The 60,948-nt window shown below is 43.6% G+C and overlaps 2 protein-coding genes and 1 pseudogene across 6 annotated transcripts; all 3 read left to right on the forward strand.

The window, feature by feature from the left end:
- Nucleotides 1–16,031: 16,031 nt before the first annotated feature.
- On the forward strand, nt 16,032–26,131 carry LOC115108189 (disabled homolog 2-like). 2 transcript variants are annotated; one of them, XM_029632248.1, is made up of 10 exons: nt 16,032–16,139; nt 16,498–16,613; nt 18,617–18,762; nt 20,802–20,900; nt 21,651–21,782; nt 22,037–22,126; nt 22,290–22,337; nt 22,545–22,607; nt 22,787–22,856; nt 24,654–26,131. In XM_029632248.1, exons 2-10 carry the CDS (start codon nt 16,517–16,519, stop codon nt 25,049–25,051), a joined length of 1,143 nt encoding a protein of 380 aa, XP_029488108.1. In that variant the 5' UTR covers nt 16,032–16,139; nt 16,498–16,516; the 3' UTR covers nt 25,052–26,131. The 2 variants fall into 2 exon arrangements, with proteins under 2 accessions (XP_029488108.1, XP_029488107.1); XM_029632247.1 differs by lacking the exon at nt 16,032–16,139 and adding an exon at nt 16,205–16,227.
- Nucleotides 26,132–31,559: 5,428 nt separating this feature from the next.
- Nucleotides 31,560–36,515, forward strand: LOC115107379 (FYN-binding protein 1-like; annotated as a pseudogene).
- Nucleotides 36,516–52,399: 15,884 nt separating this feature from the next.
- Nucleotides 52,400–60,577, forward strand: LOC115108190 (amyloid-beta A4 precursor protein-binding family A member 3-like). 4 transcript variants are annotated; one of them, XM_029632249.2, is made up of 10 exons: nt 52,400–54,210; nt 54,347–54,377; nt 54,462–54,607; nt 55,195–55,281; nt 55,863–56,051; nt 56,582–56,761; nt 57,322–57,534; nt 58,004–58,123; nt 58,535–58,675; nt 58,848–60,577. In XM_029632249.2, the coding sequence occupies exons 1-10, from the start codon at nt 53,128–53,130 to the stop codon at nt 58,917–58,919; spliced, it is 2,262 nt and encodes a 753-aa protein (XP_029488109.1). In that variant the 5' UTR covers nt 52,400–53,127; the 3' UTR covers nt 58,920–60,577. The 4 variants fall into 4 exon arrangements, with proteins under 4 accessions (XP_029488109.1, XP_029488113.1, XP_029488114.1 ...); XM_029632253.2 differs by lacking the exons at nt 58,535–58,675; nt 58,848–60,577 and adding an exon at nt 57,711–57,745 and having other exon boundaries at nt 53,030–54,210; nt 58,004–58,072; XM_029632254.2 differs by lacking the exons at nt 58,535–58,675; nt 58,848–60,577 and having other exon boundaries at nt 53,030–54,210; nt 57,987–58,091.
- The last annotated feature ends 371 nt before the right edge of the window (nt 60,578–60,948 follow it).

Here is a 60,948-nt window from a genome sequence, read left to right on the forward strand (position 1 = left end):
TCTGGCAACACTGAATTTACGAACGCCCAGAACGCACTCAGAGCACTCTCTACCACTCGAGATTGAATTTATGAACACACCCTCAAATCGGCTTTAAAATCTATGGCAAGATTTGAAAATGGCTGTCTCGCAATGATCAACAACCAACTTGACATAGTTTGAATCATTTTTTAAAGAATAATATGCAAATATTGTACAACATATTTCTGTATTTAATTTCAATAAATATGCAACATTTTCTAAAAACATGTTTTCACTTGTGTTTATAGGGTAATGTGCATAGATGGGTGAGAATAAATCCATTTAATCAATTTTGAATTCAGGCTGTAACACATTTTTTTTTTATCATGTTAAGTGTGTCCAGGTGTTGGCTGCACCGACTAATTGGCCACACCTGATCTTAATGAGTGCTTGTTTCCTTTGAAATTGGGGTTTGTTTGAAAAGACTCAAATGAACATTTTTGTTTTTGTAAAAAAACAAAAAAAACAGGGCACAATAGCTCCATGCTGGTGGTGCCGTGGACTAATTCCATGCCTAGAGAACAGAACATTGCTTCGATTCTCATTGACGCCGTGTCACACACAAACAATGCATATGTTTGGAGTTCAAAAAAGTTAACCCAAAATAAGATAGCAGTTTTATTTATATAAAAAATTGAAAAATTCAGTGAAGTTTTAAAGGAAGTTATTTAAAAACCAATAATCTTTCATTTCTGTTCTCAGAGGATAAATAAAACCTCCCAGGAAAACTTTCAAAGAACCAGAGTAAAATGTTCTCAGAACCTCCCTGCAACCTAAAAATAAACTCAGCCGAATGCTTTCACTTTTACTGGTCAGGAAACGTATGGCTTCATTCCCATAACTTGCAAGAAACCAAATTTGCAACCCACAGCATGTCTTGTCATTAGTTTTTGACATTTCCCACATCACAAGCATGTAGTTCAAGAGCTCAATCCACTTTGCTCTGTTTACTTAACCCATATTATGTTTACTTAACTGCTATACATTATAATTATGTATGAAATAATGAGAAAAGAAGAAGTCAGCCAGCCAGGAAAAGGACATTGTAGTCCCTCCACTAGCTTGACTTACAGTAATGCTTCCTGCAAAGCACTCGCTTCAGACATGCTCTCCATCTCCTACTAGGTATAACGCTATGAACGAGGTTATGCGTGTTCAAATGGTTCAAAAATTTCTCCTAATGTCATTCATTGACGTTATTGTTGTAAAGCAAGCCTCTGCTGTTATTTTAAAAAGATTATCGTAAATGTAAATATCTTTTCAAAGTTTGTATTATATAGACATAAGCTGGGCTACTGATAACTTGCTAGTCTTATATATACATATATATATATATATATATAAATGTGTGTCATGTAAATTTCCTAGGAGCACTGTAAACTCTTGGGCTTGTTATAACTTACAATGACATATTATGGGCCATGTGTTTGAAGGTTTATTGAAGACTTGTTACATTTCCATGATATAGACTGACCAGGTGAATCCAAGTGAAAGCTATGGTCGCTTATTGTTAAATCTACTTCAATCAGTGTAGAAAATGGGAGGAGACAGGTTAAAGAAGGATTTTCTAAGCCTGGAGACAATTGAGACATGGATTGTGTGTGTGTGTGCCATTCAGAGCATGAATGGGCAAGACCAAAGATTTAAGTGCCTTTGAAAGTGGTATGGTAGTAGGACCCAGGCACACCGGTTTGTGTCAAGAAATGCAATGCTGCTGGGTTTTCCACGCTCAACAGTTTTCCGTGTGTATCAAGAATGGTCCACCACCTAAAGGACATCTATCCAACTTGAAACAAATGTGGGAAACATTAGAGTCAACATGGGCCAGCATCCCAGTGGAAAGCTTTCGACGCCTAGATCATAAATGAACAATTGTCCAGACAGAGGCTTGAGTTTGCGAATTGACGGTTTATTGAACCAACTTTACACAGGCTACTGTTTGGGCCGTAGCACACGCCAAATAGATGACAGATAACCCACAATCCAACCGTGACCTTCTCTTGTGAAGCCCAGATGTAAGAGAGAGAGAACAAAGGCTGAACCTGGTCTTAACTTCCAATGCCCAACCCCCCCTCCACGCCACTCCGCCAACCACCAGGATGCCCGGCATCAGAACATTCCAGGCATTCCCGTGATTGGCAGATAGCAGGTTGATTGACATGTCGGACCCCGCGAACACCGGGTACTGGTCAGTACAACACAACCACCTCCTAGCCTAGCACATAACACACAGCTGTCTGTGCGGGTCGCTACACAGCCCCCCCACCACAAAGTCCCTCGTCCCCGAGGGAACAAACAAAGTCTCTGAAGCGACCCGGAGGTCTCCTTTGCCTGCGTGGCCGTGATGGTCGCAGAGTGCCCCTCTGGGAACCAGGGGATGAAGGCAGGGATATGGGGGACAAGGAAGCGGGAACGGGTAATACAGTCCGTGGTTCTGGGGAACCACGCGGTGACACAGGGGGAGACAGGGGGAGTGGGCTGTCTGGAGCCTTGTCTGCGGCACCTGAGGGTGGGTGCCTGGAGAATGTCATTGCCAGAGAGGGGAATTGTGGGGGTTCCTGGGGTTTGGGGAGAAGAGGCCCCTCTGTATGGGGCTAACCTGTCCCGGTGCAGTGCCACCTTTCTCCCCCTGGGAGGAAGCTGCACCCGGTACACAACCTCCCCTACCCTCTCCAGGACACTGCAGGGTCCCACCCAGTGACTGTCCAACTTGGGGCATCTGCCTTTTTTCCTTAGGGGCTGTAGACCCAGACCAGCTCCCCAGCCACAAAGTGCCTTCCCGGGTGTGCACGTCATAGTTCCTTTTCTGCCTCACACCTGCATTCACCAGCTGCTCTCTGGCGAAGGTGTGGGCTGTCTCCAGGCGGTCCTGGAGTCTCCGGGCATACTCCGGCCCCGGAGGAACATGAGGGCTATCCAGGGGCCGACCAACGCCATCTCCGCAGGGGTGCGGATCTCTCTCCCCAGCATGAGGAGGGCAGGCGTGCAGGAGGTGGAGTCTTGGACAGCGGAGCGGCATGCCATGAGGACCATAGGCAGGTGCTTGTCCCAGTCACGCTGGTGTTTGGAAGAGACGATGGCCAGCTGCTGTCCAAGCGTTTTGTTGAAGCGCTCCACAAGGCCATCACTTTGAGGATGGAGAGGAGTAGTGCGGGTCTTGTGCATACCCAGCCTCTCACACATGGTGGCGAACACACGGGACTCAAAGTTTCTGCCTTGGTCGCTGTGGATGGACTCTGCAGCTCCAAACCTGCTGAACATCCCCGCTGTCAGGGCATCGACGATGGTCTCTGCCTCCTGGTCAGGCAGAGCATAGGCCTCGGGCCATTTTGTGAAATAGTCCATGGCCGTGAGCACCCAGCGGTTTCCACTGTCTGTGGTGGGGAACGGCCCAACTACATCCACTCCCACCCTCTCCATGGGAGCCCCACTGGGAACTGTTGGAGCTGAGCATGAGAGCGGCCTGGGGGCCCTTTCTCGCTGTGCAGTTGTCACAGCGGCGACAAAAGTCCTCCACATCCCTCTTGTGCTGCCCCCAGTAGAAGCCCTGACGGAGACGGCGCAGTGTTTTGTGACCCCAAAGTGTCCAGTCCCCACCCCCCATGAGTACTCTGGAGCACAGCCTCCCGCAATGCTTTTGGGACCACCACCTGCCACCTCTCCTCTCCCGTAGCTGACTCCTTCCATGCCCGCTGTAGCACGCCATCAGCCAGCCGCAGTCTCTCAAACTTCGACCACAACCCTTTGGTCGCGAGTGAGAGCGCTGTCACCTCTTCCCATGGTGGCCTCACCTGCGCCTCTACCCACTGTAGCACTGGCTGTAGGTCTGTGTCCCGTCCCTGCTGCTGCCGCCATTCAGCCACGTCGACAGTCTGCAGCTCACAGCAGACAGGCCCGCTCGCCCGACACACTGTGGCACAGACACCCTCCTCTGCCCGCAGCTCTCTCTCCCGTCCCTCTCTCCGTTCACAGTGGCGGCAGCCGTCTGCAGTACAGGGCCGACGGGACATGGCGTCGGCGTTGGAGTGGCGTGCCCCTGCCCTGTGCACCACCGTGAAGTCATACGGCTGAAGCTCCTCCAACCAGCGTGCCACCTGCCCCTCTGGCTCTCTGAAAGACATGAGCCACTGGAGAGCAGAGTGGTCAGTCCTTACAGTAAAGGGCAGACCACCCAGGTAGTACTTGAAGTGTTTGACGGAAGCCACAACAGCCAAGAGCTCCCGCCGGGTGACACAGTAGCGGCGCTCATGTTTGTCAAATGTTTTGCTGAAGTACGCCACCACTCTCTCCCCTCTGGCCCCACCTGGGCCAGCACCCCACCCATGCCCACATTGCTCGCGTCTGTGTCCAGGATAAAGGGCAAGGTGAGGTCAGGGGGCGAGCACGGGGGCCTCGATCAGTGCACGTTTGAGGGTGTTGAACGCCTCCTCACACTCCACTGTCCAAGTGAAAGCCTTGTCCTTCGGCAGCAGGCGGTTCAGTGGAGCAGCAACGCTTGAGAAGCCCCGTACAAACCTCCTGTAGTACGAGGCCAGGCCCAGGAAGCTCTTCAGCTGACGCTGGTCGGTGGGGGTGGGCCAGTCTCTGACAGCCCCTACCTTGTCCTCCATGGTGCTGATCCCCTCCTTCCCCACTCGGTGGCCCAAGAAGGACACCTCTCTCCTCATGAAGTGGCACTTCTCGGGGTGGAGCTTCAGACCTGCGGCAGCCACCCTCTCCAGCACACGCCGTAGCGCCCCAGGGCTGACTGGAAGGAGCTGCCATGGGCCAGGATGTCATCGAGGTATACCAGACACTGCTGTCGGGGGATGCCATCCAGCACCCTGTCCATCAAACGCTCAAAAGTAGCTGGAGCGTTGCACAGGCCAAAGCACAGGACCTTGAACTGCCAGTGTCCTCTGTTAGTGGAGAACGCAGTTTTGGCTCTGGCCTCTGGGGAGAGGGGCACCTGCCAGTAGCCACTGCGGAGGTCTAGTGAGGAGAACCAGGAGGACCCCTAACCAGGTCCAGCGACTCATCGATCGTGGTATGGGGTATGAGTCCTTCCTGGTTACCTCATTCAGCCGCCTGTAGTCCGCACAGAACCTCAGCTTGCCCCCTTCTTCGGAACCATGACGACTGGCGCCGCCCAGGGGCTGTCTGAGGGCTCAATGAAGTCTGCCCGCTGCATCTCCAACACAGCCTTGTCTGCCGCCTCCTGGCGTGCCAGCGGGATACGGCGGGGACGCATCTTGATGGGTCGAGCATCACCTGTGTCGATCTCATGCGGGGTAGCTGGGCTGGGGGTGCGGCCCGGGCTCACAGAGGGCTGTGTCATGGAGGTAGCTGGGGAATGTAACACACCGCCGTAGGTGACAGGGGGACTGGGGAAAAGTCACACACAGCTGTGGGGGAGGGGCGCAGCCATGAGTCTCTGCTGCTTTAACTGTTGGAGTAAAGGGTTTGTTGGGTTGAGTGAATGTGACATTAGGGGGGGCCATGGTGACTTCCGTCCCTCCCTGGAAGCTCAGTGTGCCCCTATTTAGGTCTAACTGGCAGCCTGTGCTCCTAAGAAAGTCCAACCCCAGGATACAAGGGTCCTGCACAGCCGCCACCCACACAGGATGACGCACAGTCCTGCCCCTACTGTCAGAGTCATTATTCCCTTCCCTTTAATGGGTGCCAGCTCACCTGTGACTGTGCGGAGCTGCACAGTTGTAGGCTCACACTGAGTCCAACCTGGCACAATATCTGGCCTCACCAGGGTTACTGTGGACCCAGTGTCCACCAGGGCGGAGCAGGGCACCCCCTCCACAGTGACAGGGACATGACAAAAGTCCCCAACACAGGTCCGGCCCACCACAACAACAGGCTCCCTCCGCTTGCCCTCGTCTGCTTCTGGGGGAAGTGGAGCCTTGCTTCCCGTCTGTGCCGGTGGGCTCCTCCTGAAGATGATGGTGGTTGGGATAGAAAGCCAGGGGTCCGCACTACCCGGTCTATGCGGACCCGAGCCGTTTCCCTGAGCTCTGGGGACATGGGGCAATCTCGGCGCAGATGGCCTGGCTGGCCACAACCCCAGCAGACCCTGGGACCAGGGCTTGTGTTTCGTGCCGCCTGTAGCGACACAGCCCGAATGAGTTCTGTCATTTCGGCCACCCAAGCAGGCTTTTCCGGCTCCGGGCTGCTCTGCCCCCAGCTCGCACAGAGGGTGTGTCTCCCTGCACCCCACCAAAGCCCCAGCTGAAGCCCCAGCCCACACCAGCTCCCTCTCCAAAGCCATCTCCAAGGCTGTCTGCAATGACTCAGGATGAGCCAGCTGGGTCTGTATGCGCAGCTCCGTAGGGAGAGCGCCTGTATGAACTGGTCCCGTGCTAGCTCGCTCTGCACGGAGGGGGCATGTGAGCATATGCCCGCCGAGAGAGGCTCTCAATGTCATTAGCTAGCACCCGTAGAGGCTCTCCAGGCTGCCTGCGTCTATTCCTCAGTTCGGAGCGCAGTAGCCCGGGCTGTACACACTGTCCATAGCGCCTCCTCAGTGCTCCCACTAGAGCACCATAATCATGCCTGTCCTCGGGGCTAATCAATATCAAACAGGACAGAGCTTCATCCGTGAGGCATAAAGCCAACTGCAGTGCCCTTTCTTCATCCGACCACCCCCTAAAATGAGCTAACAGTTCAAACTGAGCATGAAAAGCTTCCCAATCCGCCTTACCGGAATACTTCGGGGTCTTAACAGATACGGACGCAGCCGGGAACTGGGCGCCGCCATGTTTGTTTACATCCTGAGCCCCAGATTCCTCGTCACGCCGCGTCGACGTCGCCACTTCGGTCCGCCCACCAGAATCCGCGCGAAATACACTCGACGAAGCACTCATGCCCGCTTCAGCCACCATCACTCTAACGTCCTCCCTCAAGCGGCCTCTGCGCTCCGACGCCCTGGCGATCTCCTCAGACAGAACCCCCGACGTCCATTCACACGCACCTCCTTGGCCATAATCGTCCCCTACCTCCACTTTCGGATTCCCTCGAAGCATTTTCAATCCCCGTTCTCACCTACGGTAGCTAGCCACATAAGTCAGCTAGCTAGCTGGCTAACTTGTATCAACGTTTTTACTTCTGACACCAATGTAATGACCTGACTAGATCATAAATGAACAATTGTCCAGACAGAGGCTTGAGTTTGCGAATTGATGGTTTATTGAACCAACTTTACACAGGCTACTGTTTGGGCCGTAGCACACGCCAAATAGATGACAGATAACCCACAATCCAACCGTGACCTTCTCTTGTGAAGCCCAGATGTAAGAGAGAGAGAACAAAGGCTGTGAACCTGGTCTTAACTTCCAATGCCCAACCCCCCCTCCACGCCACTCCGCCAACCACCAGGATGCCCGGCATCAGAACATTCCAGGCATTCCCGTGATTGGCAGATAGCAGGTTGATTGACATGTCGGACCCCGCGAACACCGGGTACTGGTCAGTACAACACAACCACCTCCTAGCCTAGCACATAACACACAGCTGTCTGTGCGGGTCGCTACAATATGCAAATATTGTACAACATATTTCTGTATTTAATTTCAATAAATATGCAACATTTTCTAAAAACATGTTTTCACTTGTGTTTATAGGGTAATGTGCATAGATGGGTGAGAATAAATCCATTTAATCAATTTTGAATTCAGGCTGTAACACTTTTTTTTTATCATGTTAAGTGTGTCCAGGTGTTGGCTGCACCGACTAATTGGCCACACCTGATCTTAATGAGTGCTTGTTTCCTTTGAAATTGGGGTTTGTTTGAAAAGACTCAAATGAACATTTTTGTTTTTGTAAAAAAACAAAAAAAACAGGGCACAATAGCTCCATGCTGGTGGTGCCGTGGACTAATTCCATGCCTAGAGAACAGAACATTGCTTCGATTCTCATTGACGCCGTGTCACACACAAACAATGCATATGTTTGGAGTTCAAAAAAGTTAACCCAAAATAAGATAGCAGTTTTATTTATATAAAAAATTGAAAAATTCAGTGAAGTTTTAAAGGAAGTTATTTAAAAACCAATAATCTTTCATTTCTGTTCTCAGAGGATAAATAAAACCTCCCAGGAAAACTTTCAAAGAACCAGAGTAAAATGTTCTCAGAACCTCCCTGCAACCTAAAAATAAACTCAGCCGAATGCTTTCACTTTTACTGGTAGGAAACGTATGGCTTCATTCCCATAACTTGCAAGAAACCAAATTTGCAACCCACAGCATGTCTTGTCATTAGTTTTTGACATTTCCCACATCACAAGCATGTAGTTCAAGAGCTCAATCCACTTTGCTCTGTTTACTTAACCCATATTATGTTTACTTAACTGCTATACATTATAATTATGTATGAAATAATGAGAAAAGAAGAAGTCGGCCAGCCAGGAAAAGGACATTGTAGTCCCTCCACTAGCTTGACTTACAGTAATGCTTCCTGCAAAGCACTCGCTTCAGACATGCTCTCCATCTCCTACTAGGTATAACGCTATGAACGAGGTTATGCGTGTTCAAATGGTTCAAAAATTTCTCCTAATGTCATTCATTGACGTTATTGTTGTAAAGCAAGCCTCTGCTGTTATTTTAAAAAGATTATCGTAAATGTAAATATCTTTTCAAAGTTTGTATTATATAGACATAAGCTGGGCTACTGATAACTTGCTAGTCTTATATATACATATATATATATATATATATAAATGTGTGTCATGTAAATTTCCTAGGAGCACTGTAAACTCTTGGGCTTGTTATAACTTACAATGACATATTATGGGCCATGTGTTTGAAGGTTTATTGAAGACTTGTTACATTTCCATGATATAGACTGACCAGGTGAATCCAAGTGAAAGCTATGGTCGCTTATTGTTAAATCTACTTCAATCAGTGTAGAAAATGGGAGGAGACAGGTTAAAGAAGGATTTTCTAAGCCTGGAGACAATTGAGACATGGATTGTGTGTGTGTGTGCCATTCAGAGCGTGAATGGGCAAGACCAAAGATTTAAGTGCCTTTGAAAGTGGTATGGTAGTAGGACCCAGGCACACCGGTTTGTGTCAAGAAATGCAATGCTGCTGGGTTTTCCACGCTCAACAGTTTTCCGTGTGTATCAAGAATGGTCCACCACCTAAAGGACATCTATCCAACTTGAAACAAATGTGGGAAACATTAGAGTCAACATGGGCCAGCATCCCAGTGGAAAGCTTTCGACGCCTTGTAGAGTCCATGCCCCACTGAACTGAGGCTGTTGACAGATTTCTATCTTGTCAGCTCGGGGATTTGATCCAGCAACCTTTCGGTTACTGGCCCAACGCTCTAACCACTAGGCTACCTGCCTACGGCCTACCTACCTTATAGATCTCCCTAGAAGAATTTGCATGCGCTGATACTGCCCATTGTGCTGTTTGGGCTCATAACCACACCCCTAACCTGATGCCCAACCATAACACGAGTTAAGACTGGACAGTAGATTTTCATGTTCATACATTTGCATGATAAAGACAATTTAAAAATAAGAAATCATTTATTTTACCCCTTTAAAAAAGATGTTTACCCCTTTTTTTCTCCCCAATTTCATGGTATCCAATTGTTTAGTAGCTACTATCTTGTCTCATCGCTACAACTCCCGTACGGGCTGGGGAGAGACGAACCCAACCTTCTTAACACAGCGCGCATCCAACCCGGAAGCCATCCGCACCAATGTGTCGGAGGAAACACCGTGCACCTAGCAACCTTGGTTAGCGTGCACTGCGCCCAGCTCACCACAGGAGTCACTGGTGCACGATGAGACAAGGATTTCCCTACCGGCTAAGCCCTCCCTAACCCGGACGACGCTAGGCCAATTGTGCGTCGCCCCACGGATCTCCCGGTCGCGGCCGGTTACGACAGAGCCTGGGCGCAAACCCAGAGTCTCTGGTGGCACAGCTGGCGCTGCAGTACAGCGCCCTTAACCACTGCGCCACCCGGGAGGCCCCGATAAAGACCATTTTAAAATGTCACCACCACTTGAAATTGATACTGTCACGGCTGCTACCACTCTTCCTTCCAGGCGCTCGAGGGCGCCAGGCTCCCCAGCATTACGCACTCCTGCCATCATCATTACGCACACCTGTCTTCCCCCCGTCGCGCGCATCGGTGATTATTGGACTCACCTGGACTCAATCACCTCTGACGTTACCTTCTCTATATCTGTCGGGTTCCCTGCTCTGTTCCCTGCTTCTGCATTAATGTTCATATGTCCTTGTATACCCATGTGCTGACTGTTTCTGTCCTGTTACCTGTCTGTTCCTATTAAATGTTCGACTCCCCGTACCTGCTTCTCATCCCCGGTGTCGGTCCTTACAGTGCATTCAGAAAGTGTTCAGACCCCTTGACTTTTTCACATTTTGTTACGTTACAGCCTTATTAAAAAATGTATTCAATTGTTTTTTCCCCTCATCAATCTACACACAATACTCCATTCAGGCCAAAGAATTCAATCTTGGTTTCATCAGACTAGAGAATCTTGTTTCTCATGGTCTGAGAGTACTTTAGGTGCCTTTTGGCAAACTACAAGCAGGAGTGGCTTCCGTCTAGCAGAAGGAGGTTGACTAAATACTTATTCTCCACCATAATTTGCAAATAAATTCATTAAAAATCCTACAATGTGATTTTCTGGATTTTTTTTCTCTCATTTTGTCTGTCATGGTTGAAGTGTACCTATGATGAAAATTACAGGCCTCACCTTTTTAAGTGGGAGAACTTGCACAATTGGTGGCTGACTAAATACTTTTTTGCCCCACTATGTGTGTATGTATGTATATGTGTGTGTGTATATATATATATTAGTGCAGCTCATCCAGGATGGCACATCAATGCGAGCTGTGGCAAGAAGGTTTGCTGTGTCTGTCAGCGTAGTGTCCAGAGCATGGAGGCTCTACCAGGAGACAGGCCAGTACATCAGGAGACGTGGAGGAGGCTGTAGGAGGGCAACAACTCAGCAGTAGGACCGCTACCTCCGCCTTTGTGCAAGGAGGAGCAGGAGGAGCACTGCCAGAGCCCTGCAAAATGACCTCCAGCAGGCCACAAATGTGCAGGTGTCTGCTCAAACGGTCTGAAACAGACTCCATGATGGTGGTATGAGGGCCCGACGTCCACAGGTGGGGGTTGTGCTTACAGCCCAACACCGTGCAGGACGTTGGCATTTGCCAGAGAACACCAAGATTGGCAAATTCGCCACTGGCGCCCTGTGCTCTTCACAGATGAAAGCAGATTCACACTGAGCACGTGACAGACGTGACAGTCTGGAGACGCCGTGGAGAACGTTCTGCTGCCTGCAACATCCTCCAGCATGACCGGTTTGGCGGTGGGTCAGTCATGGTGTGGGGTGGCATTTCTTTGGGGGGGGCAGCACAGCCCTCCATGTTCTCGCCAGAGGTAGTCTGACTGCCATTAGGTACCGAGATGAGATCCTCAGACCCCTTGTGAGACCATATGCTGGTGCGGTTGGCCCTGGGTTCCTCCTAATGCAAGACAATGCTCGACCTCATGTGGCTGGAGTGTGTCAGCAGTTCCTGCAAGAGGAAGGCATTGATGCTATGGACTGGCCCGCCCGTTCCCCAGACCTGAATCCAATTGAGCACATATGGGACATCATGTCTCGCTCCATCCACCAACGCCAACGTTGCACCACAGACTGTCCAGGAGTTGGCGGATGCTTTAGTCCAGGTCTGGGAGGAGATCCCTCAGGAGACCATCCGCCACCTCATCAGGAGCATGCCTAGGCATTGTAGGGAGGTCATACAGGCACGTGGAGGCCACACACACTACTGAGCCTCATTTTGACTTGTTTTAAGGACATTACATCAAAGTTGGATCAGCCTGTAGTGTGGTTTTCCACTTTAATTTTGACCTCCAATTTTGAATCCAGACCTCCATGGGTTGCTAAATTTGATTTCCATTGATAATTTTTGTGTAATTTTGTTGTCAGCACATTCAAATATGGAAAGAAAAAAGTATTTAATTAGAATATTTCATTCATTCAGATCTAGGATGTTTTATTTTAGTGTTCCCTTTATTTTTTTGAGCAGTGTATATCTTGTGGCAGACCAGGTGGTTTGGTCAAAACGTTTACACAGATCAGACACGGATAGAGTAGGATTAGCTCGGTTTCAAGGGTGTTTATTTGAACAACAAACCAAAAGAAAAGGTCTCCCCCATGAGACCCTCTCCGGGATACCGTTTTCTGGGCTCCGTGTCTTGCTGTATCATGTGGTGAACAAAAATTGAACTCCCTCCTTTTACCTCTGGTACCGACCTTTCTTCCCCAGTCCTTTCTCCTGTGTGCTGCCCTTCTGGCAGCTTTATGGGACCCGTCCAGCTGGTGAGCAATCAGTCCTTGATTACTCACCAACCACAATCAGCCCCAATTAGTCCTGGCCGGAGAGCCGGTCGAGACCTGGCACGTCCAGCAGAGGGAGCCATCGCCTCATGATGAGGCCTCGACGAGTCTCCCCCCGGTGGCTGATCTGCTGTATGCCCCCCCCCCCTAGCTCTGTCGGGGAGGGGATTGTCATCAGTCCGACGTATGTCTCCCTTCTCGATAGGGCATCCGCGTTTCCATGCTTCGCCTCTGACCTGTGCACAACAGAAAAAGAGAAGCGTTGAAGGGACAAGAACCACCTGGTGACCCGATCGTTTGTGTCCTTTCCCCTGGCCATCCAGACCAGGGGAGCATGGTCAGTGACCAGGGTGAAGTTGGTACCTAACAGATAATACTTGAGTGTCTAGCGCCCACTTCACCGGTAGACACTTTCTCAACAATAGAGTACTTTTTCTCTCTGGGTATCAGCTTTCGGCTTATGTACATGATGGGGTGCTCCTCCCCATCGTGTATCTGGGACAGAACGGCCCCTAGTCCCGTGTCACATGCATCCGCACCAACACGATGGGGCTGCACCATGCACTGTGGAACTCTTCAACGACCCCCTTACTTCGGGCCTCAGGAATCCGATATGGATTCTTTCGTACCGTTTCCCCAGGCCGTGTTCCGATCGACAAGCTTCCTGAGCTCTTGCTTCTGGGCCGGGTCGAGGTCCTCATTGCTCAAGACCACCACTGGTACCATTGGCGTCCTGGTCCCCATAACACGGCCAAGGCTGTCCTCTCGTAGGGGAATGGCCTCGGGATACCAGGTGGCATAATCTACTATTACCAAGATGTACCGGTATCCCCATGCTGTTTTTACCAGGGGTCTCACTATGTCCATGGTGATGTGTTCAAAGGGCACCCCGATGATCGGTAGGGGTACCAGTGGGTTTTGGAAGTGTGCTTTTGGTGCAGTGATTTGACACTCTGGGCAGCTGCGACAAAAGTCTTCCACGGCTCTCCTCATCCCGGTCCAGAGGAACCGGCTGGAAATCCGCTCCCGGGCCTTCTCCATTCCCAGGTGCGCACCCAACGGGTAGGTGTGGGCCAGCTGAAGAACGGTTCCCACGTACCATTGGGGCAGCAACAATACCTCTCGAAGTTCCCCCTGTTGGCGCGACACCTGATTACAAAAGGTTATTCTTGATTTGGAAATGGGAATAAAGCCAGTCACTCACCCCCGGAAGTAGCTGTCCATCCACCACTATCACTTGGGCTGCGGCGACTTTCAAGTTCGGATCCTCCCACTGGGCAGTCCCGAATTGTCCCATCAGTTGTTCCCCAGCGTGTGTCTCGACTGGCCCCTCAAATTTGAGGAGGGGGGCTGGGCTCCTCCTCCAGTGTTTCCCCAGGGGAGTCGGGATCCGGCGCCCCCTCCGACTCCGAACCCATAGATACAGGTTGGTCAACCGTTTGCTTCCGGGCCGCACAGGCGATGGGTCGTCCTCGCTCTCGTCTTCAGCCAGCTCATACCTTTTTTCTCAGCTCGTGCCCCCACAGGGCTGCGAACAGCGGACAATATCGTCCCAATAGGAGAGGTACCGGCAACTCTGGTACGGCACCCACCATCATCTGTCAGCTCCCTTGTGGCGTCACGATGTTGGCCCATATGGTTGGATACCGCTTTGTGTCACCGTAAACACAGGAAATGGACATCTCCCTATCACGTTCGGCCCCCTGGTTCAGCAGGCTCGTGGTAATAGAGCTTTCGTGTCGTATCCGTCAACCCTCACCGGGACCATGGGTGCAGTTGATTCGTGGAACGCCCAACAGGAGGTGACGTAGTTCACTCCGTGACCCACCTCGCCTCCGGGGCTTGCTGATGGCATCGACTCCTCTCGAGCCGGGCAATTCTAGACAATGTGCCCCCAGGCGCGACACTCAAAACACCTCCTTTGGTCTCCATCTACCTGGGGTCATCGGTGGCGGGTCAACCCTACCCCAGCCGAACTGTCGGTTCGGGGTACACAGCGGTGGGGCTGTCCTTCCATCCCCTCAAACGGGTCGCCGACTCGGCCTGGCTCCCTCTCAGCAGGGCCTGAGTGTTCTGATGCGTCTCCACTGCTTCTAGGAGGCCCTCCAAGGTCTGGGGCGCGAATAGACTTGCTGCCCTCTTCATGTCGTGGGGTAATGCCCGTAAGAAGCGATCCAGGACAACTTTGTCTAGGATGGAGAAGGTGGATACGTCGGTTAGGAGCCATGCCCTGGTCATGCACAGTAGGTCGCTCATCTGTGCTCAGGGGGATGCGTCGGCTACAAACCTCCAGTTGTGGAACAGTTGAGCCCGATGGGCCAGGCTGTACCCATAGCGGCTGAGTATCTCCCGTTTAAGTCCGTCATAGTTAGCCGCCTGTTTGTCGTTTGCCCAAAACACCTTTTGGGCATTCCCAGAGAGGAACGGGGCTAGCAGACTTGCCCACTTCGGCCTTGGCCATCCTTCCTGTAGTGCTGTCCGTTCAAACGTACAGAGGTATGTTTCGATGTCGGCGTCTTCCGTCAGCTTGATTATAAAACTGGTTTGGATGTGATTCAGTAGACGCTCCTCCTTGTAGCTTCCTGATTTCCTCAACGAGGTGGACGTTTTGTAGCCGCTGTTCCTCCAGGGTTCGTTCCTGAACCGCCTGTTGGGCTTGTTGGGCCCGGACTAACTGAGCTATCAACTCGTCCATGCTGATGCTGCGTAAACGTCAACCCTGATCTGACCATGTTTCAGATTGCCCGCATTCTCCACCACTTGTGGCAGACCAGGGCGTTTGGTCAAAACGTTTACACAGATCAGACACGGACAGAGTAGGATTAGCTCGGTTTCAAGGGTGTTTATTTGAATAACAAACCAAAAGAAAAGAATAGGTCTCCCCCATGAGACCCTCTCCGGGATGCTGTCTTCTCTGGGCTCCAGGTCTTCCTGTATCCTGTGGGGAACAAAAACTGAACTCCCTCCTTTTACCTCAGAAACCGTCCCCAACTATACGGGAGTAACCTTTCTTCCCCCAGTCCCTTCTCCCGTGTGCTGCCCTTCTGGCAGCTTTATGGGACCCGTCCAGCTGGTGAGCAATCAGCAAACCACAATCAGCCCCAATTAGTCTTGGCCGGAGAGCCCGTCGAGACCTGGCACGTTCCAGCAGAGGGAGCCATCGCCTCGTGATGTATACTCCATCTGCCTCGACGAGTCTCCCCCTGGTGGCTGACCTGCTGTATGCCACAATATATATATATATATTATACATTATGGGATATTTTGTGTAGATTGCTGAGGAAGAAATTTAAGAATGAGGCTGTTATGTAACAAAATGTGGAAAAAGTCAAGGGGTCTGAATACTTTCTGAAGGCACTGTAAATGCTGTATACTCTGTGTATGAGTAATATGGGAGATGGGCTTCAATATTCCAATGTGTTTTTCAGCTGACCACCTGACATTTTCATTCTATTTAATACATGGTAAGACTGGCTTAGCATTGCTACACCAGTTTAGCCCTTATGACCTTTCGATTGTTACTTATTTCATTACTGATGTCAATATCACCTGAGAGATTATGCTGTTGGTGGGAATTACAGCAACTCCGTTGAAGAGTTCCAAAGTATTTTATTGCAACGCCAGCGGATGTTAATACATCACCAGTGAGGCATCTTTCTGACCTTTGGCTCCAAGACATTTCACACGGCTTTGAGGCTCGAGTCGAGCCAAAGAGTAGAAAGGAACAACAACCTTAGCAGGTGAGATGTATGTCTTTCTCAAGGCTTGGACAGGGAGAAAGAGATTTACATTGTTAAATGACTAATGAAAGGTTTTTCCTTTAATGAGGTTTGTTGAAACGATCCTTTGTGTATGTTTATATTGCAAATGTTCTAATTACTTATAAGTACAGCTATCTATTTTCAGCATTTACCTAGACTGAATTCATTTGCCCAATCTCTACTTTTTTGGCAATGTCCAGGTTTCGTTCTAAAAATGTGAATACCCCAGTACACCTAGCATAACGTGTAGCCTTCCACTGAATTACATATGATGTGTTTTTGAAGCAGATTGAGCTTCTCTCGTAATATCTCTATCCTCCATTACATTTCTAAACAGTTGCAAGCAGCACATCATTATGGAGACAGACCAAGAGGCTTGCAAGGCAGCTGCGAGCTGTCCAGTTCCAAGCCAAGGACCCGTCAAGACTGGCTGGCTGTCCTCCAACAAGAGGGGTAAGGGACTGTGTCCATTCTAAGTATCATGGGTCCCATCTACCACTGCTGAAATTAATCTAGTTTCTTCTGGAAAGTAATTTACCAGAGTAAATAGATGTTTTTTTCCTGAAATGTATTTTTCCATTACTTCTGGCAGTTAGCATGCATATTATTACTGAATATTACGTAATACTACTTGAATGCTTTACCTAGTAGTAGGGTATTTACAAGAGGCTGATAGATGGCTCTTTAGATTAATAAACTGATAAATTACTGGTCTTTGAGGGTTCCTTTCCTTTCCGGGACACAGAGTTCAAATTTGTCCTGAACTAAAAAACTATCAGTGGAGATTCTAAACGGTGTCTGGCAAACTGGCCCTGAATGTCTTAAAATCAACATCAAATCAAATTTTATTGGTCACATTCACGTGATTAGCAGATGTTATTGCGGGTGTAGCGAAATGCTTGTGCTTCTAGCTCTGACAGTGCAGTAATATCTAACAAGTAATATCTAACAAATTACACAACATATACCCACAAATCTAAGTAGCAATGAATTTACATTTACATTTAAGTCATTTAGCAGACGCTCTTATCCAGAGATTTAAGACTATATACATATGGACGAGTGATGTCAGAGCGGAAATGACTAAGATACAGTAGAATAGTATAGAATACAGTATATACATATGAGATTAGTAATACCAGATATCTAACATTAAGTGACTAAGATACCGTAGAATAGTATAGAATACAGTATATACATATGAAATGAGTAATGCAAGACATGTAATCATTATTATGTGGCTAAGATACCGTGGGATAGTATAGATAGAATACAGTATATACATATGAGATGAGTAATGCCAGATATGTAAACATTATTAAAGTGACTAGTGTTCCATTCCTTAAAGTGGCCAGTGATTTCTAGTCTATGCCTATAGGCAGCAGCCTCTAATGTGCTAGTGATGGCTGTTTAACAGTCTGATGGCCTTGAGATAGATGCTGTTTTTCAGTCTCTCTGTCCCAGCTTTGATGCACCTGTACTGACCTTGCTTTCTGGATGATAGCAGGGAAAACAGGCAGTGGCTCGGGTGGTTGATGTCCTTGATGATCTTTTTGGCCTTCGTGTGACATCGGGTGCTGTAGGTGATCTCATTGGGTGTTTCTGAATTTAAACAAAATTGTTTAGGCAAACACACGACTAGGAGAATCTTAGCCAAAATGTAAACATAAATGTTGTATTTACTACATTGTTTTTTATTCATAAACCTCAAAAAGATGTGAAAAATTAACCAATAAGAGCAAAGTTGGTTTTTATAGAATTTAATAACTTTTGATGAGTTAGAAATTTTGTGCTGCCATAAAATGCCAATTTGATCATTCTCACAAATAAATGCTCAAAAAATGTGTACTTGACACTTCTATGCAACCAATGTTTTATAGAATCCTCAAGTCTTAGTAGAATATGGTACAAAGTTGCTAATTGGCTATAATGCTAAAGTTGTCTGTAATGAGATTTGAACATGCAACTGTTGGGTTGCAGAGTTGGGTTGCCAGAGTTTCGAGATATTTGTCCACCCATCCACCCTGACCAACCACCCTACTTTCATTTTTGCCTTAAGTAACCTTCTGTCTTATGCAACCATAGCAAACGTAACATATACCATTTTGAGTGTCCCGGATTGTTGTTTACTATGTTACATCTAGTCTATGAGACCAGGCTGGTTAAAAATCCAACCTTTGTCACAAATACACTCTCTCTCTCACCCATAAACAGGTAATTGCAATTACAGGAAGCATGAAAATAAAACATTGACTACTAGGCTACAAGGATTGTCAGGAGCGCTCTCTTGGATGAGCCAAATGCTGCATCAGCATAGACACTATAGTACTCACTGTCTGTGGGAGCAACCACTAACTCCCTGACTGACTCATGTTGTGGTGGGTTAAGTCCAATGGCCCTGTGGTTAGTTCCACTGTCTTCCCCGTTATGCCTCATTTACTCCCCCATGTTCTCAGGCCCCCCAGTAACCAAGCCGCCATCTGATGGGACCTCTCGTTTCCAAGGAGACGGGGTTCGCTATAAGGCCAAGCTGATTGGCGTGGACTGCGTCCCAGCAGCCCAGGGAGACAAGATGTGTTTGGACTCCATGATGAAACTCAAGGTAGAGCAGACTGTGGGAAAGAGTCAACTCTATTTCTTACTGTACATATCCATTTCAGGAAGTAGCGATGTTAGATATGTCATCATTCACTAGAATGAGGACGTTGTGTGGTCATTTAGCGGCAGGTATTATATGAGAAAATTATGTTCTGTTCGTTTCCAAAAATATCTTCGACAGCTAGTCTTTCTGGGGTCCGACACATAATGAAAAAGACATATATATATATACAGTTGAAGTCGAAAGTTTACATGCACTTATGTTGGAGTCATTAAAACTCATTTTTCTACCACTCCACAAATTACTTGTTAACAAACTATAGTTTTGGAAGTGACACAAATTTTTCCAACAACTGTTTACAGACAGATTATTTCACTGATAATTCACTGTATCACAATTCCAGCGGGTCAGAAGTTTACATAAACTAAGTTGACTGTGCCTTTTAAACAGCTTGGAAAATTCCAGAAAATGATGTCATAGCTTTAGAAGCTTCTAATAGGCTAAATCATATAATTTGAGTTAATTGTAGGTGTGTAGGATGTATTTCAAGGCCTACCTTCAAACTCACTGCCTCTTTGCTTGATATCATGGGAAAATCAAAAGAAATCAGCCAAGACCTCAGAAAAAAAAATTGTAGACCTCCACAAGTCTGGTTCATCCTTGGGAGCAATTTCCAAATGCCTGAAGGTACCACGTTCGTCTGTACAAACAGTAGCAGCCGTCATGCGAAAAGTGCACATCAGTCCCAGAACAACAGCAAAGGACCTTGTGAAGATACCTTGTGAAAGTATCTCTATCCACAGTAAAACGAGTCCTATATGGACATAACCTGAAAGGCTGCTCGACAAGGAAGAAGCCACTAAAAAAGACAGCCTATGGTTTGCAACTGCACATGGGGACAAAGATCGTACTTCTTGGAGAAATGTCCTCTGGCCTGGTGAAAGAAAAATATAACTTTTTGGCCATAATGATGATTGTTATGTTTGGAGGATAAAGGGGGAGGATTGTAAGCCGAAGAACACCATCCCAACCGAGAAGCACGGGGATGGCAGCATCATGTTGTGGAGGTGCTTTGCTGCAAGAGGGACTAGTGCACTTCACAAATAGATGGCTTCATGAGGAAGGGAAATTATGTGGATATATTGAAGCAACATCTCAAGACATCAGTCAGGAAGTTAAAGCTTGGTCACAAATGGGTCTTCCAAATGGACAATGACCCCATGCATACTTCCAAAGTTGTGTCAAAATGGGTTAAGAACAACAAAGTCAAGGTATTGGAGTGGCCATCACAAAACCCTGACCTCAATCCTATAGACAATTTGTGGGCAGAACTGAAAAAGTGTGTGCGAGTATGGACGCCTACAAACCTGACTCAGTTACACCAGCTCTGTCAGGAGGAAGGGGCCAAAATGCATCCAACTTATTGTGGGAAGGTTGTGGAAGGCTACCCAAAACGTTTGACCCAAGTTAAACAATTTAAAGGCAATGCTACCAAATACTAATTGAGTGTATGTAAACTTCTGACTCACTGGGAATGTGATTAAAGAAATAAAATCTGAAATAAATCATTCTCTCATTCTCTCTTCACATTCTTAAAATAAAGTGGTGATCCTAACAGACCTAAGACAGGGAATTCTTTACTAGGATTAAATGTCAGGAATTGTGAAAAACTGAGTTTAAATGTATTTGGCTAAGATGTATGTAAACTTCCAACTTCAACTGTATATATACAGAGCTGGTAACTGAGTCAGGGTTGTAGGCCTCCTTGCTCGCACAAGCTTTTTCAGTTCTGGCCACAAATTTTCTAAATTTACTGAAATGACTTGTGTCATGCACAAAGTAGATGTCCTAACCGACTTGCCAAAACTATAGTTTGTTAACAAGACATTTGTGGAGTGGTTGAAAAACTAGTTTTAACAACTTAAGTGTATGTAAACTTCTGACTTCAACTGTATATACACAACTAAAGGCATACCAATTTACATTCACATTTTTCTCAATTGTGTGTGTGTGTTTGTGTTTGCATGTGGGTGTGAATACAGGGCCAGGAGGTGGCAGGCAGGAGCCAGGGACGACACAAGCAGAGGGTGTGGCTGAAGGTGTCCATTACTGGTGTGAAAATCTTAGATGAGAGGACTGGGGTAAGTCAGTGCTGATACTGCAAGACTCCACAAACGGAGTTTAATGGATATATATTTAGAAATAACTGCCCTTTTTTCCAGCACGCAAATGTATATTTATGAAAAATAAGTGGGAGGCCCACAGAAGATAGGATGGGAATACTGTCCAGGTAAACTGAGAGGATGTAGGGGCACTAAACTAAGGGCTTTAATGTCTCTCTTAGGCACGATAACATGAAGCAGGACATAATCATATCCTATCAGATTTAATTATGAGGAATGGGATTGAGTTTTGGGAAGATATATTTTTTTAATTAAAAAAGATTATGGACCTAATCCAGATTTGTTGGGATATGTAATGCTGTAGGTAATATTGTGGGCACATTGATATTATAGATAATATTAAGAACCATTTCAGAGAAATTGCTTCTTTTTCAATTGTATTATTTATTATATATCATGAAAAATTACCATGAGAGAAACCCGCCTTCTGCTATTTTGAGGTACAGCATATCAATAATAATGTTTGAAAATGACAGATATCCCAAAATCCTGACCTTCAAATGGCTACCTTGTCCTTTTCTCTTGAGTGAACTAGTACATTCTTAGGATGGCAGAGGGCCATATTAGAACACTAACCTTCGCCTTTACACGGATATAACCACTTTCACCAAGAGGTGCTCTCTAGTTGCAGACGACACGATGTTTACATCGCTGACTGTCTGGCTGCTATATCCATTCCACTGTCGTCCCATTGTGTTCACAATATAGGTTGTGGAGTATGACCATGAGAGGGGGAAGATAAACTCCCTGACAAAGGATGAGTCGGACCCTAGAGCCCTCTCCTACATCTACGATCATGAAGGCACCTACACTCTGTTCTACATCAAGATGGCCAATTTGGTAAGGGGTTTTGATCTGATCCATAATCGCAGTAAATACATATCTTGTTAGTACAGTATATTAATTATGAGTGTCTTTTGGACGTGCACCATAATTCTGTCTGGAATTCAATCATTTTCAGGATTTATAGAAGATTTCAACTCTGCACTTTCAAAAGTGTGTTTAATTTGTACAGCAGTGCAATGATTGAATTATTGGCTAAAATCCTATATCAAATCAGAAGTGTAATTGACTTTTGGTTTCTTATGGAACAGGCTGACCCTGTCCTTGATGATATCAAAGAAGTCTGCCAAAGCCCAGTAACACAAGAGGACCAAGTCATAAAGGTCAATAAACCAGTAGAGGTGAGGATAAACTACACTTACTGTTGTCCAAAGGCTTGTATAGGCAATTTCTTCTGCTAACCATTTTAGGGATGTCCTGGTATATATACATATGTAGTCTCTATAATGGCCTGGGTGCCTTTTGATAACAATCCCTTGCTTCTCAATTATTATTTGTCTCTAGAATGCTGTCGCCTTACTGCTTCTTGATGAGAATATAGCTTCTCCAAAGGTAAGGAGAGCGAGTAACTGCAGAAGGCCTCTTCCTAATATGGAACAAACCAATGTTGTAGTTTTTGTATGGTAAAACCAAGTTAGATAGATTGAGATAATATTATTGCATACTCAAATATTCTAGCTACTGTACATCATCTCAATTGCCAACATGAGATATTTAATGAGATCATCTTTGGACATAATATTAGCTTCTCATTTGAAGGGCCTGGATGACTTGGAAATGTTAAATTCCATGCCTAGCTCTCCGTCAGGGCAACCAAAGCAGGTAATGGACACATTTGATGGTCTTTTATCAACTTTAACAATTTCTATGGTTTTATATGGTAGGCCTAGGCAAACCCACCAGTCATTAACTTTCAGCAGGTGGCAGACTTGTTTTTTGTGAATGTTACATTGAGCAGCGATGACAGAATCCTGTCTACTTGTTGTGGTTTGTTCCCACAGATCTCATCCAGGGACGAGCTGATGGACATCTTCTCTTTCCCCAGTCAAAACTCTGACATGAATCAACCAGGTGAGTTATTACCCAGCAAACATATGGTTGCCTATACTTTCTCAGAATGTTAACGCTTCAAAAAGATACAAGTGGTAAGCTAAAAAACTTCCCAGATGATAGAGGTTTCCAAATATGTTTCTATTACATCACTAATATGTCACCTTTGATATAAAGAAAATGTAATGAAGGGGCAAATCTGACAAGAATCCTAGTTTTCTAAAGAACTTTCATGGGATATTCTAATGATAACCTTTGCTGCCTGAGGGCCATGTTGGGACTCAACCTGGTCTCAGAACATTTCGTATTATTCTGTATATAAATCCGAGATATACATTTAGTATGATATGTTATGTTTCGTATGGTATGTATTAATTTGTTGATGTCTATCAACCATTTCATATGATATGTTACGAATTACAATTCGCATTATATGTTAAGAATGAGAAAAATGTACAATATGTTACAAATGAGTTAAACGTACTATATGTTACTCATTTGCAAAACGTATGATATGTTACGAATTCTAGCTAGGTGCTAGGTGGCCAACGTTAGCTAGCTGGCTAACGTTAGCGAGGCTAGGGGTTAGGATTAAGGTTAAATTCAGGAGTTTAGTGTTAAAGGGTTAAGGTTAGGGGAAGGGTTAGCTAAAAGGATTAGGGTTAGCTAACATGCTAAGCAGTGGTGGAAAAAGTACCCAATTGTCATACTTGAGTAAAAGTAAAGATACCTTAATAGAAAATGACTCTCGTAAAAGTCACCCAGTAAAATAGTACTTAAGTACTGGTTTTACATATAGTTAAGTATCAAAAGTAAAATTATAAATATTTCAAATTCCTTATATTAAGAAAACCAGACAGCACCATTTTCTTGTTTTTTAAATTAACCGATAGCCAGGGGCACACTCCAACACTCAGACATCATTTAGAAATTAAGCATGCGTGTTAGTGAGTCCACCAGATCAGAGGCTGTATGGAGGACCAGGGATGTTCTCTTGATAAGCAGGTGAATTGGACCATTTTTCTGCCCTGCTAAGCATTCAAAATGTAACGAATACTTTTGGGTGTCAGGAATGTAGTAAAGTAAAAGTTGTCAAAAGTATAAATAGTAAAGTAAAGTACAGGTACCAAAAAAACCTACTTAAGTAGTACTTTAAAGTATTTTTACTTAAGTACTTTACACCACTGATGCTAAGCAATTGCAAAGTAGCTAAAAAGTAGTAAGTGTTTGAAAAGTTTCTAATTAGCTAAAATTTTCTGTGATGAGATTCGAACTCCCAACCTTTGAGTTACTAGATGTTCGCCCACCCATCCACCCTACTGTTGCTTTTGTCTTAAGTAACCATCTGTTATGTAACTATACCAAACGTAACATATCTTGCTAATTTTATAATCCCGGATTTATATTTACTAAGTTATGTTTAGTCTATGAGACCAGGCTGTGGGACTACAATACAACATTACCTAAATTCAAGGAATGTTGACTGTTTGCTGGGTAGTAACATTGGAATAATAAAAGTCATATCATTGGCATTGTAACATGGCTTCATTTCAACCCTTGACTCATTAAGAATTTAGGCAGAATTTGAGATGTAAATATCCATCCAGACCACCACCACTAAACAACCTGCTTCTCTGACATACATGTTTTAAGCTATGTCCACATTGTAAGCGGACAATAATTACATTCTAGTTCATATGTCCAGCGCAATAATAGACTCTAATCCTATTTTTTGAACCGGAAAGTGTAGCGTGGACATAACTAGCATCACAAGGAGAATGCTTTGCCACTTTTAATATACCTTCTGATTTCTTCAAGGATCTCCACAGTCTCTGTCAGTTCCTCAGATATTTCCCACCTTCCCTGGTCAGCCGATCGCTGTTGCATCATTCATCTCACCTCCTGTTTCAATACCTTGGTGTCAGCAAGGGCCCCTCCCAACTCTCTCACCCAGCTCAAATGGATCCTGGGGGGCTCCGGCCCCCTGGCCTTCCCAGCCCAACATGACTGGATGGATCCCGGGGCCGGGTGGCATGATGCCCTATGGAGGCCCCCAGCTGCAGGGGTACGGAGTGAACCCACAGCCAGGGGTTATGTGGGGTCAGAACACAATGAGCTTTCCCACCTCTGCCCCAAACTACACACCCTACAGGGCAGAGGGACTCCAGCAGCAGCCCGGCTCTCCTACCACCAACAACAAACCAGCCCAAGGATGAACTGGCTTAGAGAGCCAATGAAATGTCCCTGTTGTCTTCATGTCTGTATGCTTGGCACTGTCAGGGTCGGATTACAGAACGGGCAGGCAGGGCACGACCTTCTATGCCCCCTGATGTTCCGGGGTCCCCAGATAGCATATTATACCAAAATGTGTAGAATTACAGAAAATGTGCTTTAAAACTGCAACCTTTTCTCTCAGCCTCATGGCAAAATGTGAACAATGGCATGAGATGAGCTGTAAAACAGAATATTCTTCTCTCTGACCCATGGCAAAAAGTGTAGAATTGCAGGAAATTAACTTTACAACTGCAAGATTTTCTCATAGCCTCATAACACAAGGTATAGAATAGCATTATAAAACTACAATTTTTTTAAGGAAGTTTTCCTATTAAAAAAAATATCTGGATGCCCAAAATGCAGTAGTCCGGCCCTGTGCGTTGTCTTTCAGTACTTAGTAGTGCCTTTTCCATGTATGTTTTCCGTATTCCATTCCGTATGTATGAATCTGTTTACTAGGGTGCAGTTCTACATTGCTTTTGATAATGTACATTTGTGAATTTGAGCTCAACAGCAATTATATCTGTAGATTGTTCAGTAGACTTCACTTTTTTTGACAGGATCATTTAGATGAAGAAGTAAGACGAAAATTAAATTCAAATGCTGTAGTTGGAGGGATCTCACAGAGCTGAATTTGTTTACAATTCTGAGAATTCACATGAAAGACAAATTTGACATTATTTTCAAATGTATTTTCTCCATCTATGTAAACAAGATAAAGTGGTTATGTTTATGTTCTAGAAAGTGAATTCCATGCATGCTGTGGGTCTCATGATGGGATTAGTGTTCATAAATCATGTTTGTGTAGATATTTAAATCAAGTAATGAGGGTTGAATAGATTTGAGTATCTCAGCTCCATTTTGGATTAAATGGGTATTGGGCCTACTGATAATGTTAAAAACATTTTTTTTTAAGTACTCGTTTTTCAAGAGGGACATACACTTTGTAATGGTAATCATCAAAAGTCATGGAAATAAATTGTGTCATGGATGTCATAATAAAAATGCATATCTTACGGTAATATACTCTACAAATTCATCATCTTATGGTCTAAATGAACTGTTCCAGTAGCATTTTTGTCACCCCCATCTATTTCCTGATTTAGCATTGGGGATATCCATTGAGAAACAGACGGAACAATATAGCGCAGCATGCTTGAATGGCACCCAAAATACGAGTTCAACATGGACCACTTCATTTTCATCTAAATTGGAGTTAACCTTCAAACGGACAAAGATGGTAAGATGTCACTTAAACATTGATGAAAAGATAGAGAAAAACATGCAAAAGATGAATACTATTGGACAGCCTATACATAGGCTATAATAAAATGGGGATATAAGTTTTCTGCAGCGTATTAATGGCTACGTTTACACAGGCAGAGCCAATTCTGATCTCCACCCAATTATTGGCCATTGGTCAAAATACCAATTAGTAGAAAAATATATAAAATTGGGCTGCCTGTTTAAACGCAGCCTTTTTAGCGCATATTCTCACTTTCTCTGTAACCCGTCACGGTTTCATGTTTTTTTTTCAATTATCGCGCTTCTACAAATACCTTCTTGTGATGTGGTTTCGATGTCATGGCATCCATAAACCACGTTAAACTTGAAAAAAATATTTACATCTATCTCTGTATGGCAGTGGTCGCCAACTGGTAGGTTGCTGTCGACTGGTTGATCTCCAAGACATTTTTAGTAAATCACTGAACATTTCTGTAAAAAACCCAACGATAAAGCCTTTTTTATTGGTTTCGCGCTGTTGGAGGTACGTGTACTTGGTTCAGCAGCAGCCCTAGTTCCGGGAAGGCAAAGTGTTCTCATTTTTATCCATTTCATGTCTGAGGTAGAATTCCGCACAGAGAGCAAGTCAAGTGCAACTATAAGCCTACCGCTGGCCAATCAGATAGCCCAGATCACCTTCTGCACAAGTTCCTCAAGCCATAGACTGTAAATATAAACCTCGAACGCACAGCAAAGCTGATACTGTGATATTTCAAAACGTGTAAAGCCATGATTAGAGAGAGACTCAACGAATACAACAAAGAGCTGCTGTTTTTATGAGTAAGTTCATGTTTAAGTTGTTATTCAGCACTGTCAACTTTGTTCAACACTTGTATAAATCATAAAATGCACTTCAGACTGACCATCAGATCAGTCCATAAAAAAAACTGTTATTATATTATTATGCTCACTTGGATGTGTCTCATAAGTAATACAACAAAATATCTAATCCCATTGTGATCATAGACCTACAAATGATTAAATATAATTTCAAAATGGTCTGAGAAGAACAATATTGGCAGGACAATTCAAGTATAGCCAATATGCAGTGATAATGTATTGGCATTGGCGATTTTAGCTTGTATATCTTGGTGGGGCAAACTCAATTCTTTGGGGGGGGGGGGGGGCAATAAAAAAAATACTGACAATTGAGATGTACAAACTATGGTACAAGGGGATGACAAGTGGATAAGAGGCCATCCGTAATTTCAATTAAGACATTAATGAGCGAGCTAAGACGGACGTAGTCAATATAACTATTTTTTCAGCACTTTTGAAATTTAAATTCAGAACATGGAACGTTCTTACAGTATTCTCCCTGAACACCTGAAGTCAGAACCGTAGGATAAATAATGGGGACATATAAGCAGACAATGAAAGCTCTTACAATGTTCGATGATGACATTTCTCTAAAACAGGCTATAGGCTAGGCTACATGTGCACCACCAAGTCAGAACAGTAGGTGGAAAGTGACCAAATTATTAGGATAAGGCACATGTCTGGTTCATCTTTGGGAGCAATTTCCAAATGCCTGAAGGTACCGTGTCCATCTGTACAAACAATAGTGCGCAAGTATAAACACCATGGGACCACGCAGCCATCATACCGCTCAGGAAGAAGACATGTTCTGTCTCCTAGAGATGAACGTACTTTGGTGCGAAAAGTGCAAATCAATCTCAAAGGACCTTGTGAAGATGCTGGAGGAAACAGGTCAAAAGTATCTATAGCCACAGTAAAATGAGTCCTATATCGACATAACCTGAAGGCTGCTCAGCAAGGAAGAAGCCACTGCTCCAAAACCGCCATTAAAAAGCCAGCCTACAGTTTGCAACTGCACATGGGGACAAAGATCGTACTTTTTAGAGAAATGTCCTCTGGTCTGATGAAATAAAAATCAAACTGTTTGGCCATAATGACCATCATTATGTTTGGAGGAAAAGGGGAGGCTTGCAAGCCGAAGAACACCATCCCAACCGTGAAGCACGGGGGTGGCAGCATCATGTTGTGGGGGTGCTTTGCTGCAGGAGGGACTGGTGCACTTCACAAAATAGATGGCTTCATGAGGAAGGGAAATTATGTGGATATATTGAAGCAACATCTTCAAGACATCAGTCAGGAAGTCAAAGCTTGGTCGCAAATGGGTCTTCCAAATGGACATAGACCCCAAGCATACTTCCAAAGTTGTGGCAAATGGCTTAAGGACAACAAAGTCAAGCTATTGGAGTGGCCATCACAAAGCCCCGACCTTAATCCTATAGACAATTTGTGGGCAGAACTGAAAAAGTGTGTGCGAGCAAGGAGGCCTACAAACCTGACTCAGTTTCAACCGCTCTGTCAGGAGGAATGGGATAAAATTCATCCAACTTATTGTGGGAAGCTTGTGGAAGGCTACCCGAAACGTTTGACCCAAGTTAAACAATTTAAAGGCAATGTTACCAAATACTAATTGAGTGTATGTAGACTTCTGACCCACTGGGAATGTGATGAAGGAAATAAAAGCTGAAATAAATCATTCTCTCTTCTATTATTCTGACATTTCACATTCTTAAAATAAAGTGGTGATCCTAACTGACCAAAGACAGGGAATTCCCCCCCCCCCCCCCCCCGAGTTCCCATGGGTCTTGAACTCACTGAAGTCTGATATTTCCCAGTTCTGAGTTTCCTTGGAGTTAGCCACTGATTCCTTCCAAACCACTCATTGTTAAATTTGCGATTTCCAACTTGTTGTGTGATGTTTATGTCCAATGGCCGATGAGCACCACTATGTTTTCTCTATAATTTCTCTTCATATGACAAGGATTGAAAAGGATTTGCCAGTAGATTGTTGACGTGATTCGGTGTAGAGGGTCCTCCCGATGACTGCTTGTCTAGCTTGCTAGCTAAGATTTTGAAAGTATGATGTTGACATGATCGGTCCAATCAAAGCTATGGTAGCTTTAACGTGATTTGACGTCATTTTATCTGTGGCCAATGACTTTGAGCCTTCTTGGATGGTAATTTCTAATGTAACTCGATGGTAGCACCCAAGGTGCTTGAATTTTCGAGCTCTCCCTGTAGATTCTGCGGTGACGTAGTGTCCCAATGAGTGACAGAACACTGAGCCAATCACGGCGCAACTAGAGAACATTAGCTCCAAAAATAAAATAATAACAGGAGTTAGTTTTATAATAATAAAAAATGATTGAGTTAATAAAGCTGAATTGCTTTCTTGAGTAAGGCAGCTCCAAAATGCAAGTGTTTCAGCCTAGCTCAGTGCTTTCTGTGGTGGTGGGGCAGCCAGCGGAAAATACAGCGCGTAGGGGATGGTAAACAGGTGGGGCTCAAAACAGGTGGGGCATTGCCCTGAATGATGGGTCGCCACTGTGTATTGGGCATAAACCTCATTGCTACAGAATTGTTTTTAATTGGTTAATGTTGCTTAGGCTTAGTTTCATGTTTGAAAGAAATCTGAGCGGTAAGATCCCGGCTTGCATTTTGACTTAGAAAGGGATCTTGGGGACCACTGTTATATGGTAAAGACGAAAGAGTGACTTTCACATGCTGCCTACTCTGTGATACAATCATCACTTGTTTAGATGGGCCATGATTCATTTCACTGTTCTCTGATTCAGTTAACAAATCCAACTTACAAACAATGCTGCAGGTTAGAATATAATTTATCTAGATTTAGGTAGCTAAAGAACAAAATAATGTCCACTATAAATTGATCATCAGGATGTAGTGTGGAATAATCTGCTTTTCAGTTTGTAAATGACTCAATTAAGTGGAACATTTCAATTTGTACTCAAGCCATTTGATTGGTTGTTATTTATCTGTGTAAAAAGTAGTGGTTCAGTCAGTGATGAGAGGAATCATTGATATCACCAGTTAATTATTTACAATCAGCATACTTGTAACTTATACGCAGGGAGTCAGGAAGCAGGTGCAGAAGGTGAGGGCATACTGTGGCAACCTTGGACCTCTCGGTGGTGGGGGCCCCTGTCTGATTGGGCGAAATAAAGATAGCACTGGAGTAGGAAGTCCCGTCATATTTGTCCGGGACAGACAATAGGGCATCGCTGACCTGGGCGGACTGCTGGATGAGCTGGGGGACTGGCTCGCTGGGACGAATCGGTGTAGAGGGTCCTCTGCTAGTTGGAGCTGAATCCTCTCGGGTATTGTCGAAGGTAGTGGAGAACATGGAGGACCTCATCTATTACCGTACCCAGTTGAGCTAGCTGGTACATGGTGTTGACGGAGTAGGTGTTCCTATACGTCGACCATCTGGGAGATATCCTTATCTTCTGCTGCTTCCATATTTTTCGTGAGGCAGTATTCTGTATTGTAAACACAAGGAGTCAGGAAACAGGTGCAGAAGGTGAGTTTAATAATAATAAACATGAAGATAATATAAAACAGGAGATGCGTACTGAACGTAACCAAAACCAATACTGCCTGATGACAGAGGCTACTGAGGGCTATTTGAAGGGAGAGTAAGGGATCTTGCTCTTGATGAAGTCTAGGTGGTTGCCAGGTGTTTGCCAGGTATGCACAATTTAATTAGATCTCCTATTTAATTAGATATTTGTTTAATCAGGTTTTTATTATTTGGAAACCAATTTTGCTTTAGCCTTTATACACCTATGCCATACACAAACTACACCTATATGTTAATAATATAACTCATGTGAACTCTTTCAGACAATTTTGGAATGTTCTATCTAGAGGCAATGCAAATGTCAAAGGGCACACAGTTCTGTTTTGAGTAATCAAGTGCTCGAGAACAATGCCATATAGGCTCTGTCTGTTGTGGTACAGAGACAGGTCTTTCTTATTTCCTCTGCGTGTCCCAATAAAAATATCAATAGCAAAACATGCACCTCATTGGCCCACTTATGACTGCGACTGCCATTTCTATGGCAACCACTGCAGAGGGATACATGAGGTTCGTAGGTATGTGGTTGTAGTTACTTCCTGCATCTCTTCATTGTTTCATTCTTGTAACCCTTAAATCTGCAAAGATCTCCCAATTCTTTCAGAGGTAACATTGATCATACAAGTGCATTGTCTGTGACAATCTGACCTACACTTGATAGCTGTGCCATGACCTCCATCTCAGAACATCTGCCCTAACTGGTTATATGGTAGTTTGGCTTGCATGTGACATGTGGTTTGGTTGCACCTACCATGTTAAATGTCAGTAGACCTGTAGTGTTTAGATGATTTGAAAGATTCTATTGAATGGATGTGTAAAGAAAGAGAGGTGTGTGGGGGTGGTTGCTCTGGTTTTGTTATTATTATAGCAAACATCCTGCTTACGAACTAAGCAGCTCCATTCTCACCTTGCTCCATCTGTTTCAGGGGAAGAGTGTGGATGTTCGTGCATTGAGGGCCAGGTTCCATGCCAAGGCTGACATGGCAGGTAGTCGAGACAGCACTTCTCCAAAATCTCCACTGCGAGGATTTGGGAGAGGAGGCCCGAGGTTGGCAGACGTCAGTGTTACAGCAAACGGAGGGGTCCGAAATAAACTCATGCTTATGGTTCCCACACCACCACTTCCTGGATCAAGCTACTCCCGGACCTTCAGAGGCTACCACCACGACATGTAAGGGCTGAACTGGAGGGCATGTCCACCAGCCCCGAGCCTTATAGTGTCTTCCACCACCTTCCACCATCACACCGACCCCACAGAGCCGCCAAGGAGCTACCCCTACCGGCACCCCCACCGACAAACATTGACCCACAAGGCAGGGTGAGAGTCACTGGGGAGCTTCTGCAGAACATGATGCTGAAGCATAAGGGAGTACACCCCGGCCCTACCAAGCCGACGCCCCCCTCCCTGCCCAGCCAGAGAAATCTTACAGGGGTGACCCCCCTGAGAAGGGCCCTGCCCCCTGAGGCCCCCAGCCCCATAAAACCCAGACGGCCCCCTCACATCAACCTGCAGGCCCATCAGAGAAGCACCAGGGCACCACACCTCGCAGGGCAACCAGGGTTAAGGAAGACTGACGGTAAAGCAGCTTGATTTCCAATGAAAAAGCACCCCCTCCATTACAAGTGTAAAAGGGGAAAACTGACTGAACACATGTATGGACTTACTGTAAACAGCATAGTAGCACAGGAAAGTCATCTGTTCATGTACAACCTATCAAGGTCAAGTATGATGTGCACCTTATCTGGTTACTAAGTTAAAACCTCTACCTATCTCTCTCTAAAATATTTTTCCCCCCTAATATTCTGTAAGAAATGAATGACGAAAAGAGGTGCTCAGACTGCCGCTGCAGAACACTGCCCTGTAATAAATCTGTTAATATTAAAACATTTCAGACCTACTGTAAACCTAAAGTGCAGGTTGTTTCTATTCTACTCAGGTGGCAGTAGTCAGTCTCTCCCAGGGCTAGTCAGTTCCCCTGGCCCCCCAAGACTTCCAACCAAGCCCAGCAGCCTTCCACGGCAGTGTACCCCAGTGTGAGTGTGCTCACTTGAAATGTCAAGTGTCGAGTGTTAAAGTGATAGTATGAACCAAGATTGGGAAGTCGTTCTTCTATTTTGGCGTTTTTTTTTCCCGTTACTATGTAGGCAAATGGTTACTGTACAGGAACACTGAAAAAGGTACATTTTCCACTTGATGTATTATTCCCTCTGATTCCTGTTGTCTCGTTAGACATTTCGAGGATGACCAGGGGGGATATGACGACGTAGGCCTTGATGTGAAACCACCTCCCCCGCCCCTAAATCACCCAGGGAGCTGGGACAAGAGTGGTATGACTGAAAATACCTGCTATTTAACCATGAACACATGCAAGAGATTCACTGGCTATTGTGAATTTAGTGCTGAATCAGGATGACTTGAGTTGACATGAATGTATGATTTACTTGAAAGCTTGTATTATGTACACATACTGTATCTCAATCCATCATTCCATAATGCATGTATTTGACATGTTTATCACTTGTTCATGCATGTCATCAATTGACCTTTTCTGCTATTTCACCCACAGACTCCTGGAATGACAATAGTTCTTCACGAGTAGATGAGGTAAGAACATTCTGTGGGAGCCTTCTATGTTTACCATCAGTGAGCATTCATGCAGAACACTGCTTCTGAAATACTGTTCCTGAAAAACATGCTTTTCATGACATTTACCTTGAATCTATCTTTTTATTCCTGGCTACAGGGGAGCGATGGAAGTGATGTCTATAAGTAAGTGTAGTATAGCAATACAACTACATATTGTATGTTGAGTTCAAATATATTGGGTTTATGCTTGTCTTACAAGTAGACATCGCAATGCCTGTCATAGCACACTTGTAACAACCCATATCACAGGGCTAATGGAAAACATTTGAATAGTCCCATATCTGTTATAATATGTTTATATGGGCGTAAGAGCTGTCCACTGCAAATAGTATTACTGACCACTCATGTCTCTTTTCGTTTGAAATTTCAGAGGCAATGAACAGGAGGTGAAAAACACAAGTTCTGATAAGAAGAAACAGAAAGAGTTGAGGTGGCAGCAAGAGCAGGAGAAGAGAAATCAAAAGAAAAGACTGGAAAGGGACAACAAATACAGAAAGAAATTTAAGGTGAACGCACTACATTTCCATGCGCTAACCACTCACAAGTCCAGATATCCCCCCAAACAGTGACCTGTCTGTCATAACTCACTTGCTACATATGCATATCGAAACACGTTTCAGAGTTTTGGATATTTTCTTTGTGTTATTATGAGTATGTTTGCTTAATATGGAAATACAGTAATGCATTACAGTAATGTAACAGAGATCTCATTCATCTCTGTAGGTTAGAAACAACACTTTACAACCCTCTGTATGTATTTACTTTTACCCTTCCACAGCTGGGTACTGGGGACATAGATGTCCTTCACATGGGCAGGGTTCGACACGACTGTCAGGGGGGCAAGCATGATCTAAGTGTTCGGCAGGGAAACAGAGTGGAGATCATACGGGTTAAGAACAACCCCGAGGGCAGGTGGCTAGCCCGCACACAGACTGGCACCTGTGAGTAAAACACTATTTAATTCCATAGAACTAAACAGCCCATATTTGTTCCGTATTTTATACTAGTTCGATATGTGCTGTGACAACGTTGAAAACCACCCATGTTGTGTACCTAAAGCTACCAAAAGCCAGTAATGAAGTGTTGCTTTGCAGATGGTTACATCATTAGCACGTGTGTGGATGTGGATTATGAGGAAGTGAAATGTAAACTCAAACTGTCCAGAGCGCCTGACCCCTCACTGCCACCACCACCACCTCCTCCTGTCCGTTCTGAAGACAATGACATCTATTATGATGTTGACTCCTCAGGAAACATGAACAGGTTGCTCTCCCACACACAAATATGCAAATGGACCCCCCCCCCCCCCCCACACACACACACACAGAGATGACTATGATGATGTGCAAGGAACATCCAATAACTTCCTCCTTCCACCTCTTTGTAAATTAGGTATTTGGCATTTGAATTTAATAGAACAAATATGTACTTTTCAGATACACAGGAGGGTTAGTCAATGCCTTTCTCAGTCTGTGGTTTTTCTGAGTGTGGTGTTGCTTTGATAGCTTGCCACATTTGGCCTGTATGTTTACCTAAAACATGAAAATGGAAGTTTGTATACAGTTTAGCTTGTATGTCTGTTGCATAGAGCATGCATTGCACTGGATATAAGTAAAGTAGTTGCTAATGGCTACAAAGAAGAAATAAGAAATAAAGTTGGCTACTGAAATAGGACAAAAACAACTTTTTGTGATCACACAAAAGGATGTGTGTCTTTATGTTCCAGTCTAGATCCAGTAATGAGAGAGATGCTGGAGAAAGACGAAAAGGAATTTAGAAAAAAGTTTAAGGTACATATTTGGCTCTTCTTGCAAATCTTCCAAGAAAACTGTTGAAAATTGGCATTTGACGCAATTCATGTGCACGCCCTGAAAAGCTTGATCACTCACTATTAGCCTACTCAACGATGTCATGTCATGTGACATTACCAAGTCGTATAAAAAAAAGAAGTAAAAATAACTTTTATTTTGTTCTTTCAGTTTGAGGGACCGATTTTGGTGTTACACAGCATGATGGTTGACCTGAACGCAAGCATCAAGAAGACAGGAGGGACGGCTCTAGCTGTGGTTCAAGGAGAGATCCTGGAGGTCATTCAAGTCACCAGTGACAAAAAAGCCCTGTGTCGCAACAAGCAGGGGAAATGTATGTGAATACATCACCTTCTAGTGACAAGTCTGTAAAAGTCAGTTTTATATCTGATTAGGCTACTGGGCTATGTATGGTCGTAGTACAGCCAAAGATACTGGTAACTAACTAAAAGGTTTCCTCTTTTGTCTGTAGTGCAGCCTAATAATCAATAAGAGATTCTAGATACATTTTTCTAGCATGTGTCATTATTCTAATTGTTTCCTTCATTTTCTTTCTCTCACAGATGGATATGTGCCCAGGGTTCTTCTACAGGCGTAGGTTTCTTATATATTTATTTAACACAATTATTTGGTCGATTATGAATCCAGAATCCCTGGTATTCAGTCACTGGTATCCTGTTTTGCTGTTGACAACTGTGTCATAATATTCTGGTTAATACTGTTTTCAATATTCATTTTCAGGGAAGGGGATGATGTTTATGACGATGTCGATCATATCACCGGTATGTTATTTTATTTTTTTAAACATTTTACTCTGGTTTCTTGAAAGGGTGCTACGCAGGAACCATTACTGTAAATCAAGCTAGTGGAGAGACTATGACGTCATTGTCCTGGCCGGCCCGAATTCCTAGACATGTTTTGTATACTCAGTGAATATGCTTAGTAGGAAAAGCGCAAGACGATTTAACACATTTCCTGGCCGCCTTACAGATATTTATGACAACGACAATGTCTATAATGACACAATCCACTGAAGCCCTGTTCCTTTCCTGACCAATGTGAATCACCAATACTGGACTAACAGTAATGCTCGTCTTCGATGGAAACACACACCCACTCCCTAAGAATTAAAAGAACAATCGGGGCATGAATGTTGTTTGCGGCAATTTGAAAACTATACTCTATGCTTTGTTCATGGCTGGGATTCTTGAGATTATTTGTTGAAAAATAAATACTTTTTTTGTGAATATTTATTGTGTGTTATCATGTGTTATTACTAGAGGCGAAAGAAACACACCTATTTAGGAGAGGTGCTGACTAGCGGAATAGAACACCTGAGAAATTAAAGGAGAGCCGCACTCAGATGCAATAATTTAATAACCTATCCAACGTTTTGACAGACACGCTGTTTTCATCAGGGTATAATGACAATCACTGCGGGGTGACTCGTTTATATAGTGTCAAAGGACACACACAGGTGTCTGTAATCATGGCCGGGTGTGGCCTGATATCATTGGTTAATTCTCATATTAAAATGGCACACAAAAAAACATAAATGGGAAGCATACGATCATAGATACAATTTTAAACCTACAAACATTTACAATAGCAAAATCACAATAATGGCTTCAGATCAAAGTCTACGTTGAGACCGAAGGTAGCAAGGGTCTTTCAATTAAAGATACGGTTAGCCTCTCGTTTGAACAATAAATCCCTGTCCTAGGGAGGGTGACATGTTCGATGCTCGATGCCAATACAACGTAGGGACGAAATCGAGTGGTTAGATTCCAAAAAGTGGACCGCAACTGGGTAAGTCGAGTTTTTGCACTGGTGCTTCGATGCCCCGAGATTCGTACTTTTAATTCGCGCTTTGTTTTTACCCACATAATTTTTTACCACAAGGACATGTTATAAGACAAATAACTGCCTTAGTGGAGCAGGTGATGACACCTTTGATTTGGGATCTGTTTCCCTGTTTGGGGGTGTTTGAAGGATCTACATTTATAACTGCCATTACATTAAGCACAGCCATTACACTTGTAGTTGTCATCCAGTAAGGGCGCAAATAGACGTTCTGCAGGGATATCTTGAGAGTTTACCAATTGATCTCTGAGATTTCTGCCCCGCGAGAATACGACCAAGGGAGGGTCCGTAAACACATTACCGATACTATCATCGGATCTTAGAATGTGCCAATGTTTGTGAACGATTCCCTTCATTTGTTCAGAGCACTTTGAATAGCGGATAGTTAGAACGCAAGAATGCTTCTTTTTGCGAGACTGACCTTGAAAAGGCCATGTCTTGTTTTGTGTTTAATTTTCTCAATGGCAGTATTAATCTGACCAATTTTGTATCTCCTCTCCTTGAATTTTCTTTGCGACTCAGCCATATTTCTGTCTAAATCTGAATTATTTTGATTCGACAGAATTGGCTGTAGGGCAAACCTGTTTTTCAAAGGAAGTGGGTGACAACTATCAGCCCTCAACAAACTGTTACGATCAGTAGGTTTCCTGTAAAGATCAGTGTAGAGAACATTATCCTCACACAAGATCTGAAGATCAAGGAAACTGATTTGACGTGTGTCAGATTGCATAGTAAATCTCAGATGCTCAGAACAGGAGTTAAGAAAAGCATAGAACACCTGGAGCTGTTTTGCATCATCGCTCCATAGAACAAAAATATAATCAATATACCGTTTCCACATAATAATGTTAGGCAAGTAAATATTTTTTGAGAGGATTGAAAATGGACTGTTTCTCCATGTAAACCACATACAAATTAGCTTAGTTAGGAGCTATGTGGGATCCCATAGCAATACCCTTCGTCTGAATAAAGAAATCACTTAGAAACATGAAGTAGATGTGTGTGAGTACTATTTCAGCCAATGTTATAATGCATGCACTTGAAGGTAGTTCATTAGGGTCACGTTGCAGAAGAAAATGTTCCATAGCTTCAATACCGCCCTCATGTGGAATATTTGTGTATTACGGCTCAACATCAAAGTAACTAACAAAGTATTATCAGGGAGGGGATCAAGAGATTCAATAATAGAGATCATACTGCTGGTGTCCTTTACAAAGGAGGGGAGCTGTTCTGTGAGTGGTCTAATAAAGTCAACAAAAGTCGATAGAGGGGCCGTTACTGCATCAATGCCCGCTACAATAGGGAACCCTGGAGGTTTTGTGTAACATTCTTGTGTAATTTCGGCAAAGTATAGAAAGTGGCAATTTTAGGGTGTTGAATAGCCAAAAAGTTGTGTTAATTTTTGGTTATCTGACCAGAACTTAAATACCCATCTAGGACAGTAAAGATCGTGTTCTGAAATTGGGCAGTAGGGTCACTTCTGAGTTTCTTGTAAAAGGTGTTGTCAAGCAGTTGTCTATGACACCCATTTACATGAACTGTCCTATCCATGAGTACAACCGACCCACCCTTATCAGCAGGACGAATAAGGACTGACGTATCTGATTGTAAATCAAGCAAAGGTTTTTTTTCATCCTGAGGTAAATGATGGAAAGATATGTACTCCTGTTTGTTCTTAAGGAGATGAACAACATATTTTTCAACCAGTCTGCAATATGTCTCAATAGACTGTTTGCGATTGGATGGAGGTACAAAATAACTCTTACTTCTAAAAGGAGTCGGAGTATGTGCAGGTGAGCAACCTACACGTTCAGTAGAAATATCACGATTAGGGGAGCTAAAGTATTCCCTTAAACGGATGTTTCTAAAAAAAAACTTAAAAACTTAAACATGTCTACCTTAACATTGAAATCATTGCACTGAGTTGTAGGCACAAAAGATAACCCTTTATTAAGCACGGAGACATGGGCAGGGCTCAATATCTTGCTTGATAAATTAAAGACACTCAGTCCCGTGGGTTCTGCCTCTGGTGGTCGTTTCTTCTTACCCCGTCGGGTGCGGCATCTCGTCGGTGTGCGTGCCCACGACCACCTCCGCCCTTCCGTCGGCCCAGTCTCTCGTTGGATAAAAAACTGGCACTGGAAGCGGATGATGCGCTGGTTGTAGAGTGTTGTTCACCCATGACTGCGTGGCCATGCACAACTCCAACTCAATCATCAAGTTTGCAGACGACACCAGAGTGGTAGGCTTGATTGCCAACAACGATGAGACAGCCTACAGGGAGGTGGTGAGGGCCTTTGGAGTGTGGTGTCAGGAAAATAACCTCTCACTCAATGTCAGCAAAACAAAAGAGATGATCGTGGACTACAGGAAACAGCAAAGGGAGCACCCCCTATCCACATCGACGGGACAGCAGTGGAGAAGATGGAAAGTTTTAAGTTCCTCGGTGTACATATCACCGATAAACTGAAAAAAAACTGCACCTTTTACAGGTGCACAATCGAGAGCATCCTGTCGAGCTGTATCATCGCCCGGTACGGTAACTGCACCACCCACAACCGCAAGGGCTCTCCAGAGGGTGGTGTGGTCTGCACAACGCATCACTGGGGGCAAACTACCTGCCCTCCAGGACACCTAAAACACCTGATGTCACAGGAAGGCAAAAAATATCAAGGACAATAACCACCCGAGCCACTGCTTGTTCACCCTGCTTCCATCCAGAAGGTAAGGTCAGTACAGGTGCATCAAAGCTTGGACAGAGAGATTGAAAAACAGCTTCTATCTCAAGGCCTTCAGATTGTTAAACAGCCATCACTAGCACAGAGAGGTGGCTGCCTACCTACAGACTTGATATCATTGGCCACTTTAATAAATGGAACACTAGTCACTTTAATAATGCCACTTTAAGAATGTTTTCATATCTCGCATTACTTATCTCATATGTATATACTGTATCCTACACTATCTATTGCATCTTAGCCGCTCTGTCACTGTTCATCCATATATTTTAGATTTATATATTCTTATTCCTTTACTAGATTGTGTGTATTAGGTTTTGCTGTGGAATTGTTAGATATTACCTGTTAGATACTGCTGCAATGTCGGATCTAGAAGCATAAGCATTTTGCTACACTCGCAACAACATCTGCTAACCATGTGTATGGGACCAATAAAATTGTATTTTACTCAATTAATCATACAATTGGTTGGCAATAAAGGATTTATACTCATTTATAAGCACTCATGGAAATGACCAAGTTAAATATTTTCCTTAGCTTGACTACTACCCCTTTTCACAGAGTAAATATTTGAATTTGTGTTCTAGTACTGCTGTCTGGCTGAAAATCACTGCAGCACCTCCTGTTCAAATACAATAATAGTCCAGGCTTTGCGGGATCCTTGGGATGTCAGGACACGCATATTGCAATATCAAAATTAACTCTGAAACTACTATATTAAACATTAAACATTCATGGCCATTTAGCTAGCTAGCTTTCTGTTGCTAGCTAACTGTTGCCAGCTAATTTGTCCTGGGATATAAACATTGGGTCATTATCTTACCTGAAATGCACCAGGTCATTTTTTTCTGGATCTTTGTAGAATTTGGACACTTTTTGGGTCACACAAAATCGTGTGTTCTCTACTCGACAATTAATCCACAGATAAAAGAGGAAACCTAGTTAGTTTCTAGTAATCTCTCCTTCTTCAGCCTTCTTCTTTTTCTGTGGACTTCATATGGCGGTTGGCAACCAACTTTGAGGTGCATTACCACCACCAACTTGACTGAAGTGTGGACCTCAGGTCACCTTTCAATCCCTCACGTGGGTATATACTGCTAAAAACCAATGGGAGAGGTAAGACTTGCAATGCATCACGAACAAAAATAGAACCAAGTTCAATTTTAGAACCAAGTTCTGTTTTAGTGCCTGGAATAGACGCACGTTGACGCATGCGAGCTGTTTGGATGAAATTATACTTTTTTGTTTAGTTTTTTTGCCTGTTTTTCATGTTATTTTGGCATTATTATGTGTCATATTCGTTTGAAAACAATGTTTAAGAAATTTGAGTTAATAAAGCTGCATACAAACAACTTTTTTGCTTTCTTGAGTAAGGAAGCTCCAAAATACAGGTGTTTCAGCCTACCTCAGTGCTTTCTGTGGTGGTGGGGCAGCCAGCGGAAAATACAGAGCGTAGGTGGTTGATAATGTTCTCTAGTTGCGCCGTGATTGGCTCAGTGTTCTGTCACTCATGGGGACTCTATGTCACTGCAAAATCTACAGGGAGAGTAAGAAAGTTCAAGCCCCTTGGGTGCTGCCATAGATTTACATTAAAAGTGCCCATCCAAGAAGGCTCAAGACCATTGGCCACAGATACAATGGCGTCAAATCACGTTATATCTACCATAGCTTTGATTGGGCTGATCATGTCAACATCATACTTTCAAATTCTTAGCTAGCATGGTACAAAAGCAGTCATCATCATGAATCAAGTCGACAATCTACTGGCAAATCCTTTTCAGTCCTTGTCATATGAAGAGAAATGACAGATAAAAAACGTATCAATGTTCATCTGCCTTTGGACATAAACATTACACAACAAGTTGGAAATCTCTAATTCAACAATGACTGTTTTGGAAAGAATCTGTGGCTAACTGCAAGTGTTGCAAAGCAATCACTAGCCTGCTATTCGGTGGAGAGAGTGTGTGGTCCAAGTCTGGATTTAAGGAGCTCTTTTCCAAGTTTTAAAAGGATAAACATTCAAATGCAAAACCATGGGCCAGAAAAGGTTGAATACATTGGCCATGCTGTCAATCCAGCATGACTTTTGCTGCATTCAAAACAACTGGAAACTCATAAATGAGGAAATCTCAGACTTCAGGGAGTTCAAGACAACTGGGAATTCGGGGAAAAAAACTTGCTCCAACTGGGAAAATACGTTTTGAACTGTCATCCAACTCGGAATTCCAAGTCTGGAACTGGGGCCTCTTTCTAGAGCTCCGACCTGAAGATCACTGACGTCATGATTCGACCTTGTTCCAGTTGTCTTGAAAGCACTATAAATCCCGTGAATGCTAGACTTTGATGACAAAGTTTCATGACAAAATGTTCCAATGAGAAGGACCGCCGCTCCACCTTCCTGTTCAAATAAGCTCAGCACAACAAGGTGAGTCCAAAAAATGTATTCTACACTGGAGATATGTATACTGTAGCTAATTAAATAATACTAAGTGTATGTTTTGTAGTAAGCTGTTAGTAGCCCATGTGCCTGACCTTAATAATTTGGTCCTTTTCCCACTCATAACTTAGCCTACTGTTCTAACTTAGTGGTGCACATGTAACCTATAGCCTGTTTGAGAGAAATGTCATCATTGAATATTGTAAGAGCTTTCGTTGTCTGCTTATATGCCCCCTTAGTGTACAGGCAGAATACTGTAAGAATGCCCATGTTCTGAATACTGTCCTGCACATTTCAAAAGTGAACAATTGTGCCGACAGACATGGCAGCTCTGCTTCTAGCTCCTAAGCAACTTTGCACTATTTAGTTTTTTTGTGTGTTATTTCTTACAAGCATTTCACTACACCCACAATAACATATGCTAAATATGTGTATGTGACCAATACATTTGATTTGACTTGAAGTGCTGAACAAATAGTTATATTGACTAAGTCAGCTTTAGCTCGCTCATTAATGTCTTAATAGAAATTACGGATTGCCTCTTATCTGCTCATCGTTCCCTTATGCCATAGTTTGTACATCTCAATTGTCACTAGAAACCACTTTGTTTAAACAAGTAAGCCATATCAGCTATGTTTTTTTAAAGGCAGTAAATGAGACCGAATGAACAGTTTTGCTGCCATACAAGGCTCCGCTGACAGCCAGGTGTAACAGTGGTAAGGATTCACTCAATGGTGCTGAAAAGTAAGCTCTGCTGTTTGGACAGCTTTGTAGGCCCTAACAGTTTGCGGGCACCGTTTGTCACCATTATAGTGCAATTCATGTATTGTTTAGTGTTGTGTAGTGGCTCTGCTGGCATGCATCAACAACAACAAAAAGTTACATTTACCCAACCAAGATTTACATGCTAAATTCGCCACGGGAAATTATTGAATAACATGTATGTGTAAATGTATTTCGTTGGGATTTAGGGTAGGGACGTCCCAAGGATCTTTGATTGAACTAACTAAAACATTTGCTCTGTTGCACAAATTGTTAAAGAAATCTGTATGAGGCCCTACATCCATCCTGCCCTGCCTTTCTAATGTCTTTGAAGGCCAAGTTAATAAACAGATCACTGACCATTTCGAATCCCACCGTACCTTCTCCGCTGTGCAATCCGGTTTCCGAGCTGGTCACTGGTGCACCTCAGCCACGCTCAAGGTACTAAACAATATAACCGCCATCGATAAAAGACAGTACTGTGCAGACGTCTTCATCGACCTGGCCAAGGCTTTCGACTCTGTCAATCACTGTATTCTTATCGGCAGACTCAATAGCCTTGGTTTCTCAAATGACTGCCTCGCCTGGTTCACCAACTACTTCACAGACAGAGTTCAGTGTGTAAAAATCGGAGGGCCTATTGTCCGGACCTCTGACAGTCTCTATGGAGGTACAACAGGGTTCAATTCTCGGGCCGACTCTTCTCTGTATATATCAACGATGTTGCTCTTGCTGCGGGTGATTCCCTGATCCACCTCTACGCAGACGACACCATTCTGTATACCTCTGGCCCTTCTTTGGACACGGTGTTAACTAACCTCCAAACAAGCTTCAGTGCCATTACAACACTCCTTCTGTGGCCTCCAACTGCTCTTAAACGCTAGCAAAACCAAATGCATGCTATTCAACCTTTCACTGCCCTCACCTGCCCGCCCGACTAGCATCACTACTCTAGACGGTTCGGACCTAGAATATGTGGATAACTATAAATACCTAGGTGTCTGGCTAGACTGTAAACTCTCCTTCCAGACTCATATCAAACATCTCCAATCCCAAAATCAAATCTAGAATCTGCTTTCTATTTTGCAACAAAGTTAAACTGACTATCCTACCTATCCTCGACTTCGGCGATGTCATCTACAAAATAGCTTCCAATACTCTACTCAGCAAATTGGATGTAGTCTATCACAGTGCCATCCGTTTTGTTACTAAAGCGCCTTATACCACCCAACCCTGCGACCTGTATGCTCTAGTTGGCTGGCCCTCGCTACATATTCGTCGCCAGACCCACTGGCTCCAGGTCATCTATAAGTCTTTGCTAGGTAAAGCTCTGCCTTATCTCAGCTCACTGGTCATGATAACAACACCCACCCATAGCACGCGCTCCAGCAGATATATCTCACTGGTCATCCCCAAAGCCAACATCTCCTTTGGCCGCCTTTCCTTCCAGTTCTCTGCTGCCAGTGACTGGAAGCTGGAGACTTACATTTCCCTCACTAACTTTAAACATCAGCTATCTGAGCAGCTAACCGATCGCTGCAGCTGTACATAGTCCATCTGTAAATAGCCCACCCAATCTACCTACCTCATCCCCATATTGTTTTTATTTACTTTGCTGCTCTTTTGCACACCAGCATCACTACTTACACATGCTCATCTATCACTCCAGTGTTAATCTGCTAAATTGTAATTACTTTGCTACTATGGCCTATTTATTGCTTTACCTCCACGTGCCATGTGCACAAACTGTATATAGACTTTATTTTTTTCTATTGTGTTATTGACTGTATGCTTGTTTATTCCATGTGTAACTGTTGTTTTTTTCTGTTGCACTGCTTTGCTTTATCTTGGCCAGGTCGCAGTTGTAAATGAGAACTTGTTCTCAACTAGCTTACCTGGTTAAATAAATGTGGGAAAAAAATTAGTACTGTATTTCACTCAACGTTGTGACTCGTGTAAACCTTCATCCTGAAAAAGATTACATCTGTCACGTGGATTTACAGATCGTTACTTTGACGCTTTCAACACAGGCGGGATCAATTTGATTAACATTTGAAGTGAGCAAAGCTGTGTGCTCCTGAATTTCAGACCACTACTACTGTGTTTAGAGGTACATAATGCAAGAGTCCTTGCAGTCGCTTGTGAATGTGCTTGAGTCGTACAGAGGAAGAGATAAAATGTTCACTCCCAAGTTGTTCACCCCAACACACTCCTCCCACATCAGCACAATGAACATTGAGAGCAGGTAAATAGAGAGATAATTGAAGACGTGAAGGTCCTCTATCCAGACTTGTGGCCTGAAGAGCTGAATATTCAGTTTGGAGACAATGCAGTGAGACACCTGTGCGAGGTGTTCAGAGTAGATGGGATGGAGAGTGTTCGGGGATTCCGATAGTTCAAGGATTCCAAAGCTACAAAAACGCAGGTCTCCTTGTCACCTCTGAAGACAGTAGAAACCATTGCCATATCCACCAGTAAATGCAAGTGTAAATTCAGCAGCATGAATGACATCCTGACAGGCAAGCGAAATGCGCTCGCAGTCAGCCACCTATCCAATCTGCTTTTCCTCAAACGCAGCAGTCCACCACTGCAGCTGTTCAGCCCATCGCCATATGTGAAGGCATGGCTAAGTAAAGGAAGGAGACACGCCAACACAACTGACTGCCCTGCCTCTGCCAAAGAAGACACTGTCACGCCCTGGTCTTAGTATTTTGTGTTTTCTTTATTATTTTGGTCAGGCCAGGGTGTCACATGGGTTATTTTTGTGGTGTGTTTTGTCTAGGGATTTTTGTAGGTTATGGGATTGTGGTTAGTGGGGTTGTCTAGAAAAGTCTATGGTTGCCTGGAGTGGTTCTCAATCAGAGGCAGGTGTTTATCGTTGTCTGTGATTGGGAACCATATTTAGGCAGCCATATTCTTTGAGTGTTTCGTGGGTGATTGTTCCTGTCTCAGTGTTTGTTTGCACCAGATAGGCTGTTTAGGTTTTCACGTTTATTGTTTTGTATTTGTTCGTGTTTATCTTTTATTAAACATGTATCGAAATAACCACGCTGCATTTTGGTCCGCCTCTCCTTCGACGGAAGAAAACCTTAACAGACACATACAGTTGAAGTCAGTTTACATACACTGTAGCCAAATACATTTTAACTCAGTTTTTCACAATTCCTGACATTTAATCCTAGTAAAGATTCCCTGTTTTAGGTCAGTTAGGATCACCACTTTATTTTAAGAATGTGAAATGTCCGAATAATAGTAGAGAATTATTTATTTAATGATTTATTTCAGCTTTTATTTCTTTCATCACATTCCCAGTGGGTCAGAAGTTTACATACACTCAATTAGTATTAGGTAGCATTGCCTTTAAATTGTTTAACTTGGGTCAAACGTTTCAGGTAGCCTTCCACAAGCTTCCCACAATAAGTTGGGTGAATTTTGGCCCATTCCTCCTTACAGAGCTGGTGTAACTGAGTCATGTTTGTAGGCCTCCTTGCTCGCACACGCTTTTTCAATTCTGCCCACACATTGTCTATAGGATTGAGGTAAGGGCTTTGTGATGGCCACTCCAATAGCTTGACTTTGTTGTCCTTAAGCCATTTTGCCTCAACTTTGGAAGTATGCTTGGAGTCATTGTCCATTTGGAAGACCCATTTGCGACCAAGCTTTAACTTCCTGACTGATGTCTTGAGATGTTGCTTCAATATATCCACATAATTTCCCTTCCTCATGAAGCCATCTATTTGTGAAGTGCACCAGTCCCTCCTGCAGCAAAGCACCCCCACAACATGATGCTGCCACCCCCGTGCTTCACGGTTGGGATTGTGTTCTTCGGCTTGCAAGCCTCCCCCTTTTCCCTCCAAACATAATGATGGTCATTATGGCCAAACAGTTCTATTTTTGTTTCATCAGACCAGAGGACATTTCTCTAAAAAGTAGGATCTTTGTCCCGGTGTGCAGTTGCAAACCATAGTCTGGCTTTTTTATGGCGGTTTTGGAGCAGTGGCTTCTTCCTTGCTGAGCGGCCTTTCAGATTATATTGATATAGGACTCGTTTTACTGTGGATATAGATACTTTTGTACCTGTTTCCTCCAGCATCTTCACAAGGTCCTTTGCTGTTGTTCTGGGATTGATTTGCACTTTTCGCAGCAAAGTACGTTCATCTCTAGGAGACAGAACGTGTCTCCCTCCTGAGCGGTATGATGGCTGCGTGGTCCCATGATGTTTATACTTGCATACTATTGTTTGTACAGATGAACGTGGTACCTTCAGGGGTTTGGAAATTGCTCCCAAGGATGAACTAGAATTGTGGAGTTGTACAATTTTTTTTCCTGAGGTTTTGGCTGATTTCTTTTGATTTTCCCATGGTGTCAAGCAGAGACACTGAGTTTGAAGGTAGGCCTTGAAATACATCCACAACTCCAATTGACTCAAATTATGTAAATTAGTCTATCAGAAGCATCTTAAGCCATGACTTCATTATCTGGAATACTCCAAGCTGTTTAAAGGCACAGTCAACTTAGTGTATGTAAACTTCTGACTTACTGGAATTGTGATGAAGTTAATTGTAAGTGAAAAAATCTGTCTGTAAACAATTGTTGGAAAAATTACTTGTCATGCACAAAGTAGATGTCCTAACCGACTTGCCAAAACTATAGTTTCTTAACAAGAAATTTCGGGAGTGGTTGAAAAACAAGTTTGAATGACTCCAACCTAAGTGTATGCAAACTTCTGACTTCAACTGAACAACAATAGCACAAGACAATGTGGAGCTTTTTTTGATATGGTGAATAAGGCAAAATAGTGTGATAATAGTTCGTTTTTTATCTAAAAGATTTGAAAATTATCTGCTAATAGGCCTACGTTTTAATCAATCGTTTGTTTGTCGTCAGGATTGGAGAGAAGCGGAGGACAGCCTCCTTTACTCACCGGTCCTCGCAGACGTTTCAGCACCATGGCCACCTCCTCCAAAGACGCAGGTTAAAGTGCTTGGTACATCAGCACCTGGACAGCGACTTGTTTAACGTTATCAATGTTATGTCAGTACTGGCACGCAGGATTCTTCCGTTAACTAGGCATAATCTGTTTATAAAGGTTGTAGACACTCGTGTACAGTGGTTCTGATATGCTCATGTTTGTAGGCCTACGAAAATGTATGGTAAACATTTTGTCACGTCTGCCATTAGTACATCACGAATGCATTGTCATTCACATTGCAAAGCATAACATACCCATATCGTGCCAGTGTCAACATTGGAAAAACACTAGTTTACTGTACATTACAGTGAACTTTGAGCTAACATAATTCAAGTTTAACACAGTCAAATGGATGGTGAACATTTTCTCACATCTGCCAGTATCAGATCACTAATCCATAGTCATTAAACATTGCAAAGCATGACATGCCACTATTAGGCCAGCTAAAAGATATAAAAAATACTATTTTACTGTATATAAGAACTTTGAGCCAACATAATCCAATTTTAACACAGTAAAAATGGATAGTAAACATTTTCTAGTTTACAAAGATGAGTAAGATAATATTGAATAAAATATAGCATGGTAATTAACAACCCTCCTAAGCAGTGATGGAAAAGAGCCAGTGGGACCTGAAGCACATCCGTCTTCCAATGCATCTAACAGGGCTGGATGATACAATAGTATGTGGACACCCCTACAAATTAGGTGATTTGGCTATTTCAGCCACACCAGTTGCTGACAGGTGTATAAATCCAGCACACAGCCACGCAATCTCCATAGACAAACATTGGCAGTAGAATTACCTTACTGAAGAGCTTAGTGACTTTCAACGTGGCACAGTCATAGGATGCCACCTTTCCAACAAATCAGGTCGTCAAATGTATGTCCTGCTAGAGCTGTCCCGGTCAACTGTAAGGGCTGTTATTGTAAAGTGGAAACGTCTAGGAGCAGCAACAACTCAGCCGCAAAGGTGTGGGCCTCACAAGCGCACAGAGCAGAACCGCCAAGTAATGAAGCGAGTAACATGTAAAAAATCATCTGTCCTCGGTTGCAACACTCATTATCAAACTCCAAACTGATTCTGGAAGCAATGTCAGCAGAACTGTTATGAAATGGGTTTCCATGGCCGAGCAGCCGCACACAAGCCTAAGACCACCATGTACAATGCTGAGTGTCGGCTGGAGTGCTGTAAAGCTCGCCCCCATGGACTCTGGAGCAGTGGAAACGCGCTTCACAAATTTGGCAGTCCGACGGATGGATTAGGGTTTTGTGGATGCCAGGAAAACGCTACCTGCCCCAATGCATAATGCCAACTGTAAAGTTTGGTGGAGGAGGAATAATGGTCTGGGGCTGTTTTTCATTGTTCGGGCTAGGCCCTTTAGTTCCAGTGAAGTGAAATCTTAACACTACATCATACAATGACATTCTAGACAATTCTGTGCTTCCAACTTTGTGGCAACAGTTTGGGGAAGGCTCTTTCCCGTTTCAGCATGAAAATGCCCCATGCACAAAGTGAGGTCCATACAGAGATCGGTGTGGAACAACTTGACTGGCCTGCACAGAGCCCTGTCCTCAACCCCATCAAATCCTTCCCAGAAGAGTGGAGGCTGTTATAGCAGCAAAGGGGGGACCAAGTCCATATTAATGCTGATGATTTTGGAATGAGATGTTCGAGGAGCAGGTGTCCACATACTTTTGGTCATGTAGTGTACCAGGAAACACACACTGCTCTTCTGAGAGAACACAAGGACTCAACAAGACACGTAGAGTATGTATTGTATTTTCCATATAAATTATGTAGATGAAACCACACTGATGTATTTCTAAATTAAGTAATTTAATTAGTTAATTTTAAGATTAATTTGTTTTTTGTTCTTTCAAAACAATAACAGACCTATTTTTAGTTGACTTAGCTGTGTTTCAAGTTTTTATATTGTAATTACCATGCCAGGCTATTTTGGTTGATTTGTGTTACCTTTAGGGCTGAAATCCCGTTAATGGGATCGATATGACAACAGCCAGTGAAAGTGCAGGGCGCCAAATTCAAAACAACAGAAATCTCATAATAAAAATTCCTCAAGCATACAAGTATCTTATACCATTTTAAAGGTAATCTTGTTTTTAATCCCACCAAAGTGTCCGATTTTCAAATAAGCTTTACAGCGAAAGCACCACAAACGATTGTTAGGTCAGAGCCAAGCCACAGAAAACACAGCCATTTTTCCAGCCAAAGAGAGGAGTCACAAAAAGCACAAATAGAGATAAAATGAATCACTAACCTTTGATCTTCCTCAGATGACACTCATAGGACTTCATGTTACACAATACATGTATGTTTTGTTCGATAAAGTTCATATTTATATAATAAATCTCAGTATACATTGGGTGCTTTATGTTCAGTAGTTCCAAAAACATCCGGTGAATTTGCAGAGAGCCACATCAATTTACAGAAATACTCATCATAAATGTTGATGAAAATACAAGTGTTATACATGGAATTAAAGATATACTTCTCCTTAATGCAACCGCGTGTCAGATTTCAAAAAAGCATTACCGAAAAAGCAAATCATGCTATAATCTGAGAACAGCGCTCAGAAAACAAATACATATATCCGCCATGTTAGAGTCAACAGAAGTCAGAAATAACATTATAAATATTCACTTACCTTTGATCTTCATCAGAATGCACTCCCAGGAATCCCAGGTCCACAATAAATGTTTCATTTGTTCAGTAATGTCCATAATTTATGTCCAACTAGCTACTTTTGTTAGCGCATTTGGTAAACAAATAAAAACTCACGAAGCGCGTTCACTAGTTGCAGACGAAATGTCAAAATGTTCCGTTACAGACCGTAGAAACTTGTCAAACGATGTATGGAATCGATCTTTTGGATGTTTTTAACATAAAGCTTCAATAAATATTCCAACCAGAGAATTCCTTTGTCTTCAGAAAAGCAAAGGAACGGGAGATATCCCTCATGTGAAATGCACGTGACCAGTGCGTGACTGCTGCCAAACCTCTGACTCAATCCACTCTCATTCGGCCCCACTTCGCAGTAGAAGCCTCAAACAAGTTTCTAAAGACGGTTAACATATAGTGGAAGCCTTAGGAAGTGCAAGATGACCAATATCCCACTGTAACTTCAATAGGGACTGAGTTGAAAATCGACCAACCTCAGATTTCCCACCAGGAGTTGGATTTTTTACTCAGGTTTTTGCCTGCCATATGAGTTCTGTTATACTCACAGACATCATTCAAACAGTTTTAGAAACGTCAGAGTGTTTTCTATACCATACTAATAATAATATGCATATATTAGCAACTGGGACTGAGGAGCAGGCAGTTTACTCTGGGCACCTCTGGCACCTTTTCATCCAAGCTATTCAATACTGCCCCATGCAGCCATAAGAAGTAAGAAAAAACACGTTTTTGAAATGTGTTTTTATGGCACACATAGGGACCAACGATACCAGTAAAACAACATGCAAAGGCAACAGGGTATCTGAACTTTGTTGTCGATCAAATGCATCCCTTCATGGTATATTCTTGCTGGAACCATTAATTATGAATCCTACCCTAGCCTTGTGGCATAAAGTAATATCCAGTGGAACAAACCCATCGGAAGATAGATACATTGCTGCAATAAAGGGACGCACCTGATTGGCATTGATGTTCAGATATTATGTGGCATTCAAACGTTTATCTACCAGTATCAATGGGCATTATGTCTGAAACTAAAACACCCTACAACATCAAACTGCCACGCAATAAGTATCCCAGCTTTCACCAGGTCAGTCTATTTCATGGAATTGGAGGTCTACCAGATAAAGGTGCCACTCATTTATTCCTTTTTTTTTTACTCCAGCCACACAGGGTGCAATTGGAGAAATAGAAACAGCGCCAACAAAATGTTTTATCTTACTTAAAAGTTCACTGTAATATAGAATAACCAATTATATTAACCCATATTTTAAGTTGGCATCGTATGGTTTGAAATGGTCATTACATGGATGAATTCTCTACTAAAAAAACATATCAAGCTTACTTCGATCTTGATGTGAAGGTGTGTGTGTGCTTTGACAATTTAACATTTCATAAACAGCACTACCCTTAGGCTACTGCAGCCTCTGCAGCCTCATTTTACCCGCGATATCAAAGTAATTTTTAGTAAGTCACGAAAATGAAATAAAATGTTTGGTATAATTTGGAATATGGAAGATTTAATAGGTGTGCTTCAAACTGTTTGCTTTGAATGATTTGTAGCTATCGTCTCTGTCGCTGCATGACAGTGCATCCTACACTGTTCCCCCTACCAGAAAACACGCGGTACCGTAAAGTGGTGTTTATTCGCGCAACAAATTTATGCGGAAACTGAAGAGCGGATGAGTTGAGTAGACCGCGTTTTGCGAGTGTCCGCTTGACAGCAGTGAAACAACGACATCGTTTTATGTATCATAAACACGATATGAGCGTCCAGCAAATGTACTTATCAAAATGCTGTTACATTTGTAGCTATTACCATTAGCTGACTTGTATTGCTGACTTCTCTGTTTTGGTGCTGAGTTCCCAAACAAGTAAACTTCATCCGTGACAGTTACATTCAAGCAGTTGTCAGTCATCGGATCCAGAATTTAACCGGGTGAGCATCTGGATCATGTCAGATTTATGTTGGTAATGCCAATATTGTCCTCAATGTCTCGTAAACCAGCAGGGAGATAGCTTATTTAGTGACGCTTCTTGACTGTAAATTAGCCGAGTAGCCGAAGGTAGCTAAATTAGATAGCTAGCAAATTAGCTTGGGTGATCCAAGCTGCAATGACAATCCAGCTACTGTCATTTCTCTAGCAGCACTGCCAGCATATAATGTGTTTTCTCTGTAATTATTTTCAGAAGATTGGAGTCTTGTATTTTTTTGTGAGTAGCTCTTTTACTGGTCATTTTGTTAAAGAGTGGTTGCTCTTATTATTCCCCTGCACAAGAAGTGGTGAATGCAAAAAACGGTCTACTTTCACAGTGAAAAAATACCAACTTCCGACAGTTACCCCTATAAATTGCAGAAACACCCTACTAGGCATTGAAAGGGGCTTGTATGTATGTGGAGTCTCCATCATTTCAACCTGGTGATGTGCTGCCTATGATCCGTGCTCTTATCCACAAAATGGAGGCAGGTAATTGCCCTGCTGGAAACGAGGAGAAACAAACCGTTTCCTCACCTTCAGCTCAACAGGAGAACACTGCTTGTGATGGACCTGCTGTAGATGAGCCAGACAGCCAAAGCCAGTTCTCTAGAGCTGCTTCTTACCCTGAATCAGAAGACCTGGACTCCTTTAACCTAATAGAGCCCCCTCCTCTGGACTGGAGGTCAGACGACTCTAGTGAAGCAGGTTCAGTGGAAGAGATGGACGACCCTAGCTTCCCTCCCTCCTTGGTCCCCGTGGACAGTTTAGAGGACAGATTAAGTGAGTCCCTACCTCCCTTGTACACCAGTGACACTGCAGCTTCTTCTCTGGTAGTTAGCCAGGAGGAGCTAATCGACTATGCTCCTGAGGATAACACCCCAACCAAACAGGTTCTGGATCCTAGCAAAGAGGGAGGAGAGGTGGGGGATGCGATGGAGGAGAAGGTTGAGATCAGGAGAACAGGTGACAAAGACCACACGCGGATCCACCACCTGCTAAACCGATTCCAGGTCATTGGAGAAAGCCCTCTCCACAGGGACTCAACCTCTGACCCTACACCACCACCATCAGAATTCTCTGAGCCCTCTGAATTTGAGCCTCCAGGCCCATCTCTGTTGATGGACATCAGCCCATTGCTACCAGACCCAGAGCAGAACCCGAAACAGGCCTCGGAGATGCTTTACTCAGAGAGTAACCAGAGAGACCTATTAGGGCTGTTGGAGTGTACAGAGATAGGGGCTTCCCAGCCCAGTTCCTCTGACATCAAGGTTCCTCCTTACATGGACCGGAGAGGGGAGATGGACGCGGTGGTGTCGGTCTCCTACAACCAGGAGGATGGCGAAAGGTTCTGGGAACACTTTGGGAACGGCTGGCAGCTGCGCCACAGGGATGACTCCGTGGAGTCTTTCCCGGAGGACGAGGTCCCAGAGCCCGTATGGATGAAGTTAGGGGAGGAGGCTCCGGCGGTAGACTCTGCAGAGAACAGTCAGCGGGTAAGTTTGACATGCTAAAATATGGTTATCAATGATGAATGGTGGTGTCATTAGTGTATATTACTTTGCTGATGATTGGTTCAAATGAGCTGTGTCTTTCACTTTGTTCAGTAATCACTAACCTCTTCATTTACAGGGCGCAGAGGACCGCCCAGCCTATAAAGATGGTAATCTCAATTTAGGCTGTATGTAAAACTTCTATGCTTCTCTCATTGAACTCTTAAATAATAATAGTATTGCATTTCTGTCAGTGCCTGGCCCCTGTGATCCAAATGACCTCCTGGATGGGGTCGTATTTGGGGCCAAGTACCTGGGCTCCACCCAGCTCAAGTCTGACAAGAACCCCTCCACCAACGCTCGAATGAAACAGGCCCAGGAGGCTGTGGACAGGATCAAAGTGAGTTTTCATTTTACATTGTAGTCATTTAGCAGACGCTGTTATCCAGAGCGACGTACAGTAAGTGCATTAATCTTAAGGTAGCTAGGTAAGAAAAATCACATATCACAGTGGTTTGAGGACTGCTGGGGTAAGAGTATGCTGTGACAGAACTGTTTGCGGGTTATATTTCTTGCTATGGGGTGTTGCTACAATCATAGTAAGTAAACATTTTCCTCAATAAAGCAAAGTCAATGATAGTATGAAAAGATAAATGCAAGTGTTAGTGCAGGAAAGGCAAGTGCAATGGTAAGGTGTTTGTTCTTTGGGGGGGACTGTGGGATTATTTAAGATTCTGTTTGAAGAGGTAGGTTTTCAGCCGTTACGGAAGATGGACTGGGAGTGTACTGACATTAGGGGGAAGCTTGTTCCTTCCTTAGGATGCCAGGACAGAGAAGAGCTTCGACTGAGATGAGTGTGAAACTGGCCTCATAAGGATGGGAGGGCCAATAGACCAGATGTGGCAGAATGGCTCAGACCATTCTGCCAAGAATGGGTGATCTGCTTTAAAAAGTATCATCAAAAGGTTTGCTCTTGTCTTACTCCAGGCCCCAGAGGGAGAGTCTCAGCCTATGACCGAGGTGGATCTCTTCATCTCCACTCAGCGCATCAAAGTCCTCAGTGCAGGCACACAGGTAGGCAACTGCTGCCACTGACACAATCAGCCGAGCATGACGTGGTTTGAATGGATGACAAAGTAGTTGAAGGTCATTCCTTGAATAGCAGTGTCTCTAATTTGAGTCAAACTCGTCCTGTACAGTTGAATAGTAAAGAGAATCAAAGTGGGTCAGTTTGTCAGCTTGCTCCCTTCTGCATGGCTGACTGCGTCTAGATATATAGTGGGTGCTGTTAGGCTGTGTTCAGAGGCAGCCCAATTCTAGTCATTTTTATCTACTAGTTGGTATTTTGACCAATTACATCAGATATTTTCATATCAGAACTTTTTCAGATTTTCAGAGCTGATCTAATTGGACAAAATACCAATTAGTGAAAGAAATATCAGAATTGGGCTGCCTGTGTAAATGCAGCCTTAGACTAACCTAGCCCTCTTCGTTGTTAGACCTAGTGAGAATGAGTCCATCATGGATTTTCACATTCTTTTACCAAAAATCATTGCCTCGGTAACATTAATGTGTTAGTTAACTTACATGAAAGTGTTAGTGAACAGTTCGTACATGTTTCCTCCACACATTCATCCCTTCTGTTCCACCTACAGGAGGCCATGATGGACCATCCTCTCCAGATGATCTCCTACATCGCAGACATCGGCAGCATCGTGGTCCTGATGGCCCGCAGGAAGCCGGCCGGGGGGCGTAAGGGCCAGGAGGGGAACCCTGCTGGGGTCAACTCCCCCGGGCCACAGAAAAAGTGCTGCATGATCTGCCATGTGTTCAACTCTGACGAGGTGAGTCATTCAATCAGAAACCATACAGCATTATGTCCAATTGGTTTTCTGTGGGGATTTTTTTGTTGTTGAAAATAATCAGATTATGTTGCACTGGTTAGAAGAAGGGGAAAAAAAGAAAAATATATATATGTTTTATTCCCAGTGCCAGTCTTTTTCTACAGTACTTGAGCCATCAGTACTTGCCATGCAACTAGGTAGCGGAGCTTTGTTGAACACAAAAACAAACAGCCTGGCACCCAGGTTACTTTTCCATGCCAGGAGTTGTTAAACAAGAGGAAATTAGCAGTTCATTACTGTTATGGTTAGGTTAGAGTTTGGGATAGATTATGGTTCGGTGTAATATTAGGATTGAGGTAATCTTGATGGTTAGCCACAGCCTATTTTGACAACTAGAAATGCTCTGTAAGATTGTGAGGAGGAACAGGATTGCCATATTGTTATATGACAAGGATTATCGTACTCTTACCTGCCAGGCTGGGACACGTTTGAACATGCCCACTGACTCACTGTGTCTCTCCTGCATGCAGGCCCAGGTGATCGCTCAGGCGATTGGCCAGGCCTTCGGTGTGGCCTACCAGCAGTTCCTCCATGCCAACGGCATCAAGGCCAGTGAGCTGAGGCCCAGCGAGTACAGTGACTACCTGGGGACACAGGAGCACTATAACGGAGACCTGGTACACTTCTCGGATTCAGATAACATCAGAGAGGTACAGAAACCCGTCAGTATTTCAGCACCATGTTGTTATTACCAGACAGCGTTTCCATTTGAGTGTCGGCCTATAAACACAGTATTCCTCCTACCTTTAGCCTAGATAAGCATTTGTTTTTACTCTTGATCTAATTGACTCATGTTCGCGTATCGAATGCAGTCAGTGGCGATTTAACCATCAACCAGGAGCCTATGAAATCTGTTTTATGTTAACATTTGGTTGTGCATGGAGTTAAATGTTGGCCTTCATAAACTAAATAGATATTTGCTGGTTGTACACTATGCAACAAGCACTTCCTATCTCGCTCAAGACAGTATTGAAACAGATCCATACATTTCATGATGTGTCTTAAGTGGAATGTACATCAACGTTGTGTTCAGTTGGGGAAAAACAATTTTGAAATGGAGTTAGTTAATACCTGAACTTCTCCAATAAGACGTTAACATTGTTTTTTTTGTTTTCAATTGCAAAAAGTTTTGCTACAGCGTTTCCCTACTGAACACCACCCATGAAATCCCCCCTTTCTCTTAAACCATCTCCCTACTGTCTGTGTCCAGGTGTCCATCTCCAAGGCTCCCAGGGAGATAGTGGGGGTGGCTGTGGTGGAGTCGGGCTGGGGCTCCATCCTGCCCACGGTGATGGTGGCCAACTTGCTCCACGGTGGTCCTGCAGAACGCTGCGGGGCCCTCAGCATAGGAGACCGCATCATGTCAGTCAATGGCACTAGCCTGGTGGGCCTCCCCATAGCCACCTGCCAGAGTATAATACGGGTAAGAGGGGGACTGTGTCTGTGCCTGTTTCATTCTTTCCTGTGAGCTATCTTGGCTGTGTCTATTGTATAGTTCCTAGAATGTACACTAGATGGTGCTGTATTGCTGAAGTCATAGAGATGGATGCGTGTGATATGTGGAGAGGAAGAAGAATTGGTGGTTTGTTTGCTTTCCAGGTATTATTTCGGCATGAGGTTGGACCTGATGGCAGGTTGTTGCATTTTGTCACCTAATGTTGTTTTGTTAAATGTATTCCATGCACATGCACAGACACACACACAATACTCCTCTCATTCTGTGAATGTCTTTCATTATCTAAGAAGCACAGAATGCATAGGGATAGTGAACAGTTAGTGAACAGGTACTTTAAGGTGACAGAGACATTTATCTTTGCAGACATTTATTATACGTTGGCAGACATCTTTCTAGTATTTGTATTATGTATTTTCCAGTTTTGTTTTTGTGAAAGGATTTAAAAAACCAAGCAGAGGTGAAGCTCAGTATCGTTCACTGCCCTCCCGTCACCATGGCAATTATCAAGCGACCGGACCCAAAATTTCAGTTGGGCTTCAGTGTAGAGGACGGGATTGTAAGTGACAGTTGCTTTATTATTTTACTCTACAAACTTGTATGAATACAACTGCCAGACAGAATCCCCAAACAGGATCCAACATTCATGTTTCATTTATGTTTTTATTATTATTATTATTATTATTTTGCTAAGGCCCAGTACAATCAATAGTGAGTAGAATTAATTTTAGGTTATTTTCATTTATCACAGTGAACATGGTCTGGAATAAAGATTACAAGTGAATCTTAAATTAATGTGGTCTGTAACAGCATTTTAGACTGAATAGTAGATGTGCGGCATCCATTTTAGGAACTCTATAGTAGTCAAGCTAAAATTGTCAATTGTCCACTTTCACTCACCTCAAAACTCTCTCACTTATATTTTAATCTGTATTTTCTATCTTTCTCATCCTACTGTTGCCTTGAGCAGATCTGCAGTCTGATGCGTGGAGGGATCGCAGAGAGAGGGGGCATCCGGGTTGGACACCGCATCATTGAAATCAATGGGCAGAGTGTGGTAGCCACTCCTCACGAGAAGATCATCCACATTTTGACTGACGCAGTCGGGGAGGTGAGAGAGGAATTCAACACCAATCCTGATCAGAAGCACTAGATTTCACACTGACTTTCATTTCATAAATCTAACTTTCTCTGTATTGATAGAACATTACTCAATAAGTAAATGAATTGGTCAAAGAAATATTAGCATTGTCATTCATGGCTGTGTTCGTCTTTCTGAACAGATTCACTTGAAGACCATGCCAGCCTCTACGTATCGCCTTCTAACGGGACAAGAAACTCCAGTATTTCTCTGAGAGAACGGTGGAGAGAATGCTGCCTGTGCTCTCAGAAGCAAACAAGGAAGAATACCATTTGGAAGCTATACACATGCACACACGAAGCCTCAAATTGGACTATGCAATTGGACTGTATCACCTGGCTATTGATACACCACTGAACATTAAAAAAAGAAAATGTTGCCTTTATTTAACTAGGCATGTCAGTTAAGAACAAATTCTTATTTTCAATGTCGGCCTAGGAACAGTGGGTTAACTGCCTGTTCAGGGGCAGAACGAAAGATTTATACCTTGTCAGCTCGGGGATATGAACTTGCAACTTTTCGGTTACTAGTCCAACGCTCTAACCACTAGGCTACCCTAACATAATGGGGTTATCCACCTGAACAGAATATTTTATGATGTATGTTAGAATATCAGGATGATACAGCAAATGTTTTCAAAGACAGAATTGTTAATACATCTCTGTTTATATTAATGACATGTTAAAGCAGATAACGGAGATCGTCAATAGGAAAAGTGAAGTTATCTTACTACCATACTAATGATCTTTCTGAACAGGAAAAGCATGAGTACCTGCAATGAATTACTTCCACCACCATTCTTTAGTTGCCGATGTGCCTCAGCTCAGTGGAACTTGAATTCATGGAGAGGAGCCTAATTTAAGAAAGCTGGTCCGTATGTCTCGTCATTACGTGCTTCTCACCTCTAGACAATGTCATTGAGTAACATGCACATCAACAAGCGACTACTACATCAGTATTACATTGTTATTGTGTATCTCCGAACAGTGTACTATTAATATGCTGAAAGATTTTACTTTGTGCATGCCATTCCCTATTGTTCCCATTTCAGTGCCTGGAAGAATTCAGAACTTAGTTCTGTATTTTCAGAATCAAAGGTAACTGCCTTTAGTGTTAGAGATATACACTGAGTGTACAAAACCTTAAGGACACCTGCTCTTTCCATGACATAGGCTGACCAGATGAGTCCAGGTGAAAGCTATGATCCCTTATTGATGTCACTTGTTAAATCCATTCCAAATCAGTGTAGAAAGATGAAGAGGAGGAAACAGGTTAAATAAGGATTTTAAGCCTTGGGACTATTGAGACATGGATTGCGTATGTGTGCCATTCAGAGGGTGAATGGGCAAGACAAAAGATTTAAGGGGCTTTTGAACAGGGAAACACTCAACCGCTTTTCCATGGGTATCAAGAATGGTCCACCATGAAAGGACGCCCGGCCAATTTGACACCTTGTAGAGTCCATGCCTGACAAATAAAGGCTGTTCTGGGTGCAAAAGGTGCTGCAACTTAATATTAGGAAGGTGCTCTTCATGTTTTTTTACACTTAGTGTATATTTTTAATGACTGCAATTGTGTACATCATTTTTGTGATGGGGATATGGCCCGGACACATTAGCCACCACAGGTGAGTACCAGGGTCATGTATTAAGGGCACACAATAGCGAATGTTTCGAAACGTTGTGCAACGGAATAAAATTGTCTTGATAATTATTTAATCACTCCAATATTGAAATCAGTTGTATACTGCAGTGACACTAATTATTTTGCGAACACAATTCCTGTTGAATGTTGTGTGCGTGCAATATGTCATGCAGAATGTTTTCTATTTTTTAAAGGAAGGCGTCTACAAAATAAACGAAGAAATGTGTAGGTACTTGTTATATGTTACATTTTTTAGCCAATCAACATCGTCCAGTGGGCAGATGTTTTAATCTCCAATTACAACACTTGAAATGGAGAGTTTAAATGAACGTGTTACTGAAATTACTCATTTGGGACAGCTTCACTGATCAATATGAATATTGTCATTGATTCAAAAGGTGAGCATATTACTTTTTAGTCCAGCATGCCGCTCGGCTACATTAGCTAATTTAATCAGTAATGCTGCGTATGCTGTTTTTTTAATCTCACACACGTTAGCATCACTTTGGGACGAGAGGACTGTAGCTGCATGTTAAAATGTTTAATTGTATCGCTATGATAACATGTATTCTAATGTATCATATTAAGTATTTGTTTTC

The sequence above is a fragment of the Oncorhynchus nerka genome, linkage group LG24 (genome assembly GCF_034236695.1).
Source record: "Oncorhynchus nerka isolate Pitt River linkage group LG24, Oner_Uvic_2.0, whole genome shotgun sequence".
NCBI lineage: Eukaryota > Metazoa > Chordata > Actinopteri > Salmoniformes > Salmonidae > Oncorhynchus > Oncorhynchus nerka.

What these genes read in the sequence shown, in the direction of transcription:
- LOC115108189 (XM_029632247.1), top strand. An exon ending in ACTCCATGATGAAACTCAAG is followed by an intron (nt 18,763 to 20,801) that starts GTAGAGCAGACT and finishes GTGTGAATACAG; the next exon opens with GGCCAGGAGGTGGCAGGCAG. An exon ending in CTCTGACATGAATCAACCAG is followed by an intron (nt 22,857 to 24,653) that starts GTGAGTTATTAC and finishes GATTTCTTCAAG; the next exon opens with GATCTCCACAGTCTCTGTCA.
- LOC115108190 (XM_029632249.2), top strand. Translation starts at nt 53,128, where the DNA reads ATGTATGTGGAGTCTCCATCATTTCAACCTGGTGATGTGCTGCCTATG. An exon ending in TCCTCAGTGCAGGCACACAG is followed by an intron (nt 55,282 to 55,862) that starts GTAGGCAACTGC and finishes TTCCACCTACAG; the next exon opens with GAGGCCATGATGGACCATCC. An exon ending in ATGTGTTCAACTCTGACGAG is followed by an intron (nt 56,052 to 56,581) that starts GTGAGTCATTCA and finishes TCCTGCATGCAG; the next exon opens with GCCCAGGTGATCGCTCAGGC.